This window comes from Pinus tabuliformis, chromosome 6, assembly GCF_031772625.1.
Source record: "Pinus tabuliformis cultivar Carrire ecotype Pingquan chromosome 6, CPIR1, whole genome shotgun sequence".
NCBI classification, from domain to species: domain Eukaryota; kingdom Viridiplantae; phylum Streptophyta; class Pinopsida; order Pinales; family Pinaceae; genus Pinus; species Pinus tabuliformis.
The window spans coordinates 1691006504-1691078592 of NC_142292.1; positions in this window are offsets into that span (position 1 = coordinate 1691006504).

Below are 72089 nucleotides of genomic sequence, written 5' to 3' on the forward strand. Positions count from 1 at the left end.
TTGAGAAAAATGCTCTATAAATCTTCTATAATAACCAGAAAATCCCAAAAAATTGTGTACCTCTTTTTGTGTGGTAGGAGTAGGTATTAACAAAATTATCTGAATTTTAGTCGGATCTACTTGTATTCCAGCTGCTGAGATATAATTACCTAATATTAATCCTTCAGTCATCATCATATGACACTTTTCATGGCTCAGGCAGAGCCTGGTGGCAATGTATCTTTGCAGCACTTTTTCCAGTGTTTGTAATGCTGGCTCAAAATTATCCCCATAAGGTGTGAAATCATCCATATATACTTCGAGCCCTTCATTTATTAGATCTGAAAAAATGTTTAGGATGGCCCTCTAAAATGTGGCAGGAGCATTGCATAACCCAAAGGGTAAGACTCTGTCAGAAAATGTTCCCCAAGGGCCGGTAAAAGTGGTTTTATCCTAATCTTCTGGGGCAATCTGAATCTGATTGTATCCACTGAAGCCATCTACAAAAGAAAAGAATTTCTTTCCTGCTTATGTGTCTAATACCTGATCAATGAATGGAAGGGAGAAGTGTTCTTTCTGGGTTGCTTTGTTCAATTCTTTATAGTCTACACATATCTGCCACTTTCCATTCTTCTTTGGCACCACTACTAGTGGAGAGACCCACTTGTTGTCAGATATTGGGTAAATAAAGTTTACATCTAAAAGTTTTTGTAATTCAGCTTTCACAATATCCTTAAGATGAGGGTTTAATCTTCGTTGGGGTTGACAAATGGGTCTAGCATCCTTTTCCATGTAAATGTGGTGGGTACACAATTGGGGATCAATTCCTTTCATATCGGGATAATCCCATGCAAAAGCTTCCTTATATTTTCTCTGTGGCTAGACCAACTTTTCTTCTTGTTCAGCAGTCAGATTTTTGTTAATGTTTAAAGTTTTTCCTGGCACAATTTCTATAGTTTTACTGTTGTAAATAGAAGTGGTAGGTATTGATTGATCATGAGTGTCTTTCAGGGGATCTTCTTCTACATAATTATCGAATGCTGCCTCAATCATGTGACATTGTAAATGGGATTTGGTTTCTGGTTCGTTAATGAATCTGTTAATAATATCTTCCTCTGTTTGGTCTTTAAAATCGAGGGCATCTACAATGGTTAATGGTGATCTAATGTTTTCTGTCAGGTATGATACAAGTTGTTTCTTTGTTTTAATTATTGTGAGGCTTGGCTGGGCTGGAGGTTATAAGGCTAAATTCTTGACATAACTCCCTCTTGCTATAGTCATGCTGCCTTGTCGACAGCCAATGTAAGCGTCAGCAGTTGCCAGCCAGGGTCTACCTAAAATTAAAGGATGTCCATCTAGTCGGTTTTTGGTATTAATAATCAAAAACTCTGTAGGGTATTTCCAGCAATCTACAAATACCATTACATCATGTAGTGTACCTTCTAGTCTGACTACCGATAAGTTAGCCAACTCCCATAAGGTTGTGGTTGGGTCTAATGATGTAATGCCAAGATTTTGACAAGTTGTGGTTGTTAAAATGTTGATTGTAGCCCCTAAATCAACCAAGGCATTTGGGAAGTAGCATCCATTGATTTGCACCATAAATATAGGATTCCCTAGGTCCTCATATTCTACAGGTGCTCCTCTTGCGCCAAAATGTTGAGGTATAAAAGGTGTCTTTTTAACTCCTATTTATCTTACATTAATTATCAATCCAGGTGCGATTTTCTATTTCAAGAGTGTACTCAGTCTGAGGAAGCCAATTCAATCCAAGAGTAATGTTTTCCAATTTGCAGTATAGTGCTTCAAATACAAGAGTAAATGGATGCTTGAAATAAAACCTACTTGCAATTTAAAAGAAACTCAATACTCTGAAACTAAATCATTCACTTAAGAAATTAACAACAATTATCAGTCAAAGATGCATAGCAATAAACCTTTCCTTTGTCAACTGATGTAAATGAAATCAAACATAAACAAGATCTTTCTTTACAGTTGTTGATCTTACACTCCACACTAAAACAACTAATTGGAAATAGCAAGAAATTAAATCAACAATTCTGCCAATAGAAATGGAATAAATACACTGACTGTAATAATGCTAAAAGGAAAAACCAAATACTTGTAGAAAGGAAATGAACAACAATGTTATTTAGTAGAAATTAACAACAATCTATAATGAACAACAAAGTCAGTTTACTGGAATGAACAACGAAGCTTTCTAATTGAAATGAATAGCATAACAATATAGTTTGCAGAAAGTAATAATCTTATTATGATGAAAATGAACGGCAACGCAATTCAGTTACAGTTACAACAATTTATAAACTCTAGAAACAAATAATAATAAAGTAATGTGATTTAAATGAATGAAAACCAAACCAAACCATCACACGACTGTGATTGTAAAGTAATGGTATAGATAGCAAGTGGATCCACCAAGGCTGGTCCCTTAGCTGCTAGTGAAGCACTGTTGGACTACTTCAATATAAATGAACAGAACAGCAACCGACTTATGTATTAATCATGTGAAAATGTTACAGGTAATCGTACTCTGTTTTAATCAAATAGAGTCAATGATCAGAGAAATACAATATCAAATTTTGAATAATGATAAGTGATCCCCCAATCTTTACAACCATTGTCCCTTTTATACCGGATAGGTGGATAAAATAAAGAATAATAGGAAGACTGTAAAACAGCGATCCCTCAGGATCAAGAGATCCTGAGGGATACACTCCATCCTCTAACTCCAGTTGATCCCTTTGTCTTCTTGTGCTGATGCTGCGATTTTCCATCCTTATCCTTAACTGTGCGCTTCGATCCTGATCTGCTTGTCTGGATACGGCTTCCTGGTGAAGGAACAACAGTTACTCTATTTTGTCTTTTCCTTCAAAATGGTAGTTTTCCATTTCTTCTATTTTTTGCATGGAAAAAGACAATAATTAACTAATTCGCAATAATCAACAACTCCCTAGTTTTTTCTATAATTATTTGATATATTATCATCTTAGGAATAAAAGGAGTTATGTTAAAAGGAAAAGATAAGGAAAAAAATGGCAAATTTATACCTTTTCCATAGCTACAACACCTTGTCTTCCTTGGTAGCACAAATCATAATTACTAGTGCCACTCAAATACCTGAAAACCCACTTCACTGCTGTCCAATTCTCCCTCCCTAGTTTTGACATAAACATGCTCAATACTCCCACTGCATATGCAATGTCTAGTCTGGTACAGACCATTGCGTACATCAGGATACCAACTGCACTTGCATATGGAACACGGGACATGTCCTCTTCCTCTTCTTATGTCTTAGGACACTGTTCAATAGATAACCTCACACCTACAGTAATAGGAACCTTCATTGGTTTACTATCCTGCATATTAAACCTCTGCAATATTGTCTCGATATACTTCCTCTGGTTTAACCAGAGCTTCCTCTTTGTATGATCTCTTTTAATTTCCATGCCCAAAATATAGTTTGCAGCACCAAGGTCTTTCATGTCGAATTTGGAGGACAATTGGGTCTTCAAATCCTAGATAATTTCTTTGTCATTTCCAACCAGCAACATATCATCCACATACAAGACCAGATAAATAACACGACAACCAATTAATTTAAAATACACACAATGATCTGCTTTGCTTCTGGTGAAGCCATGTCCCCGTATAAATATATCAAATTTATGATACCACATCCTTGGTGACTGTTTTAACCCATACAAAGACTTCTTTAACTTACATACCAGTTCTTTCTTACCCTTCACCACAAAGCCTTTAGGTTGCTTCATGTAGATCTCCTCTACTAGATCCCCATGAAGAAATGTTGTCTTCACATCCATCTGTTCTACCTCAAAATCAAAAGCAGCAGCAAAAGATAAAAGTAACCTAATATAAGTTACCTTGGCAACAAGAGAAAAATTATCACCAAAATCAATTCCTAGCACTTGGGAATAACCTTTTTCTACCAACCAAGCTTTATATTTCTCCACTTTTCTTTCTGCATTTGTCTTCTTTTTGAACACCCATTTGCTGCCATTGGTTTTCCTTCCAGCCGTGTTGTTGGGAAAAGTATCCAATACGGAATGACCCTATCCCACTCTAAGGGTGATAGTACCTCAGCAACAACCGAATGCAAAGCTATTCAAGATTACTTCTTTATGAGATGTAAGAGAGAGGAGGAAGAGATCCACTAACCGTTATCTTCCGCTAATGATTGATCCAATCTTCCCTCTTTGCTGCTTGCTCCCAGCTCCTTGCTCTTTCACTGGCCCAGCTACACAAAGATCCTGCAAAAGCACAAGAAAAGGAAACTACAAGAAGCATACATCCATAATTGATTCAAGGATTAGAATAAATCAAATATACAAGCATCAATACGCCACAGAGACACATGCATATAGAAGAACCTCAAATGCTTTATTAATGGAAGAAGTAAAGTTCTGAGAGTGTTACAACCATAAGAGGCCCAATCCAGCAACACCTCCCAGCAGAAAGAAATCTCCTCTTCACCTCCTTCAAAGCAATCACCCAATAGTTCTATACTCAAACCAACAGCACTTCCTTACATTCACAAGATTCCAGCCCCCTTAGACCTCATGAGAGAGCTCTATATATAGGAGTTTTGGAGAAAGGATGAGTCAGCTTGAGGCTGGCATGAAGCTGACTAGTGTCCTCTCCCACTTCAGTTATTCTTCAGTTCTTGAGTCCACTTGGAGTTTCTTGCTTCCACTTGGAGATCTAGATCCTCTTACTCATCACAAGGCGAATTCCCTGATCCAAGTGTCATTTTGGAAGCTTCCTGGGCATTTGACACCTTGCAGAATGACTGTGCCACTTGGCCAATCTCGCCCAGCGCAGGTAGCCTTCATTAGAGTTGACATTCAGCGCAGGTACAGAGTGGAGCAGTTGACATTCAGCGCAGATGCTCAGTGGAGCAGCTGACATGATCCAGAATTAGCTTGTTTTTGAGTGCTTTTAGGTGGAGAACTGATTTTTAGTGTTGTGGTTTGCTGACCTTGTTCCTCTAGGGGTAGGAACAACATGTTTAGGGACTTTGGATCCCTTAGATTATCGACATTTCATGCTTCATGCTGTAAGGCACAAAAATGTCTATAACAGTTGCCCCCTAAAGTATGAGGTCGTTTATCGGGTGAAATGCTTTATCAGGAGGATCCGAAGTTCATTCAATCGCTGAGAGGTGTCCTGTAATAAATACAATACAATACATTATTTTTCATTCTGCTTTCATGATCTAGCTGAGGCGGGCATTCCCATGCTCAGCTTTATAAATTCATTTTGGTACATAGAACAGACGATCGTCTGATGGTAGACTGATAATTCTCTGCTGAAATTATCATCCTTTGAGTAGGATGATCATCTGTTGCAATGATGTACATATCAAATGTCTTTATATTTCCTGAATATATATCGCAGCCCGGATGGATGAAACTAGATCCGGGGTCTTCAAAACTCGTTCGATCTTCACTCTAAGTACAAGTCGATCCATGTGAGAATTGCGCTGAAGTCGAACATGGAAAGACATCGCTTGATTACCGGTCAATAATGTAAACCGTTAACAAGCGCGAGAGGAATCACCAATAATGACAATGACCCTCAAGGTACTGCAGTACAATTCACGTGGTGTGAATAAAGGACTTGGCGTCGAACACCACGCAAAATCTTCTGGTCGAAGGTCATTGATGTATACCTGTCGCCGGAAGTGAGAAACTTGCCATTGAGGCATGCAAGCTTCAAAGTACTGGGGGGGGTTTGTTCCTAGATCAACTCCTTGGATAATGAGCTGAAGTCGACAAGAAGCGATCTGTCAAAGGAGGGCCTTAATGAATCCCACATCAGTGACACGGAACGGAGCTAATGATTTTAGTGGAGGTGAAAACAATCCGTGAAATATGATTCAGGGTGGCGATCATGGGTGGATGAAGGATAATGTATGGCAGTGGATGGGACACGGCTGACTCTTTCTGAACAACATCTCTTGAACATATAACGACACTGATGTGATGGATTGGTAGCATTACCCCAAATGTGGATGGTTTGGCGAGGACCATGGTGATGAGACCGGTGAATGAAACAACCCAACCCGATGTGATACGGAGGACAAAGTGTCATGTTCAAGAGCGACTTGCTACCATTAAAGCTTTGAGGTTCTCCCAATTTTTCCCCAGTCATTTCTGACCAGTACCTCTTTATTTTTGTCAAGCTTGAGGAGGATAACATATGCTTGTTCTATAACCTGCCCTTCGGGCAAGCCCATCGCTATGTTTTAACGAGCCTAGCGATAGGGAAACTCGTTCTCGTCTAAAGACAAGTTTGTCGCTATTTAATCATTTTAACGAGTCTAACGACAAAGAAAACTCGGTCCTTTTCATTTTTAGAGAGTCTGAAAAGGTACAAAAAGTTAACTCCAAAATTCCTTTTTCGTCATCTAATCCCTTAAGTCCGAAAAAGTATAAAACAATACAGAAGGGATGAGTTTTCGATAACTTTAACGAGCCGAATAAAACAAGCACTCGACCTTTTTGTGTAATAATCCCTCAGGTCCAAAAAGATTAAAATCTAGAGGAGGGATAGCTCTTCCGGTCACTTTAACGAGCTGGAAGGCCAAAACTCGGCAAACTTTTCATATTTTACGAGTCAGAAGAAAAGAGCTCAAAGAAGACTCGTCTTTTGAGGAACGAGTGATAAACAGGGATAGCAGCAGATTCCAGGTACAGGTTGGAATTTTCCAATCACGGCAGTGTCACAAGGATGGCTAAGTGAAATCACTCTTCGCAGATGTTCCTCAAAATGGGTAAACAATCATATGGGGGTGAACGATCGGCCAAATGGAATGGAGGTGGCAGGTGCAAACACGACCAAGGCTTTTTATGGCTAATAAATTTACGATCACAATGGTTATTTACCGGAATAGGTTCATTTTTTAATGAGCTTAAACTCTAGAAGAAACTACTGCTCACGCTTTTCTATTTTTTAACGAGCATAAATTCCACGGTAAAACTGCTTGATCTTGCGTTTATTTTTTAACGAGCATGAACTTTATGCTAAAACTGCTCGAATCTCGCTTTTCTATTTTTTAACGAGCATAAATTCCGCGGTAAAACTGCTCGATATACCAGTCATAAGATAAGAAATGTCTCCTGCAAGATTCCAATTTTTATAGAGCTTGCACCTCACATAAGCTATGCTCCCTCTCATCCTTTCTTTATGCAAGTTCGGAAACGGCTAATCCAAAAAACAGATAAATAACCGCTCTTAGCTTGCACTCCAAAAGGTTTGCATGCCCCCAGGTATAAAATACAATTTCAAGGCTGCCCCTCCTCTCTCCCACTTCTGCTTTTCTTTGGGTGTTCACAGCTACTTGTCGTCTTGCTAGTCTAATGTTAACGATACTTGTCTTCTCGTTATTTTCAATGGGTCTTACGCGGTACTTGTCTTCCCGTCGGCCCAACCTTTGACAGCTCTTTTGCAAGATCGCAAGAGAACAGCTACTTGCGACAAGAGAGCAGCTACTTGCGACAAGAGAAGAACACTACTCAAAGATAAAACATTGGTGTTATTGAGGGAGGCTTGCCTCTTTCTGGTTACCCAAAGATTGTTTTGTTAACACCATCAAACGAAAACACTTCCTCGGCACTGTCTACCGAAGTAGACAATGGTGAATGACCCTTGTCAGACAAGTAACCTTATCAAAAGAATCCTGTTCTAGAACAACCCCTCTTCCTTCCACGGACGGGGTACGGACTAGTCATATTCCTTCGCGGAAATTCTACTTTATACCCAAGGTTTCCTCTGCCCGAAGCAGACCAGGATGCATGCCCCCTGGGTTCCAGTCCCATCCTTCCGAATCACTCGCACTCATCGGGAAGGAGGACTGGGGGTGGAGACATTTCTTGAGTGAATAGACCATTGAGGGCTGGTATGTGACTATTTCCGATGCGTGATCCTGGAAATGAAAGTTGGTCTACGAGCTTGACCATTCTTCCTTCGTGTGGAAAACACATTACTCTAAAGAGTGAGGAGACTATAGCTCCCATGAAATATATATAGTCTCGTCCAAGGAGTAGGTTATAATCCAAGGGTCCTTGAACGACCATCACGTTCATCTGAACGGTCTTCCCTTTCAATGTAACAGGTACATTGGGGAGGATCCCTAATGGTCGACTGGTTCCTTTATCAAAACCCGAGAGATTTCTTATCTCAGGCAAAAGCTCCGGGGAACCCAGTGCTTTCCAAGCAATAGAGGAAAGGATACTCACAGATGCCCCTTCATCAATGATAGTTCTAGCCATTACCATTCTGTAGATTTGGACTATGATTCTGAATGGTATACTGGCTGGTAACCGGGGTCTGCCCAGTTGGTTCCAATCAAAGGACACAACCAGGTTGCTTGGTGGTGGGACCGAATACACGGCCGGATATGACCCTGACGATGTTCCTTCCTGCGATAAAGGAATGGGCGCATTGCCCTGATGCTCATCAGAATCTGTGTTGATGAAAAGAATCTGGATGGTGTCATCCTTTTTCTCTTCAGTGAGGGTGTCATTTGAAGATGAATCTTCAGTGACGGTGTCATTTGAGGATGAAACCTCTGAAGGAAGAACCGGGTCAACTGCCGTATCGACCTTTAGACTTTCGTCTGGTCTAGGTTCAGTAGGTTCATTTTCAATGACTGACTCTTCAGCTGACCACTTGAGCGGGCCAGCTGTATTTTCAACCAACGAAGGACTTGGCACGAGTTTTTTGTATCCAGGAGGAAGCATTACCGGTGAAACCGGACGATCTTCCAAAACTCTCTTCGCTTCGTCTAAGAAGGGACAACGGTGGATGGCGTGATCGCCTTTACACAGTTTGCAGCGGGATCTTGCTCCCCCTCTTTATCTTGAACCTTCACTTTCGCTGGTTGACGGTAAGCATTCAACATGGCTATCAGAGGTTGATGCTCCCGAATTGTGCAAACGAGGTGACCAGTCCCTTAGTATCCGGGGAATACAGGGACAATCTCTATGGAAGTGGTCTCCTCTACATATGACACATGGCGATTTAGGCCCGGTCTGTGCTGTGTGTGGATTTTTGTCAGATGTCTTTTGCTTGCCCCCAGTCGCCTTAGGCTCCTTCTTCTTCTTCTCCTTCTTCTCCATGGGAGCTTGGCTTTTGCCGGCTCTACCTTGCGAAGATGAAGGATTAGAGGAAGAGTTATAGGAAGTAGAAGGCTGGTGGGTAGCTCTAGACTCATCTAACTGTTGACTCGACTGTTCAGGAACCATGGTGGTCTGAACTACATTAGTTGAGAATAGCCAAATAGGCAGGCCAATTGTCAGTCCTGGAAGCGACAATGTGGCCATGTGGGGCGCACCAACTTCTCCCCAAGAGGAGAATGGACTAGGATTTCCATCATGTGGAATTCCTTGGTTGGGGCGTTCCATGTTCTCAACCTAAGATCAACGCAGGAATAGGAGGTGATTATGTTCCGTTTAAAATAAATTTTATAACGACGCTTTAGACACAACTTGCTTTTTCACTTTTTAAGAGTCGAGAAAAAGCTAAAGATGACTCTAGTCTCCTTCGATGTTTTAACGAGCCCGAAGTGACAAATGCTCGGATGGACTTTTTCAGTTATAGAGTTTGAAAAAGGCCAAAAGAAACTGCTCTGGAGTTCTAGGCAGAGGGTGTGCCAAACTGTTCGCAAAACCACAGAATACGTTTTACGGTACGAGTGGTCGATCTTCGTGAATATTGTGTTCACTGCATTGCGATCAGTAGGGTGGCCGACACGGTTTCCTATGGATAAAGGCTTTATTCCTATAGGGGTCTCCCAATATATACGCGATGGTACGTGGGAGCACAAGTCCGTATTGATACTTATCGCTTCACCGTGGAGGAATCACCCAACCACTCAACGCTAAGATATCACGTTTAACGACGCCGGAACACGTCTCTAGCTTAGACCTCTATGTGTTTGCGTTATGTTTCAATGCGTTGTTATGTAAATTCAATTTATTTTAAGGTTGATCTTGTTTAGCAGTTTGCCTTTATGGATCACCACGAGATGTATAGTAACACTCCTAAATGCAGTCTAAGATGATAAGCAAGCTTTTCAATCTTTCAACTTTGAAAAGCTTAACTACTGAGGGAAAAGAAAGATAACACCTTTTCACACAGATCATAGAGCACACACTAATGCACTTTTTCCTAAATCAACATGCAAACTGTCATAATGTACATGCACAATGCAGGTATTTCTTTTCTCTTTCTTTAATGTTGGCGTAATACAAAAAAGAAAGCTGTTGTATAATTTTGAATTCAATTTCAAGTGAAAGCAAACAAGCTTGTCCAAAATCAAAAGACACCTTAAGATTTACTTGTTTCGACACTAGAAATATATAAATTCAAACCATATGACGAAAGCAAAAGCTCAATCAGCCATGAACAGCAAACAAACTAACTCTTAAGATCAAAACGACACTTTATCACAGGTTTAGATCTAAGAGGCCACAGCAAGACTAGTTCACTTTCGTTATGGGAAACTGTAAATGATACAAGAAATACACAAAGAACAAACACAATTTCTTTATACAACCGAGGTGGAATAGTGGCAAGGAAAGTTGGTTTCAGATAGGCACATTGACTGGTAACAGACAGCAAAAACAAGAGTGAAAACAGGGCAAGAAACAGCAGGAAACCCCAGTAGCACAAGGCAAGACTGGTCCAGCGCAGGTGGTACACAGGCAGTTTGACCTTCAGCGCAGGTAGCCCCTTCGGGAACTGCGCTGAAATGCAGACAGCCTTCACACAGCCTGCACTGAAGAACGAAACTTTCGTTTCTCTTGGTTTCCAGGTCACAGATTGCTCAAAAATTCACAGTTTTTGGCCAAATCAGAAGCTATCAGTCAAGGACACACTAAGGGATGACAAGGAGGATGAAAATCTATCACTAAGAGCTTATTAGAGTCCTTGTGAATCAGCTCTTCAAATCATAAACTTGCCCAGCAACTGAGCTAGAGTAGCTGCCCTCTACTTTGCATTTGAAAGATCCAAATGCAGTTCGGTTCGGTACTCCCTGTGTTTATGAAATGAATAGCAAAAACACAAACAACCAACAAGATACGATCCCTAGTGGAGTCGCCAATTTGTTGTTGGGAAAAGTATCCAATACGGAATGACCCTATCCCACTCTAAGGGTGATAGTACCTCAGCAACAACCGAATGCAAAGCTATTCAAGATTACTTCTTTATGAGATGTTAGAGAGAGGAGGAAGAGATCCACTAACCGTTATCTTCCGCTAATGATTGATCCAATCTTCCCTCTTTGCTGCTTGCTCCCAGCTCCTTGCTCTTTCACTGGCCCAGCTACACAAAGATCCTGCAAAAGCACAAGAAAAGGAAACTACAAGAAGCATACATCCATAATTGATTCAAGGATTAGAATAAATCAAATATACAAGCATCAATACGCCACAGAGACACATGCATATAGAAGAACCTCAAATTCTTTATTAATGGAAGAAGTAAAGTTCTGAGAGTGTTACAACCATAAGAGGCCCAATCCAGCAACACCTCCCAGCAGAAAGAAATCTCCTCTTCACCTCCTTCAAAGAAATCACCCAATAGTTCTATACTCAAACCAACAGCACTTCCTTACATTCACAAGATTCCAGCCCCCTTAGACCTCATGAGAGAGCTCTATATATAGGAGTTTTGGAGAAAGGATGAGTCAGCTTGAGGCTGGCATGAAGCTGACTAGTGTCCTCTCCCACTTCAGTTATTCTTCAGTTCTTGAGTCCACTTGGAGTTTCTTGCTTCCACTTGGAGATCTAGATCCTCTTACTCATCACAAGGCGAATTCCCTGATCCAAGTGTCATTTTGGAAGCTTCCTGGGCATTTGACACCTTGCAGAATGACTGTGCCACTTGGCCAATCTCGCCCAGCGCAGGTAGCCTTCATTAGAGTTGACATTCAGTGCAGGTACAGAGTGGAGCAGTTGACATTCAGCGCAGATGCTCAGTGGAGCAGCTGACATGATCCAGAATTAGCTTGTTTTTGAGTGCTTTCAGGTGGAGAACTGATTTTTAGTGCTGTGGTTTGCTGACCTTGTTCCTCTAGGGGTAGGAACAACATGTTTAGGGACTTTGGATCCCTTAGATTATCGACATTTCATGCTTCATGCTGTAAGGCACAAAAATGTCTATAACAAGCCGGCAACTCCACCAGATCCCAAGCCTCATTTTTGTGCAAATATGCCATTTCATCAACCATGGCCTCTTTCCAGAGTTTTTCATCCTCTGAATCCACTACTTCCTTCACAGTTTTGGGATCATCATCAGTAACAGACAAAACAAAATTTGAACAGAAAGCAGATGCACTATACCTTTCTAGTTGCCTTCTTTCTCGAACTGATCTTCTCATAGCTGGAGTTTGTGGCTCTTCATCTTTTGATTCCTCCTCTACTGTAGAGTCTGATTCTTCCTCCTTTAGTTCAAACTCTATCTTCTTCGGTTCCTTTGGTTGGATTTCATGTTTAATAACATATTTTACCTCTCTGAACACCACATCTCAGTTGTACACAACCTTCCTTGTTACAGGGTTCCAAGGCTTATAACCCTTTAAACCATCCTTATACCCAATAAAGATGCACTTTTCAGATTTACTATCCAACTTGGTTCGTTTCTCCTTTGGAACATGTACATATGCATCACATCCAAATACCCTTAGATGTGAAAGAGAGGGTTTCTTACTAGTCCATAACTCTTATGGAGTCTTATCCTCCAACGCTAATGAAGGTGATCTGTTGACCAGGTAACATGCTGTCTCCACTGCCTTTTCCCAGAATTCCTGTCCTAACCCAACACCACTGAGCATGCTTCTTGCCCTTTCCATCAACGTATTGTTCATTCTTTCTGCAACTCCATTTTGCTGAGGTGTATATGGAGTAGTCTTCTGCACTGCTATACCACACTTCTTACAGAATTCTTCAAATTCGTCACTGCAAAACTCTCCACCGTTATCTGTCCTCAACACCTTTATCTTCTTCTCTTTCTGGCTTTCCACCAGAGCCTTAAATTCTTTAAACCTGTCAAAGACTTCAGATTTCTTCTTAAGGAAATATATCCATGTATTCCTTGAGAAGTCATCTATAAATGATACATAGTACACAGACATACCCAGTGATGGAACCTTCATAGGTCCAAACACATCACTGTGCACAAGCTCTAATATCTATTTCGCCATCTTACCACCGGAGGGGAAACTCACCTGATTCTACTTCCCATATACACAATTTTCATAGAAATCAAATTCCAAAGAGCTACTACTCATACCTTCTACCATACCTTTACCATGATTCAAGTATTCGAAGGCCCTTCTCTCCAATATGTCCAAGCCTTTGATGCCACAGCATGGTCTTCTCTCCAGAGACCACTAGATTTTCTACTCCACTTTCAGGAGCCACAGAACTGTTGCACCCATCAACAACAATGATACGTTGCAACTTTTATAGAGTTCCATTCCGAACTCCCCACATCAATACCAGTGCTCCCCAAACCATCTTGCAGGTATCTTTCTCGAACAGTGTTTTTACACTTGCATCATCCAACTTTCTAACAGAAATCAGATTTTTGGCCAATGCAAGAATATGCAGAACACCTGGAAGTGTTCTAACCCTTCCACCTTGCAATTTCAACTTTACTTTTCTGTGACCAATGATTCTAGCCTTCCTGTCATCCCCTAAGAAGACATCACCACCATCGTATTTCTCATACTCACAGAACCACTCTCTATGGGGAGTAAAGTGAAAGGATGCACCTGAGTCAATCAACCATGCCTCATGATCTACATGTGTACTTGAAGAAGCCAAGTACACATCCCCACCTTCATCTAAGGTGGTTTTTGCCTCTACAGAAGGAGCATCATCAGATCCCTTTCCTTTATCAGGAGCTTTAGATTTACAGTCCCTTTTGAAGTGCCCTTTCTTTCCGCATTTCCAGCACACTACCTTTATAGGTTTTCCTGGAGATTTAGATCTCCCACTATATGACTTATTTTTGTTTCTGTTCTGGGACCGTCCTCATATAGACAAGGCATCACCATTCTAGCTCTCCATATTTTTCCGTCTCATCTCCTCCATCAGCAAGGATGAGACTATTTCATCAAAATGCAAGGCAGTTTCATTACTACCTATTGCAATAGCCAGACTATCCCATGAATCTGGTAGAGAACACAACAAACTAATGCACTTATCTTCATCTGAAAATTTAATATCAACAGATGCTAATTGACTTACCATAGTATTAAATGTGTTCAGATGCTCTGTCACCAAGTCTCCATCTTTCATCCTCACGTTATACAGTTTATTCACCAGAGACTTAGATTGGTACAAAGTCCCTAACTTTTCCCACAAAGCCTTCGTCATAGCTTCCCCTAATACATTCAACAATACTGAATCTGAGACATATAATCATATTGTGCTCTTTGCCTTCTAATCCAACTTCTTCCATTCTTCATTAGACACTCCTGTTGGTTTAGTACCCGGATCTACCACAATCCACTGATCTTTATCCACCAACAGATCCTCCATCTTGAGTTTCCACAACTCAAAACTCTGACCACTAAATTTCTCGATCTCTATCTTTGCATTGCTCGCCATATTCTTTCACCAACAAAATCGATCTCGCAAATCTCCCACTAAACAGGGTCTACCAAAGGCCCGAGCAAAACCCCTCAGCAACAAAGGCGTCCCCTTGAAGCCAAAACAGCTCTGATACCAAATGTAGGTTTTAACCCTGTACATAAATTACCTGCATATGAATTCTAAAACACAGAAAATAAACAATCAAGAGCATAACCCATATACACAGATATTTTCCCTTGGATCCCAAAACCGGGACTACCAGCTTGATTTTTCATTATATTCCTTTCAATGTTACAATACATATTTATACATGTCGAAGCATCCAAAACCATGGACCGAAAAAACATCGCATCCAAAACCATGGACCGAAAACCATTGCGTCCAAAACCATGTACAAAAATCATGCACAAAACCATAGGTGGGTCTGCCCAACCTAACATAGGATCCAAAACCAAAATTTTCCAGGGCATTGCCCCAGACCCCATAAAGTGGGGTTACAGGTATCCCTCAAACCCCCTGTGACCTCCCCCCCTCTAACTCCCGGGTAACTACATGGGCTAGACATGGAAAGAATATAACCCAACCCAACACCAGCAAGTTGACTACACCAGTTTCCATATAATTTGTCACCACTAGGAACTCATTTCTATGATTCCCCCTTTTTTTTGTAGATTGTGCACCTTACCTCCTCATGCTTCTCCTTCCCTTTGGCTAAATCTTGTAATTTGACTATAAGAACGACTAGTTGGGATCAAACCTCAGCCATGCCATAACTTTCTCAACTTGTTCTTGGAGATGCCTCTACCTTCAATGTAATCTCCAAGGATTCTGGTTGAGTCACAATCTTCTATTAGGTTAATGGCATTCAAATATGGGGAAGCAATATTGCAATGGTAGTTTTCCTAGCAATAATTTGAATCTCTGATCATAATCCCAAACAATATCGCTATGGTCCTACTTGATCTATTTCAAATTTGTGATGCATTATGATGCAAACTTAGGTCTGCAAAATTATTTCAGCATCACATGTTTAAATTATGTTAATGTTCTTGATTATCTAGCTTAATCATTGCTATTGTACTTTATACACTAGCTTGGTTCCAATATTTGAAAGTGGTTTTTGGCTATATAATCTTGGTGGCATAATCTTGGATGTTATTTACAGCCCACACTACCTCACACAGAAACAAATGTTGTTCAATATCCACAATCCTAGAACCATGAAACACATGCATATTAGAATTATCTATCATTTTCTTCTGCATACTAGTCCCTAATAATGGTCTACTAGGTATAATCACAATTTATTGTGGCACACTTTGTGTAATGTGCTTCAATGGAGAAATTTGTGGTATTTTTCCTTTCAAGTGACTTGATTCACTCTTACTACTAGTTTCATTATCTTCACTCTCTTTGTAGGTTTTAATCCTATACATAAATTACCAACAAACAAATTCTTAAAACAAAAAAATAATAGCAAGAACATAAAACAAACATACATAAATATTTTCCCCTGGATCCTAAAACTAGGACTACCAAGTTGATTTTTCATTATATTCATTTCAATGTTACAATACATATATATACATGTTGTAGCATTCATAAACCCAAATTCACTAACCCTGGATTAAAACATAAGCGTATTTCCCTTGACTGGATCTACAAAATACCATGGGCATAAAACCATCATGCCCAAAACCATGCAAAAAAACACCCAGACATTTTTTTTCGGGGCATTGCCCCAGATTCCAAAAGAATGATTATGGGGTCAATCATGGAAAGAATATAACATTTTTTGGGGAACTTACCTCTTAATAAACTGGTGCATGCGAGGGTCGAGGGTTCGACACTTGGTGTATTCTGAGTAGGGTTCTCGGGATGAAAATTTTCTACTTATCTCGGGCTATGCGGTAAAGGTCCTCCATGCTCTCCTTCTATGTAGTATGCCAATGTGCACTCTCTCAAGGCTTCTCTGGTCTCCACAACTTTTCCTTCTCGTATGGCATCTCTCTACCTCCTTTATTGGAATTCAATCAACTACCGATACTAAATCAAATCTCTCTCCTCTGTCATTGTTGCCTCAGAACCTTCTTCCACTATGCAGGATTTCACTCTCAAAATTTATCATACTTTTCTACCTGTGCACTGTCTCTCTTGACTTTTGTGTCATACCTTCTAATAATCTTGTTTGGATTTATCAATGACTTTTTCATTCTCCTCGTCCTTCTATTCCTACATCTCAACCCTATCTCCTCAGATTATTCCTTGGTCATCCCCTAGCTCACCCTTTACACATGAAAGGTTTAGCTGCTCATGGTTTTGATTTCCATATTTATAATGGAATTATCACACAACAACATCTTATTGAGAGTAGGCAATGATCGAATATATCTTATGTGTGGTCCCTCAAGAAACTTTCTCTTAGTATCACTATAAGAGACTATAGTTTCAGTAGCAAATTATGTAATATAACCTTCTAATATACTCTCAAACCAATAATTTATGGCACAAGAAATATTATTATCAAAAAATTCTAATCATCGAAATAACTCAGGAGTCCATCTTCTGGGCTGAACAGGGTGCAATTTTCTATTTTGTTCATTTAGCTTATGTGGGAACTCAACAAAGAAAAATTAATAAAATTCAGTAAAGATGTACCAGTGTAGACATTCTTCTATGTTGATCCATTGATCTCCAATTTCTTTGGTAGAAAATTCTTGTTCATTTTCTTCAAGCCACTAGCTGAATTCCTCCATGGGATTCCACATTCCCTTCAATAATGAACCCAAGTCCCAACAACGAAACCATTTGTTGGAATTTTTTTTATAGTTTTACCCTAGTTGTGCAGAAAGTGTGGCCAACAAAGCCTCTCTAGATATCGAGCCTTTCAACATCACTTGTGAAATAGGGGAAGTCTCACTTGGGGCATCGAGGGGGATTGTAGGAACCAAGATTCTAAAATTACAAAGGGAATTGGAATCAAACTTCCATAACCATTCTACAACATCCTACCCATTATTCATATGCTAACACCATGTGTAAATGTACAAAACAACCATTGTTACAACACAAAAAAATTAAAATGTGTCTTAATTATTCAAAATGTTGTAATAGTCTCATATGAACCACAACCATTAAACAAAAACATAGCTAATGCATGATATGATCATCTCATAAAATACAGGAAATGGGAACAAACTAAGCTTCAACCATCTTTCATTAATAATCAAAAGAGCACTTAGTGCAACACTTAAAATATTACAATAATATTTCACCTTTGCTAACTGACCTAAACATCATAACATTACAACAAAAACAAGAAATTACTAAGGAACCAATCACGAAAAAACTCAAATCCCCTTAGCATCTACTTATTTATACATAGTTACACAGACATTAATACCATGGGTAGTAACATGGAAAAAAATTACCATGGGCAGACACATTACGCTTGCCAATCCAGACCAAATCAAAAATTTCTTTAAGTATGCAATCAAACTTAACTATACTCTCTCATTTGATTCAAATGTTTCTCCTTTTTGCACAATTATTCTTTGTCAAGAGATGGCATAGGGCACTGGGAGTGGATTTTCTTCTAGTTCTTGAAGAAAATTGAGTCATTCGAGGGATTTTGGAGGGAAGGAAGGCCACTAGGTTATTATAATTTGGATTATTTTTTTCATTGTGTTTTGATTGGTTTTATGTGGTACTTTGTTTAGGTCTTGAGATATTTTAATAATAAAATATTCCAATACATAAAGGAAATGAAAAATACAATGGAACCATAAATAAATGATAATCCATAAAAGAAATTTGGAAAGAAGAAGGAACATACATGAATGGAGGATAAGTCGTAACACTTGATGAGGCATACCATATATATATATATATATATCTATATCTATCTATCTATATATATATATATATATATATATATATATATATAGCACATTAAATGTATTAATGGAAAAATGGAACAATATTACTAGTTAGTAGATCAAGTTGACCCACAATTGTGAAGTTTCCTCCACTGGTTCAATGTTCGTAATCCTCCATGAAAAGGGATTGAGAGATTCCAATGAATGTCTAAAAGGGAAAAACCAATATCCAAACTCAAACAAAAGAGTTTAACCAAAGGGACATGCACAACCATGAGGATAAGTCCCTACTATGAAGGAGTTAGTAAAAACTACAAAACCAAGTGGTCCTAGTGCTTGAGTGAAGGTGAAACCCAATCATAGAGAAATTCTAATATAGTTTCAATAAGATTTGAGAAGCAAAAGTAGGGTCAATTATGTAAATCTTGATAAAGATGAAAAGAGGGCCATTTATAGGCAAAATAAATCCAAAAGGACATACAAGGAAAAATAAACTATTGTTGCGAAAAACATAAATCTACCAACTAAATTGAGGCATCCATTAATCCCTAGTAGATCCAAAGGTCTTTCGCTATAAAATGATCTTCATATCCATTAAATACAAATGTGGATATACCTTGTATGACCTATGAATGGCGTGTTAGATAGAGAAAGGAAGGGGAAGATCAAGTTTAACCTTATTTGCCTTTATGTGCATCCAAAATGGTTATAGGCATCAAGAGTCTCAAAAGGATATCACTAATTAACACAAGTATATTAAATTAAGCACAAATCTGAAGGTTGATATTAAGGAAAAAGTCACTGTCCAACCAAGAAACACACTAATGAGTAAAATAAGACCAAATAATGACTTGTGAAAGAAAGAAATGAGACATTACCTAAGCACTATAACTCAACAAGTTAGTAGAACACATTTATACATTTAGACTTAGGTAAGGGGATAAACAATTAGGGTATACCAATGCCACTAATACACCTAAAATATTGAAAGGATTAGTAGCTTCCTTGGACTCTTAGTGCAAGGATGAAAAACGCATGCACTAGATTATTTTGTCGAATTCACTCAATAATTGTATGTAGCCTCAATCATATATAACAATCCACTTACACATATGAGCAAAGAAATGGGAAAATGTGGGAAAAATTCCCTTTATAGGAGTAATACTTATATATGTAAATAACACTTAAATATCCCCATTATGAGTGTTAAAGTGTCCAAAGTAGAAACATTGCCAAGAGAAAACTAGAAAAATTAAAAATTAAATACATGTAAAGTCATAACATATATCCAAATAGACCACTCAAGTTTTTTTTCTTTCCATGTAACCACCCCACCTTCTAGTCTTTATGTAAGAGCAATATGTTCTTTAGGGTTCCAGGTGTTTCAAGAATAACACTAAAAATCATTACAACAATATATGAATATAAGATCAACATATCATTTACAAGAATTAAAACCAAGTGGGAAGAATAATAATCATTCCTTCCAAGCACCTAAAATAAACCCAATTGAGATAAACCACTCAAACTTTATCTAAAAAGTATGATCATTTTCAAACTTTATCCAAAAAATTTGGTCATTTAAATGACTATAGAGTATATGGAATCCTAAGCATCACCTCACCTCCTAGTCTTTAGGTAATAACACTATATTCTTCAAAGTTCAAGGTATTTCAAGAATAAGACTAAAAACCATTACAATTATTTTAAATATAAAGTCAACGGTTCTTTTGCTAGAATAAAAATCAAATAGAAATAATAAGAATCATTATTTCCAACCACCTAAAATAAACTCAATTAAAATAAATTACTCAAACTTTATCCAAAAAAATAATGACCTTTTTGAAACTTTATCCAAAATGTTTGGCCATTTAAATGGCTATAGGGTGCATGGAATCCTAAGCATGATAATGGACTAACCACTTAGTAAAAATTATGACCTTTTTGAAACTTTATCCAAAATGTTTGGCCATTTAAATGACTATAGGGTGCATGGAATCCTAAGCATGATAATGGACTAACCACGTAGTAGGTATGATAATGGAATACCCACTTAATGGGATCCACAACGTAATGAGAATGGATCATTGTCAATGCTATCATGTGTAGAAAGAAAGACCACTTTTTAACTTTAAAACAAATATCGTTGAGATACTCATCAGCCCACTGTTAAAAAACAAACAATGTCACTTTTCCACAAGTAGTGAGTTTTTCGAAAATGTTTTGATAAAATATTAAAGTTTCATCGAAAGGCATAATTGTTGAAAGCATATTTTAAAGCGAAATGTTCACTTCAGCTCTCTTTGCAGCACTAGCTTTTTAGAATTTTATTTATGTCTCTATCGTTTTTATCCAAAGAGTAGATAAGTTTTAGCCCTTTTCTCATCCATTCTCGTGACTTTATTTTGAAGTATGTGGATCTTGGGGTTTCCAAGGGGCACAAAAATACTTTGAAAGCACACTATTTGAGCCCCACTTTTCTGAATATTATCATTCATATTGTAAGAGATCACAAACTTTGATGGGCAATCAATCTGAATATTATCATTCATATTGTAAGAGATCACAAACTTTGATGGGCAATCAATGTAGGTGTTAAATTTTGGCATATCCATTTTAACAATGGATTGGATAGCATGATCACATTAAGGTTTTAATGCAAAACTTATTAATATAACCCCATGAAAAATTAATATCCTCTTTGGATATCTCAAAGCTTCCTTATACTCCTTATGTGTTTAATCCAGGCTTTTCAACTTTAAGAACATATAATGGTTAGAGGTTTCTATTAGGTGAAGGAGATCCAAATTATGGGAAACATAGTTATGTGGCATTTACAAGGTAGGGGTAAATGATAAAAGGGAAAAGTTTAGTACTAGAAATGGAGATGGATTAGAAGGATTAAAATTAAAGATATGAAGATGAAATAAGATATGTTAATGATCAATTTGCTAGAAGATGTATATATGATCAAATACTACATTACGAATAAATATCACTGGTGAAGAAGTTATATGTGAGATATATATCTAAGACTTTTATGAGTCAATGGATACATAGGCATTGAACATCGACGTTGGGTTAAACTTCTTTCTTCCACTTGTTGGAAAAGGGTTGGGCACTATTTACTTTCATGTCTTGTAAGGATGTGGAAGTCATCCAAAAATAGAATTGGTTTTCGAGAAATACTTACATGTCATTAAAAACATGGTCACCCTATTTTTACCCTCTCAAGGAAAAAGAGATTGTATAAGCTATTCGAGTAAAGCTCCTTGTACTTCTTGTTGAATTATGGAAGGGGAGAACTTTCATACATATTGGGGGCACTCTAGGTAAGTACATTAGAATGAATGAAAGAACAAAATCTCAGACCACCAAAATTGTAGCCAAGTTATGTGTAGAAATGCAATTAACCAAGTTTTAGATTATCATAATATTCCTTTTAGGTGTATAAATTTCCATATTCATGGCCATGTTAAAATCGATGGCCCATTGGGACAACCACACATATTTTTGGGTGAAAAGGAAAGGAGACATAATGAATGATCCTCTAGAGATGGGAACACTAGATAGAAATATTTTTTGAGCCTATGTTAGGACTTGAGAGGAAAATACACACTAATATTGTTCCCATAAATTCATTTCAAGGAAAGGGAGCCAATGGACATGTCAAAATTATAGAGTAGAAAAGGAGAGTCCTTGAAAATGATGTTTGGGCATAGATGTTTTATGAAGAAAGATGATCAACTTGTATAGGAGTTTGCTAGGAGGCTCGTATTCAAGCAAAGGAAAAAGGTAAGTCACCATAGATCTCTCATTAAATTTTGTTCTCTTAAGTTGGTAATGGATAACCCATCCAATTGTCCACCCCTCGACAAGCGAACCTTCATGAAAAAATTTGGAGAAAATTATAGTAGGAAGGGTTTTAATTTTGAAACTTTTCCACCCAAGGAATGCTTGATATATATTCAAAGGGATAGAGAGGGAGGTCTTCCTAAGGATATGGTGTTATGCTCTTAACCTGCAAATCAATACCCAAGCGAAGAAAAGATACCGATAACACAAAATATGCGAAGAAAATATACCCAGAACACGGAATAGCAATGATTTTATTATTCAGAGAGAAATGTTCACAGACCTCTTCGAGGGGGCAACCTCCAATAGAGCAGAGCTCGATTACAAAACAAGACACAATGCTCCTCGCAGGGAGTCTCTATCCTTTAGATATGACTCATACATGCAATACCACGAGCCAATATCGTGGGTTTTATTAATACCATCTATCTAATACTACCGCCCATTTACCATCTATCTAATACTACCGCCCATTTGCAACTAACTGTGGTCCCGTCATTAATTGCGGGTTAACCACTTACAAATATTAATATGGGCTTTATTGACTCTTGACTATGACGTGATCCCATGACATAAATAAGGGGGTTAGGGTGGGACCCTAACATGCCCTCCCCCTTAAGACTAGCCTTGTCCTCAAGGCTGAAGCTGCGGAAACTTCTGAAGTATAGTGGCTGGTTCCCAAGTTGCATCTTCCGGAGAGGTGTCTTTCCATTTGACGAGGACCTCCTTAAGCATGCGGCCGCGCAGGTGCTTCTCTCGTGTGTCTAGAACTTGCTCAGGTTGAAGCCAGATTGACCCTTCTTCGTCTAGTTCAAGTAGACTAGTTTGAACTCGGCAATTGTTCCCAATCACTTTCTTGAGGCACGATACATGGAAAACTGGGTGGATTTTTGCTGTAGGTGGCAAAGCCAACTTGTAAGCCACTTCTCCAATGCGCTGAAGTACTTGGTATGGTCCGTAGAATTTTGGAGAGAGCTTTTGACAACCCTTGTCTTTGAGTGATGTTTGCTTATATGGTTGCAGCCTCAAAAAAACCTGATCCCCTTCTTGAAATTGGCGCTCTGAGCGATGTTGGTCAGCCTGTTGCTTCATACGGTTCTGAGCTTGATGAAGATTCTCGTGCAGATGGGCAAGCATGGTTGCGCGGTGTTGTAGGAGTTGATCCACGGCTTGTACTTTGGAGCACCCCGTGAGATAAGAAGTAGGGGAAGGCGGAAGTTGTCCATAGACTGCTTCATAGGGAGTCATTTTGGTAGTGGCATGATAGTTGGTGTTATACCACCATTCCGCCAGAGGTAACCACTGTACCCAAAGGTGTTGTTTTTCTGAAGTGAAACACCTAAGGTAGGTTTCTAGACATTTGTTGACTGCTTCGGTTTGACCATATGTTTGCGGATGATATGAAGTACTGAGTTTGAGTTGAATGCCTTGTATTCTGAAGAGCTCCTGCCAAAAATTACTGGTGAAGATGGGGTCACGGTCGGACACAATAGAAGTGGGCATGCCATGCAATTTGAAGATCTGATCCATGAAAGTTTGAGCAACCAAAGTGGGTGTGAATGGTTGGGGTAGGGCGCAGAAATGAGCATACTTCGACAGTCGGTCCACAACCACCATGATGACTGACTTGTTCCCAGACTTTGGAAGACCTGTAATGAAATCCATGGAGACCTCCGTCCAAATTGACGCCGGAATGGGCAATGGTTGTAATGTGCCTGGTGTGTGGACGGTTTCCCCTTTGTGGCGTTGACAGACGTCACATTCTGCTACGAAAGTAAGGATGTCCTGTTTCATGCCAGCCCAAAAAAATGATCTTCTGGTGCAAGCATATGTCTTCTGAAAGCCCGAATGTCCTGCAATGGGAGATGAGTGCAATTCTGCTAAAATGCGACTTTTGAGGGTGGATGTTGGTGAAATTACAACTCTGTCCTTGTAGCGAAGAATATCATTCTGCCACGAGTAGCCCTTGCTGGAATTAGGATCTACCTGCAATTGAGAAATGAGTTGAGAGAGCCCAGGATGTGAAAACCATTCCCTGCGAGCCTCTTCAATCCAGTCTGGAATGGGGAGTGAAATTGCGAGCAGAGTACTTTCCTCCTCAAATTGGCGCGACAATGCATCTGCTACCCTGTTGTCTTTCCCTTTCTTGTAAATGATCTCATAATCATATCCCAGCATTTTGGCTAACCATTTATTTTGTTGTGGGGAAGATAGGCATTGCTCCAAAAAATATTTAAGACTGTGATGATCTGTGCGGATTTGGAAACGTCGCCCCAACAAGTAAGGTCGCCAGGTCTCGACGGCATGTAAGATGGCCATCATTTCCTTCTCGTAGGTAGATTGGCCCAGATTCCTCCCACTTAGTTGTTGGCTGGTGAAGGCCAATGGTCGCCCTTCCTGCATTAAGACTGCTCCAATACCTGTTCCCGAAGCATCAAATTCAATGACAAATGATTTGGTGAAGTCCGGTAGTGCTAAGACAGGAGTGGAACACATGGCGGTTTTGAGAGCGGTAAATGCCTGTTGTGCTTCTTCATTCCAGAAGAAGGAATTTTTCTTTAGGAGTTGCGTTAGGGGCTTCGCTATGCGGCCATAGTTGCGGAAAAATTTACGATAATAGCCTGTGAGACCCAAAAATCCTCTCAAGCTTTTCAAGGTCTTAGGTTGAGGCCATTCTTGCATTGCCTGGATCTTTTTTGGGTCCACCTTGACACCTTCACGCCCCACAATGTGGCCCAAATACTCAACTTCTTCCATGCCAAACGAACACTTAGACATCTTGACAAATAATTTATGCGTGCGGAGCAGTTGCAAGAGTAGATCTACATGCTGAAGATGTGTTGCCCAAGTGCCACTATAGATGAGGATGTCATCGAAGAAGACAAGGACAAATTTTCTGAGATATGGTTTGAGGAGGTGATTCATAAGGCTCTGAAAAGTAGAGGGGGCATTACAGAGACCAAATGGCATGACCAGGAACTCATAATGGCCTTCATGAGTTCTGAAAGTTGTCTTGGGAATGTCAACTTCCTTCATGCGAATTTGGTGGTAGCTTGAGCGAAGATCCAACTTAGTGAAGAATTGAGCCCCATTGAGTTCGTCCAGCAAATCGTCAACCACTGGGATGGGAAATTTATCTTTGACTGTTAACTTATTGAGGGCCCTGAAGTCTGGACACATCCGCCACTCCCCATCTTTCTTGAGGACCATGACCACTGGAGATGAATAAGGACTAATGCTGGGACGAATGACACCTGCTTCCAACAATTCCTTGATGATTTTTTCTATTTCATTCTTTTGGGTGAACAGATATCTGTATGGCCTCACATTTGGGGGTTGGGCCCCTGGAACCAATGTGATGCTATGATCATGTTCCCCTCGCGAGGGTGGAAGCTCATGAGGCTTGTCAAAGACAGTCCGATGTTTATTTAAAATCTGTTGCATCTCAGGATGAATTGGCGGGGGCATGGTGTCGACTACCTGGATGGCATTAAATTGAGCTACCACTCCATGATGGCCCTTTTTTAACAATTTTTCCATCCTATGCGAGCTGATGATAGAGGGGGCTCCCGCCTGTAGTCCACGGAGGGTATGTGTGGAGTTGTTCTGCTTAAAACTCATATATAACTCCTGGAAATCCATTGTGATTGGCCCAAGAGTGCGGAGCCATTCCGTGCCGAGGACAATGTCGCAACCCCCCATGTGTATTGCAAACATGTGGGTTTTCAATTGATAATCCCCCATTTGAATTTTGACATTTTCACAGCGACCTTCACATTTCATTGTGCCCCCATCTGCAATCTGGACTTGGAAGTTAGAAACTGCCCGGATGAAACAATGTGCTGCTTCAGCGATCTTTTGGTGGATGAAATTATGGGTACTTCCACTATCAATCAAGACTATTACTGGGCGATGTTTAAGAAAACCCCTGATTTTGAGAGTTTGAGGGGAAGAAATTCCTGCCAATGCATTCAGTGAAATAATTGGTTCATCAGATACAATCTCTTGTTGGTTATCTTCTTCTATCGCCTCCGGTTCCTCAAGTGGTGTATCTTCCTCTGTGGAGCTGTAGTCAGTGGCATCTATTTGAAAAAACTTGTGCTCTTTGCATTTATGACCAGGGGAATATTTTTCATCACAGTAGTAACATAGTCCTTGCTTCCTTCTTTCGGCCATTTCCGCAGGTGACACCTTTTGAATCTTAAGTGTCTGAGTCATATTGGGAGCCTGTGAGGGACGACCTTTAGCGGGGAGGTTGGGGCGGCTGGATTGGGCTGTTAATGCACGTTCCACCTTACGGGCTACCTGGCAAGAATCTGTCCATGTGGGAGGGTGGTGGAGTAGAACCTGAGCTTTGACGGCTTCTTTAAGACCGCTGATAAAGCATTCCATGTAGAACTCATCTGTGAGACCCTTAGTGCATAAGGCTAAGGCTTCAAAAGCAGTAATATATTCCTCCACTGTACCCGTCTGTCAGAGCTTAGTGAGACGCCCCAAAAAAGAGTCTTCCTGTTCAAAGCGACTGCGAAGAGTTTTGGCAAATTGGGCCCAATTCTGAAAATGTCCATTGCAACGCTGATGCCATTCCTTCCATTGCCATCGTTCATTGTCCAAGTACATGGTGCCAACCATAAGCTTAGTCCCCTCATCTGTGATATGATTCAATTGGAAGTACTGCTCCATTTGTGCTAGCCATGCGGACGTGTGAGAACCGTCAAATTTCTGCATATCCAACTTGGGAGGTCGCTGACTGGGTGGTGGATGTGAGTGCCAAACGTGAGGAGAGTGGCTAGACTCACCCTCATGGTATTCATGGCCATTATACGCCTCCTCGTGGGCTGGCTTCTTGCCCTTTGAGAATGCCTCCTGTATCTGGTTACTCATTCCTTTAAGCTCAAGTTCTATGTGGTCACTCATTCCTTGAAGGTTAAGTTCGATCTTGTTCACCGCAGTTTGGAGGGAGTTGACATAGTTTTCAATTTTGTCGATCCTTTCATTGGCCATTGCTTGAGCGCGAGTTTCTACCATACACCAACCTGATGAAAAATTGGGACCGCCTAAAAATTTTTACTAAGAAATTGAATGGTACCACCTTGCTCAGCTCGTCGTCCTGATACTGATGGGCTAGGTCACCAATAAGCGCCCCGGAAGATCTCAGACTCTTTTTTTTTTTTTTTTTGGAAAACTCCAAACGGAGTTTTACACCTTCCTGATCAATACTGCAGTCGCCAAATCCTCAAACTGTCAATGCCGCCAAAAGTCCTGCGAAAATCATATCCAGGTACAGGAACCCTTCGCAATTACTCCGATCTGGTGGATCTGAGATATCTGAATGCTGGAACAACTGCTGCTGCTGATCTGGAATATCTGATCTGGTGGATCTGAGAGATCTGAATGGTGGAACAACTGCTGCTACTGATCTGGAATATCCGATCTGGTGGATCTGAGAGATCTGAATGGTGGAACAACTACTGCTGCTGATCTGGAATAGATGATGTGTGATCCCCTGATAGAAAGGGAACTATGGTTTTGGGGAGTGTCAGGTGCTACAGATCACAATATACATAAGGGTTTGATAGTAGTACTCGGCCCAATGTTTCAGGGCTCTAACTAAGGAGGATCGACCGTACCCTTAGCCGTACAACCCGACTACCCTATCGTACGGGCGAGTAATCTCTCCGAGTGCTGTTCTCGGTGTACTGTAGCAACAAGACGGCCGAAGGTTTATTTATGGCGAGGTTTCAAGGGAGCTAGGGGGCTTCCTATATACCCAGAGGGTACGTGGAAGACAGTCCATGCGCGGTTCTGTCTAATGCACTACTACTCGAAGGGGTACCCGCAGGGGTTACAAGGGAGTCCAATAGACGTGACCACCTCTTGTATTTCCTGCGTGCATGCCTCCCCAAATCCGCAGGTTTATGCACTTAATGACAGATCCCGTGGTTTAAAGACGCCGGAACATGTCTCTAGCCAAAAATTTTTTTGCTAAAATTTGGAGATCCCACCGAGCCCTGGAAAGTGCTCTGATACCACTTGTTATGCTCTTAACCTGCAAATCAATACCCAAGCGAAGAAAAGATACCGAGAACACAAAATATGCGAAGAAAATATACCCAGAACACAGAATAGCAATGATTTTATTATTCAGAGAGAAATGTTCACAGGCCTCTTCGAGGGGGCAACCTCCAATAGAGCAGAGCTCGATTACAAAACAAGACACAATGCTCCTCGCAGGGAGTCTCTATCCTTTATATATGACTCATACATGCAATACCACGAGCCAATATCGTGGGTTTTATTAATACCATCTATCTAATACTACCGCTGTTATAGACATTTTTGTGCCTAACAGCATGGAGCATGAAATGTCAATAATCTGAGGGATCCAAAGTCCCTAAACATGTTGTTCTTACCCTTAGAGGAACAAGGTTAGCAAACCACAGCACTGAAAATCAGTTCTCCACCTGAAAACACTCAAAAAGAAGCTGTTTTTGGATCATGTCAACTGCTCCACTGAGCATCTGCGCTGAATGTCAACTGCTCCACTCTGTACCTGCGCTGAATGTCAAATCTAATGAAGGCTACCTGCGCTGGGCGAGATTGGCCAAGTGGCACAGTCATTCTTCAAGGTGTCAATTGCCCAGGAAGCTTCCAAACTGACACTTGGGTCAAGGAATTCGCTTTGTAATCAGTCAGAGGTTCTTGATCTCCAAATGGAAGCAAGAATCTCCAAGTGGACTCAAGAACTGAAGTTTAACTAAAGTGGGAGAGGACACTAGTCAGCTTCATGTCAGTCTCAAGCTGACTCATCCTTTCTCCAAATCTCCTATATATAGAGCTCTCTCATGAGGTCTAAGGAGGCTGGAATTTTGTGCAAGTAAGGAAGTGCTGTTGGTTTGTGTATAGAACTATTGGGTGATTGCTTTGAAGGAGGTGAAGAGGAGATTTCTTTCTGCTGGGAGGTGTTGCTGGATTGGGCCTATTATGGTTGTAACACTCTCAGAACTTTACTTCTTCCATTAATAAAGCATTTGAGGTTCTTCTATATGCATGTGTCTTTGTGGCGTATTGATGCTTGTATATTTGATTTATTCTAATCCTTGAATCAATTATGGATGTATGCTTCTTGTAGTTTCATTTTCTTGTGCTTTTGCAGGATCTCTGGGTAGCTGGGACGGTGAAAGAGCAAGGAACTAGGAGCAAGCAGCAAGGAGTGAAGATTGGATCAACCATTAGCGCAAGATAACGGTTAGTGGATCATCCTTCTCTTCTCTCTCTCATCTCATAAAGAAGTAATCTTGAATAGCTTTGCATTCGGTTGTTGCTGAGGTACTATCACCCTTAGAGTGGGATAGGGTCATTCCGTATTGGATACTTTTCCCAACAACAAATTGGCGACTCCACTGGGGATCGTATCTTGTTGGTTGTTTGTGTTTTTTCTATTCATTTCATAAACAAAGGGAGTACCGAATCGAACTGTGTTTGAATCTTTCAAATGCAAAGTAGAGGGCAGCTACTCTAGCTCAGTTTCTAGGCAAGTTTATGATTTGAAGAGCTGATCCACAAGGACTCTAATAAGCTCGTAGTGATAGCTTTTCATCTTCCTTGTCATCCCTTTGTGTGTCCTTGACTGATAGCTTCTGATTTGAGCAAAAACTGTGAATTTTTGAGCAATCTGTGACCCGGAAACCACCAGAAACGAAAGTTTCGTTCTTCAGTGCAGGTTGTACAAAGGCTGTTTGCATTTCAGCGCAGTTCCTGAAGGGGCTACCTGCGCTGAAGGTCAAACAGGCAGTGTTCCACCTGCGCTGGACCAGTCCTGCTTTGTGCTACTGGGGTTTCCTGCTATTTCTTGCCCTGTTTTCACTCTTGTTTTGCTGCCTGTTACCAGTCAATGTGCCTATCTGAAACCAACTTTCCTTGTCACTATTCCGCCTCGGTTGTATAAAGAAACTGTGTTTGTTCTTTGTGTATTTCTTGTACATTTACAGTTTCCCATAACGAAAGTGAACTAGTCTTGCTGTGACCTCTTAGATCTAGACCTGTGATAAAGTGTCGTTTTGATCTTAAGAGTTAGTTTGTTTGTTGTTCATAGCTGATTGAGCTTTTGCTTTCGTCATTTGGTTTGAGTTTATATATTTCTAGTGTCGAAACAAGTAAATCTTAAGGTGTCTTTTGATTTTGGACAAGCTTGTTTTTTTCACTTGAAATTGAATTCAAAATTATACAACAACTTTCTTTTTTTGGATTACGCCAACATTAAGAAAGGGAAAAGAAATACCTGCATCTTTGCATTCTGCATATAAGTTTGTATGTTGATTTAGGGAAAAAGTGCATTAGCGAGTGCTCTTTGATCTGTGTGAAAAGATTTTGTCTCTCTTTTCTCTCAGTAGTTAAGATTTTCATAAGTCGAAAAGATTGAAAAAGCTTGCTTCTCATCTTAGACTGCATTTAGGAATTTGTATCAATACATCTCGTGGTGAACCTTGAAAGGCAAACTTTAAAAAAGATTAACTTAAAATATATTGAATGAACCTAACAACGCTTTGAAACATAACGCAAACATCTAGAGGTCTAAGCTAGAGACGTGTTCCGGCGTCGTTAAACGTAGTGACTGTCGATCTCGACGAAGGTGGGTGATTCCTCCTGAGAGTCGGTGGCACTAATACGGACTTGTGCTCCCACGTACCGTCGCGTATATATTGGGAGACCCCTATAGGAATAAAGCCTTTATCCAATAGGAAACAATGTCGGCCGCCCTACTGATCGCAATGCAGTGAACACAGCATTCACGAAGATCGACCACTCGTACCGTAAAACGTATTCTGTGGTTTTGCGAAAGGTTTGGCACACCCTCTGCCTAGATCTCCAGAGCAGTTTCTTTTGGCCTTTTTCAAACTCTATAACTGAAAAAGTCCAACCGAGCATTTGTCACTTCGGGCTCGTTAATACATCGAAGGAGTCTAGAGTCATCTTTAGCTTTTTCTCGACTCTTAAAAAGTGAAAAAGCAAGTTGTGTCTAAAAGCGTCTAATAAAATTCATTCAATCCGGAAACACAAATTTCCCCTTTTAATATTTTAGTTGATCGAGTAATCCGCAATCGTGGAGGAAAGTCAATTGAAACCCCGTCGTTCGCGGAGGCTTACGAGTCAACCGTCTTTGTCCCCGGAATCGAAAACAGTACGGGCAAAGCGAACTCGTTTAACCGGTTCAAAATCTCCTTTGAAAGTTAGAACAAGTGTTCCAACTGCAACTGAGGTTCCGGTTACTCCTAACATTTCTAGAAACCCTGCCTCTATAGAAGAAGTTCAACAGCCACAGAAGGACAGTAATACTGATCCTAGTCTAGGGGCAAATACTTGTGTAACTGAACCAGTTCCATCTGTAACCGGTCCAGAAAGTTTTGTTCCCCAAACAACTGTCGCTGTCAAAACAACCACTTCTTCGGCACCAAAAATATTTTACGAACCTGACGGTCTTCCTCTTCCATCAGGTTTGATTGCAATAGAGGAAATTGCAGAGGATCCGTAAGCAAGTACTCCAACTCATTTTGGAGTAGGGGTCACTCTCTTTCCTTCATCAGAGGTTAATCCACCACAAGTGGAAGTTCCTGTAGAATCGCTAGGCAATCTATTGGATAGACTTAAAATGTCCGAACAACCGTCATCATCTAGGACTGTGTCAAATGACACAGCGACAGCAGAAGCCCCTGCCGTCACTCCAACGATGTTTGTCGGCATACCAGATGTCCCAACTAGCTCTCAACAGCTAGAAGGAGTCCACCAAGGGACTATTTCGACAGTATGGTCTGTTCCAGTTTGTTCATCCGGAGTAATACCCGGTAATTCTTATGTTGAAACTCGACAGATTGATCCTTATGGAGGTCAGTTTGGGCCATCTAGTCCTCAAGGACTAACAATCCCTCTGAGTTCTGGATTGCTACCATATGGGGGGCAGTATGCCCTTTCATTACCTCCTCTGGGAGGATATCCATATGGCAGTTCTCAACAGCATTAAGGTTATACTGGAATTGCATCAAGTAGTTGGGTACCTATGCTACCTCAACAACCAAGGATTGTATATTCTATGCAACAGTGTGTACCTGTGACGAACATCCCAACCACCCCGGCTATTGTAACCGTGTCGCAAGTTCAAGCAATACCTGTTACATGTCAACCTCAGATTTCTCAGGTTGTAATGCAACAGTCGCTTGACCATGGGTCACAACCACAATCGCCAACTGGTGGGACGACACAAGTACAAACGGGTACAATTACCCCACACCTTGGTCCAATGGTTAGCATGGCACAACAGAACGTGGCGTCACAACCATGGCTTGTACAATACCAACAGCCGCAGTTCTAGCAAGTGTACCAAGTTTCTGAGCAGCAGATCTTTGCGAATAGTGGACAGCCGTATATCCAAAACGGTCAAAACCAACCACTTTACAGTGGTCAAGTCCACCAGCCGTATCAGTCATACCAACATCAATTACATTATGCTGGTATGCAAAGACCCACTACTCAAGCGATTCCATCGTACCCTGGTTACGCTTCGCCTAACCTGAATCAACAGTTACCATTCGTGGCAACTTTAGAGTTACCCGATTTACACCGTTTAACCAACGATCCAATTGCTTATGCCCCTTGGTGGCCAGCGATTCCTCATAAACTTCCATCTGACATTCCTAAATTCAATGGAAATCCAGGTGAAGACCCGTCGAATCACGTGATGACTTTTCATCTGTGGTGTTCGTCGAACACCCTTAACAACGATTCGATAAGACTTCGCCTTTTTTAGAGGACATTGACAGGTCCAGCGGCTAAATGGTATATTGAATTGCCAAGAGCTTCTTTCGACAATTTTAGTTCCCTAGCCACGATTTTCTTAACCCACTTTCAATTACCGATAAGGTATGAAACGGGAACAGAAATATTAACCAACTTCAAACACACAACTGCTACCCATATATCTGATCATATACATAAGTGGCGTCGTCGTCGTAGGATGGTGAAAACATATGTTCCCGATCAGCTATTAGCTGAATGGTTTATAAATTCGTTACTTCCGGCTATTACGGAAGATGTGGCCAAGGGGGGAGTCGTAACAGAGGAGCAAGTGATTGCTCATGCACAATATTTGGACTTAGTTTACACTCAGTCCGGCACACTCTATGACAAAATACCTGACGCCCCTAGACCAGAGTTTTCAATTCCTCCCCCTCCTAAATCAAATAGTGACTCTCATGCCAGTGATGGCGTGATTGGCACAGCAAACGCGAAATCGATAAAGGCTTCGTCAAAGAAAGCCCGTAAGAATTCAGATCAAAATGCAAAAGAAGAAATTCTTGCTTCGGAAGTAAATGCCGTATCGGAAGATAAGGGCAAAGAAACCAATCAACCAGGAAGCAAGAAGAAACAAAACAAAGGGAAGAAGAAGAAACAGGGTGAGTCATCCCCTGGAAAAGATTCTTCAAACCCTCCTGGCAAAGGGAAACAAAATTATCCATGTCTAATATGTGATGATAAGGATCATACCACAAAGAATTGCCCATTCAAAGCTGAGTTAAAGAGGTTCTTTAAAAGTTCCCAAACCTCAGCTGTGTTAACTGATCCATTTCCCAACCCAGGTCAAAATCTGGTTGATAGTGGAAATGCTTCCCCGTCGCAAGTCCTAATGTTGTCGGTTTCGAAACAGCAGAATGATGCTTTGATTTCGACAAGGAACAAAGATTATGGGAATCCTCAGGTTTCGAACGAAAAAGGTAAAGATCAACCAAGTAGTTCGACAACAACTTCGACAGAAGTTGTAACGCCCACCATCCCTGAATTAACAATAAAACTGCCAAAGGGTGTAGTACACAAGTCGACATTTAATCCTCGCGCCAGAGCGGCGCAACATTATAACATAGTGGAAGATTTGGCCCAATCGCCATCCGCTATGTCGACTCTTGAGGTGCTACAAAATTGTCCAACCCAAAGGCAGGCATTGTTATCAGCAATCGGTGGGGTTGATCCTAAGGATTCCAATCTAGTATCCTTTGATCACAAGGGATATGATCCTCAGTTACCAGCTCAGCTAGCTTTCCTTATCCAAGTGAAAGCACTCAACAAAACTGTTCACAGAACGATAATTGATGAGGGAGCCTCGACATGTATTATGTCAATGAGTTGCTGGAAAACTTTAGGATCTCCAACCTTGTCGCGATCTTCGACGACATTAAAAGCCTTCGACGGAAGGACTTATACCCCTTACGGTATCCTTAATAACTTGAAAGTTGAACTAGGAGGAAAGACAGTAGAAATTGATGTAGAAGTCATTGATGGAAATCTTGACTATAACATCCTACTGGGTAGACCATGGATTTATGCCATGGCAGCTGTCGTGTCGACTTATTTTAGGAAGATCGCATTCTCGTTTGAAGGAGGGATTACGATCGTCGACCAACAGAATTTCCTCCCTAATGGTTCACAAGTTACAGGAAGCATTCCCATGATCCATGAGAGTAACCATTCAATTCAAGATATCGGAGTAGGATTATTGAAAGACCCCACATTGATGGGAACTTTCGCGCTACCACCTCCTATTTATATAGGAAATGTACCATTTGTAGCAACCTGCAACATGATATCTTCCACGAAGGTCAACATGGATCATTCAATGGTTTTGCCCCCAAGCCCTTTAGAAATATTGTAGCAATCAATGTTTCAAGCATGGGAGGCGAGCCCAAATCAACGCTCGTCAAGCGTTTGGGTAGATAGATCTAGAGAATATGGAACCCCATTAGATCCTTGGTCGAAAGTACATGGGACTGACGAAGGAATCTTACAATCAATGATGATTGAGGGGGCACCATGGAATGATCACCACCATCGTTCCCTTCTTCCGGAATATGAAGAAGATACTCAAAGTGACCTCTATCACCCTTCAGTATTTGAGTTCCTAACGAATACTGTAAACACTGTGGATTCCGAGCGAAACCTATCCAATATTGAAGAGACTATAGCCATAAATATCTCGACTAAAACAGATGTTGTAGAGAATATTTATGTCGGCAAAGGTTGTTCCCCTTCAGAGCTGGAAATATATAACGCTCTTTTTCGCGAATTTAGAGATGTCTTTGCGTGGTCATATGATGAAATGCCAGGCATTGACTCGAGTATCATTGAACATGAAATTAAAATGTATCCTGATGTCAAACCAGTAAGACAACGGCTTCAGCAAGTGCACCCGAAGAAAGCCGCTGCCATTAAGGCGGAAGTTGAAAAACTCCTCCATGCTGGATTCATCTACCCGGTTCCTCTAACCGATTGGGTATCGAATATTGTCCCTGTTATGAAAAAACAAGGGACGATTAGAGTGTGTGTTGATTATAGGGATGTAAACCAAGCTTGTCCGAAGGACAACTACCCTACACCCTTCATCGACCAGATAATTGATGAATGCGCCGGATGTGAAATCTTTTCATTTATGGATGGATTTTCCGGGTATAATCAAATAAATATCCGCCCACAGGACCAGTCAAAGACTGCATTTATTTGTCCGTGGGGCACATTCGCTTATCGAAAATTACCCTTTGGTTTAAAGAACGCAGGGGCGACGTTTCAGAGGGCGATGAATTATGCCTTCCATGACATCAAGAACATTGTTCAACCTTATCTCGACGATCTTCCGGCTCATTCGCGAAAGCGGACTGATCATCCGCAACATTTAAGAGCGATATTTCTACGTTGCCGACACTACAAGATAAGACTCAATCCACACAAATGTGTGTTTTGCGTCGGTTCTGGTCATTTACTTGGCTTTGTAGTCTCTAAAGATGGGATTCGTCTCGACCCCTGTAAGGTTCAGGCAATCATTAATTTGCCTCCACCTCCAAATTTGCTTCAGATTCAGAAACTCCAAGGGAAAGCAAACTTTCTGAGGAGGTTCATTCCTAATTATGCAGAACTTGCTAAGGGTTATACTCGTCTTTTGAAAAAGGATGTACCTTTTGTCTGGGACCAGGTGGCGCAAGCTTCCTTTGATGCTCTGAAAGATTGTCTAGTAAAAGCATCATTAATGTACGCCCCGGACTATCAAAGAGATTTTAACCTGTATCTAGCTGCAGCAGATACGACCATTGCGATGGTTTTAGTTCAAGAAGTCGATGGAATTGAACATCCTATCTATTATTTAAGTAAACACTTAAACGATACAGAAAGTAAATATTCTTATGTTGAAAAACTAGCGCTTGCAGCTGTTCAAGCGATTCAAAGGTTTCGACATTATGTCCTCTTTCGGAAAACTACCATCCTGTCAGATTGCAACCCCATGACTTATATACTGTCATGACAGTTGCTGGGGGGCAAATATTCAAAATGGATAGCAATCCTTCAAGAGTTTGATCTGGAATTTGTGAAATCCAAATCAAAGAAAGCCCTAGTTTTCGCAGAATTATTGTGCGATCTCCCATCATCGTCCAACGATGAAACATCGGAAGAGTCAATCGTGGACGAAAGTTTGTTTCTGATATCTGTAAGCGATGAGTGGTATGGAGATATCATAGTTTATCTCCAAACCCAAAAGTTCAGGCCTAACACCTCTCGCTCCGAACAAAAACGTATACGATACCAAGCAAAAGACTACATGATCGTCGGTGATACACTTTACCGTCATGGTGTCGATACAGTTCTGAGGAGGTGCCTTACCCATGAGGAGGCCGAAAAAGCCCTGAATGATTGTCATTCAGGCGCGTGTGGGGGGCATCAGTCCGGATATGCAACAACACAAAGAATCTTACGAGCAGGATACTTCTGGCCAACCATGTTCAAAGATTGCATAACCGCAGTCAGAAGTTGCCATGCTTGTCAAATCTTTGATAGCAAAACCAGATGACCACCCGCACCTTTACAGCCGATAGTTACTGTTGGGCCCTTCGCCAAGTGGGGCATCGATTTCATGCAATGTAACCCCACCTCGACCGGGGGGCATGGGTATATTATAGTCGCTGTTGACTATTTTACCAAATGGGCCGAGGCGATGCCTACATTGGATAACACTGGTGAAACAGCTGCCCTTTTCTTTTTCAATCATGTAGTCGCCAGGTTCGGCGTACCACAGGCTATAGTCACAGATCATGGGTCGCATTTTCTCAATCACATGATGGTCGAATTAGCTGCCAAGCTAGGGCTATCTCACGACAGCTCTACCCCATATTATCTGCAAGCCAACAGACAAGTTGAGGCAATCAACAAGGTCCTGAAGCGTATGTTGCAAAGGATGATCGGGGTTCATAAAAGAAGATGGCACCTAATCCTGTACTCAGCTTTGTGGGCTTACCGGACCTCGGTAAAGAACGCAACCGGGTTCACACCTTTTCAACTGGTGTATGGCCTGGAAGCAGTCTTACCAATCCAGTGCGAAATTTCATCACTTAAACTCGCAATCGACCTCCTCCCCGGAACTTCAGAAGAAGAGGCTCGTTTCTTGGAATTAATCCAGTTGGATGAAATCCGTCGTGACGTCGCTTTGGCCAATGAAGCTTATAAGAAACGAGTCAAGGCTCAGTTTGACAAAAATGTCAAACCCCGTGTCTTCTCAGAAGGTGATTTGGTCTTGCTTTATGACCAAGAATCCGATAAATTGGGAGCAGGCAAATTCAAGTCCTTATGGATGGGCCCCTATATTGTTAAAAGGGTGTTAGCAAAAGGAGCCTACGAGTTAATGGATTACGATGGAATTCCACTGGCGCAGCCCCGCAACGGGTTGTACCTCAAGCGTTACTATGCTTAAATAGTAACCTGCATGCTTTTGTTGTATTTTGTTTTCGCTAAAGTGTTTGTTCTGGTCGAGTGATCCACCTTTTTCCGTTGCAGATGTCGAACCTTCTGGAGACATGTGTTGGGTATGCCGACGGAGCGAGTCGTAGTTCGCGGAACCTGTCCTCCGCAGCCTGGGCCATTTTTGATCCAAGCGGCGCGTTAGTAAGTTTCAGAGGTGTTTGTATTGGGCAATCAACGAATAACATCGCTGAGTATAGCGCGTTGATAGAACTACTCTCTGATGCCATCACACGTGGCATACGCCGACTAATTGTCAGGCTAGACTCACAGCTCATAATACTACAACTCAATGGTATATATTTTGTTCGCAATCCAGCTATTTATCGCATGTTCCTGAGGGTTAAGATCTTGGAAAGACGATTTGATTCAATTCAATATCAACATATTTCAAGAAACTTAAACACATTAACTGACTCATTAGCAAACTATGTGTTAGATAGACATTTGCAACATTTATAAAAAGGACACATCATCAAAATTTGTACGTATGGATCACGTAAATCAACCAGAATAAAACCCGAAAATCAAAATATATAAGCTGTTTATATAAGTTCATACATAATGTTCTGTAACCAAGACAAAATTGGTCATATGACCTAAAAACTCAAAAAGATGCTAGGGGGCACCCTAGCCTAGTGGTGCTCATGATAGTACGTCACGGCCTGTGCAATCATGCGCAAGAGACGAGTCCATCATCTAGGCACACCAATAGTATGCCGCTGCATCTGTAAAGGTAACTCGTCAATTTGTACATCCGGAAGGCCACGAGTAAGGCTCTCAACCTGCTCCTGCACAGCTGTAAGGGTCTCAGTGTCGTCAAGATCGCGAATAACAACTCTCCTAGCAGGCTCCCCTGCCAGGGCAGCAGCGGGCGATCTCGGACGAACTGCTGGACAAACAGGACCAATATCTGCATGCACCCAAGAGTACAATTAAAAGTTTTGGTAGAATAAAGCACGGAAACGTTATGAATAAGAACAATAAACAGTAATATGGTCAAAGAGTTTACCAATGGCACCCCACTGTTCGCCGTCCGGTAGCACCAAATCCGGATCACCTCGGAAATCCATACCCACATATGGATACTCAGAAAACACCATCTCCTGGCACTCGAACCACCTAAAGAAGGCCTCAGTAAAAGTAATCTGAGGTTGACCTGCATGCCTAGACATGTGGTCAACCCACCTCTGCATGCGTGGCTCGGTCGGAGAAGGCAAGTCAAGTTTGATGTACTGGGGCTACATCAGTGGGATTTTCTCCAAGGCAAAGGCAGTCAGAATAGAACCAAATCCAAAGTTCTTCAGCTTCCCGTCCTTTACCTTGGTCAATTGACTTTTCATCTGAACAAGTACTGCATCACACCAGTTGAATACTTTCGGTTGGAGACACTCCAAGGCGTGCTGCATATAAGACCTGTTGGCAACATGTAGAGCTGCGCTGCCGGCCATCCTACCAATAGTGAACAGAATGGACCTGAGAGCCCGATCAGTAATCTCTCGGATAACAATCGTGCCGTCTCTGCTCGGCTGAGAACCTTCCCTGCAATACTGGCGGACATAATCTCTGGTGGAATCAGTCCCCCGGGCCGTACCTGATAAGGAAATGGGGGCACCTCGTCTTGACAGTCCAGTCAAGAAGTACATGTCCTCTATGGTCAAGGGGATGGTCTTCCCCCTAATCTGGAACACTTGGTTAACAAGATCCCAAGCATCAAGCATATACTGTAGTAAAGAAATCTGTGCTCTCATGCTAGAGATACGGAAGAACTTCAGCAGGCCACAGTTCCGCAGCGCGTTCACTGTGACTGGGTCATGGAGGGCAATCATGTCCTCCTCTTGATGTTCTCGTTCTCGCCATGTAAGGGACATTTTGTTCAAGGTTCCCTGCAAAGCAAACAAGAGAAAGAGTGAATTCCTGATTTGATGAAAAACTGGCGAAAAAATCATCAAAAATAACCTTAAAACTCAGTCTTTTTGAGCCCAGCGCAGGCAGGAAGTCTCCCACTTGTGCTGAGGGTCAGGCTACCTTAAGTCAGCTTGACCTTCAGCACAGGTTTCGAAAGGGAAACCTGCGCTGATCATAGGGCGCCCTGGCAAAACCCCAGGGGCTCAGAAAGACCGGAAAACAGGCAAAAAACAGGAAAAGGAAACCGTGAAAAGAAAGAGCTGGGGTTTAGCTACTACCTGGTCCAGACGGAACCGAAAATCGTCCGCAAAATCTCCCGGAATCAGCTGGTGAAAATCAAGGGGGAAGAGGCACCTCCAGAGCTCCAACAAACCAAATGCAAATGAAATGGTAAATGAGAGGTAAAAACACCTTTTAATGGCTTTTTACACAGTTTAAAGTGAAATATTAGGGTTATAATCTCATTTTCATGCAAATATTATTCATTTCTAACAAAGTTTGTTGCAGCAATTGAAAATGCAGTACTATATTTGAAAAAGAGAAAAGCTAGTAATGGTAAAAATCAAAATTTGACCATATAATCGAGCAGTTTTACCGCGGAATTTATGCTCGTTAAAAAATAGAAAAGCGAGATCCGAGCAGTTTTAGCGTCATAGTTCATGCTCGTTAAAAAATAAACATAAGCTTTTGAGCAGTGTTTTGGTGCATTCAAGCTCTTTAAAAAATGAACCCAGTACCGGTAAATAACCATTGTGATCATAAATTTATTAGCCATAAAAGCCTTGGTCGTGTTTGCACCTGCCACCTCCATTTCATTTGGCCGATCATTCACCCCCATATGATTGTTTACCCATTTTGAGGAACAGCTGCGAAGAGTGATTTCACTTAGCCATCCTTGTGACACTGCCGTGATTGGAAAATTCCAACCTGTACCTGGAATCCGCTGCTATCCCTGTTTATCACTCGTTCCTCAAAAGACGAGTCTTCTTTGAGCTCTTTTCTCCTGACTCGTAAAATATGAAAAGTTTGCCGAGTTTTGGCCTTCCAGCTCGTTAAAGTGACCGGAAGAGCTATCCCTCCTCTAGATTTTAATCTTTTTGGACTTGAGGGATTATTGCACAAAAAGGTCGAGCGCTTGTTTTATTCGGCTCGTTAAAGTAATCGAAAACTCATCCCTTCTGTATTGTTTTATACTTTTTCGGACTTAAGGGATTAGATGACGAAAAAGGAAATTTGGAGTTAACTTTCTGTACCTTTTTAGACTCTCTAAAAATGAAAAGGACCGAGTTTTCCTTGTCGTTAGACTCGTTAAAATGATTAAATCGCGACAAACTTGTCTTTAGACGAGAACGAGTTTCCCTATCGCTAAGCTCGTTAAAATATAGCGATGGGCTTGCCCGAAGGGCAGGTTATAGAACAAGCATATGTTATCCTCCTCAAGCTTGACAAAAATAAAGAGGTACTGGTCAGAAATGACTGGGGAAAAATTGGGAGAACCTAAAAGCTTTAATGGTAGCAAGTCACTCTTGAACATGACACTTTGTCCTCCGTATCACATCGGGTTGGGTTGTTTCGTCCACCGGTCTCATCACCATGGTCCTCGCCAAACCATCCACATTTGGGGTAATGCTACCGATCCATCACATTAGTGTCGTTATATGTTCAAGAGATGTGTTCAGAAAGAGTCAACCGTGTCCCATCCACTGCCATACATTATCCTTCATCCACCCATGATCGCCACCCTGAATCATATTTCACAGATTGTTTTCACCTCCACTAAAATCATTAGCTCCGTTCCGTGTCATTGATGTGGGATTCATTAAGGCCCTCCTTTGACGGATCGCTTCTTGTCGACTTCAGCTCATTATCCAGGAAGTTGATCTAGGAACACCCCCCCCAGTACTTTGAAGCTTGCATGCCTCAATGGCAAGTTTCTCACTTCCGGTGACAGGTATACATCAATGACCTTCGACCAGAAGATTTTGCGTGGTGTTCGACGCCAAGTCCTTTATTCACACCACGTGAATTGTACTGCAGTACCTTGAGGATCATTGTCATTATTGGTGATTCCTCTCGCGCTTGTTAACGGTTTACCTTATTGACCGGTAATCAAGCGATGTCTTTCCATGTTCGACTTCAGCGCAATTCTCACATGGATCGACTTGTACTTAGAGTGAAGATCGAACGAGTTTGAAGACCCCGGATCTAGTTTCATCCATCCAGGCTGCGATATATATTCAGGATATAAAGACATTTGTTATGTACATCATTGCAACAGATGATCATCCTACTCAAAGGATGATAATTTCAGCAGAGAATTATCAGTCTACCATCAGACGATCGTCTGTTCTATGTACCAAAATGAATTTATAAAGCTGAGCATGGGAATGCCCGCCTCAGCTAGATCATGAAAGCAGAATGAAAAATAATGTATTGTATTGTATTTTATTACAGGGCACCTCTCAGCGATTGAATGAACTTCGGATCCTCCTGATAAATCATTTCGCCCGATAAACGACCTCATACTTTAGGGGGCAACTGTTATAGACATTTTTGTGCCTAACAGCATGGAGCATGAAATGTCAATAATCTGAGGGATCCAAATTCCCTAAACATGTTGTTCTTACCCTTAGAGGAACAAGGTCAGCAAACCACAGCACTGAAAATCAGTTCTCCACCTGAAAACACTCAAAAACAAGCTGTTTCTGGATCATGTCAACTGCTCCACTGAGCATCTGCGCTGAATGTCAACTGCTCCACTCTGTACCTGCACTGAATGTCAAATCTAATGAAGGCTACCTGCGCTGGGCGAGATTGGCCAAGTGGCACAGTCATTCTGCAAGGTGTCAATTGCCCAGGAAGCTTCCAAACTGACACTTGGGTCAAGGAATTCGCCTTGTAATGAGTCATAGGTTCTTGATCTCCAAGTGGAAGCAAGAATCTCCAAGTGGACTCAAGAACTGAAGTTTAACTAAAGTGGGAGAGGACACTAGTCAGCTTCATGTCAGTCTCAAGCTGACTCATCCTTTCTCCAAATCTCCTATATATAGAGCTCTCTCATGAGGTCTAAGGAGGCTAGAATTTTGTGCAAGTAAGGAAGTGCTGTTGGTTTGTGTATAGAACTATTGGGTGATTGCTTTGAAGGAGGTGAAGAGGAGATTTCTTTCTGCTGGGAGGTGTTGCTGGATTGGGCCTATTATGGTTGTAACACTCTCAGAACTTTACTTCTTCCATTAATAAAGCATTTGAGGTTCTTCTATATGCATGTGTCTTTGTGGCGTATTGATGCTTGTATATTTGATTTATTCTAATCCTTGAATCAATTATGGATGTATTCTTCTTGTAGTTTCCTTTTCTTGTGCTTTTGCAGGATCTCTGGGTAGCTGGGCCGGTGAAAGAGCAAGGAACTAGGAGCAAGCAGCAAGGAGTGAAGATTGGATCAACCATTAGCGCAAGATAACGATTAGTGGATCATCCTTCTCTTCTCTCTCTCATCTCATAAAGAAGTAATCTTGAATAGCTTTGCATTCGGTTGTTGCTGAGGTACTATCACCCTTAGAGTGGGATAGGGTCATTCCATATTGGATACTTTTCCCAACAACAACCGCCCATTTACCATCTATCTAATACTACCGCCCATTTGCAACTAACTGTGGTCCCGTCATTAATTGCGGGTTAACCACTTACAAATATTAATATGGACTTTATTGACTCTTGACTATGACATGATCCCATGACATAAATAAGGGGGTTAGGGTGGGACCCTAACATATGGGGGATATAAGGGTATATTTTTTTAATATAAAGGTGGATGGGATTTCTAGGTTGGAGGTGGAAATGAGTAGGGTCACAATTCATATATCCTTTAAGATATTCAAAAAAATATCTTTGTAGTGAGGAGTAATGTTGATATAGAAGGTGGCCTAAAAGTAAATGCCTCATATATTGTGTTAAAATCCACCATGGGAATAAGGTCATACATCCTTTAGGCTAAACAAAAATCAAAGAGAAAGGTTAAATCAAGGAAGATGAAAAACATTAAAGGGGTACTCAGAGTTGGGACTACCTATGGGGAGTTTTAAAAATTATTATTAAGACATTGAATGTAAGAGGTTTAGGTGCCTCCTTCAAAAAAGCACCATTCATTGATTAGTTGTTTTGCATAAGCCTAAAATTATTCTTTTGCAAGAGACCATGATGAAGGCATATGATACTATTTATATGGTCTGTAGTGTTCTCAAAATTTGGGAATTTGTAGTTTTGGATTTTGTTGGAAATTTTGTGGTTTCATCCAAGGTCCTCTTATTTTCAATTTGGGAAAAACTACACTATTTGTATCTAGGTAAGTCATTTTCCATTTTTAAATTCTTAGATCATGTTGACAGTGCTAGAAATCTGTCAACCAAAGGGGTCTCCCATATGTGAAGTCCCAATTAAACCTCACACCATTTGGAATAGGAGCCCCATCCGAAGTATCGACCTGGTTTCTGTGTATTCTGATTGATTTTCCTTCGATTTAGCTATCAGCAAGAGAGAGATGCGTGTATGTAACTCTGCGAAAACCAAGTGTGGCCGATGAATGTTTGGTTGTAGTTGTATCAAGGTTCTTCTATTGCAGAGGGAGGAGAAATGAGCCTCTTAAAAGAGAGGTAATAGTACCACCCTAGTAGAGGCACACACAAGCAGAGAAGCCAATCGCCTAACATCAAGAAGAATAGTCCACATAGATGCGATGATTATTACAACCATTACAACACATTTTCAATAATTTAAGCACTAAAATAACTGAAATAGTTCAACTACTTTAGTACAGGTGAAAGCAAACATGAATCATAAAAATTCACAGAAAAATATTACAAATATTCACAATCCATGCATGAAAACGTGATGGACATCAGGCTTCAAGTATTAAGTAAAAGTCTCAATATACATGTATACACCGAACATCACTATCTCCAATAGTGGAGCATTGGAGCCACGACTTGCTCGCCAAAAGTAGTAACTCTATCTCTCTAATGCCTTATTGGAGAAGCCAAGGTGAAAATTCCTTTGCTTGTACAATGAGGGTGTATATATAACCAATGGGGTGATCGTTCACCTCTCTTGTGACTCTTCGACTACCCTCATGATTGTTTGACTTACCTATGAATTTTTTACTTTAGGTGACTCTTCATATTTTGTTCATGTCCTTTGGACTTCCACTTTACAACACATTTCGTATAAGAATTTACATAATCCACAAAATGATATGGCATATGATGACTCATGACATGACATGACATTACACTAATGACATGGAAATGTCAAGCCATTCTTGCTACTTCTTGTTGTATGTCTTCTTGAAAACGATCTTTGTTCCACCTCCATATGGATTAGAGATGAGGAGTCTTCAATGTTATCAAATCTTGCGCTTTTGTCGAAAATTGATGTCCCTTTGCTTTTTGTTGATCGATCAATTTGCATTCGCAACTACAGAGGTGTCTTCTAGCATGCTTTCCTTCTCCATCTCTTTCTTCATCATCGTGTCATAGCATGATAGAGTACCTGCATTTGTAATTCACTCATGACAAGACGACATCAGTTTGATAAAACCCTAGTTTAAGATGTTGCATGATAATCCATTGACTGCAATGGAACCAGGTGGTAAGCTAAGAGAGAGGCTCAGTGACTGCGTAATTGTGTAGCTCAGGAAGTCAAGGGTCAGGCTTGAGCCTTGAGACTGCACAATACACAATTCAGGCTAGATTATTCAAGAAAATTGCATAATTGGGGAGCTCACGGAGCCATGATGAGGTATTGAGCATTGATTTTTCCTACTGTGCAGTTCTGAAAGGTAGAGGAGGCTGGGTGATTGTGTAATTTCATAGTTCAGGAGCTCAAAACTGAGGCCTGAGCCTTGAGACTGTAAAATGCATAGTTCTGACTAGGAAGGAGAGAGAAATTGTGTAATTTGGTAGGACAAAGGCTGAGCTTGGTCGCTGTGATTTCACATTTGGGGAGTTCAGGGAGGCAAGAACTACACATTACGTAGTGCCAAGAGGTAGGGTCACATCTTGAGGGTTGAGACTATGCAATGCATAGTTCAGGAGTGATGGATGAGGCTAGGTTTCCTGGTTGGGAAGTTTTCCAGTTTTGACTAAGTATGGGAATCAAGAAGTTTATTTGAACAGTGATAATACTTGATTGTGATCACACACTTAGACAATTGATGACACAACATAGATCATCTAGGGTACTTGAACAACATACTTCCCTTAGCGTGACAACTTTGCGATGAATTATGACAAGTGTGATGCCAAAGATACACTTTGCAATGATAGTGATGGTACTTGTGCGACAGTGCTTAAAATTTTGGAAATGAGTGAGATACATGTCTACATGATAAGAACTCCAACTTCTCTACCTTGGTCAATTATTTTGTGCGGGGTCTAGTTCTTTAGGGAGCATTGATTCATCATTCATATTACCATTCTCTCCCCACTTGCCCCGTCTATAAACATAGTCCTCCTCATTCATTTACTTGGTTAAACACAAACACAAGATGATCGATCCCACAATGTTTTGAATTAGGAAAGGGTAAAGAAGTCTATGAGCTTTATATTTTTAGAGTATATTTTTTCATCTCTGGTGTTGTTCTACTGCCAGCAGGCCTAGACAGTACCCTGATAGAGTCACTTCAGGGACAAAAATTTCTCCATTGTCGGCAAGCCTGGACAATACCCTGACAAAGTTTCTTGCTTCACCTCTCTGCTTAGGAGGCCTCTCTCTGCTTTTGCCTTTATTTATTTATTTTATATAAGACTATGCATCGACACTTATTTATTTCATGGGTGGAAGAGGGACCCTGACTTATTGAGAGAAGAAGAGGTTGTCCCTTCAAAGAAGCATATATAAGACCTATGATATTGGTTTTCTCATTTAGATTTTCCCTTTCTCCTTCTCTACTTTATTGGATCATCTTGGAAACACCGAAACATAAAGATTCAAGTGTAGGCATGAGGTTTCCAAAATTTACATGGAGATCATGGTTCGACACAAGGCTTTCCTTACGCAATAATCATATTTTCCATCGGAACATCATCAACCAAAAGGTATAAACAAGACAAGGAAGGAGGATTGAGGTTTAGAAAAACGTTGCAGTGTCACAAAGTCCTTTTGTATTTTGCCACATTTCCTTTTGAGCCAACATAACATCTTCATGCAAGGCCTTATAGAACGAAAGAAAAGACAACACACAACAAGGAAAAAAAACTAGAAGAAAAAACATAAGGAGGATAAACCAAAACATGATGCGAAACCAAAATCATTAAAGAAGATACATACTATAGAAAATGAATGCAGGATGAATATGTAGGTAGATAATATGCAACTAGACCTACTCCTAACCTAACCATCTAGAAGGTCAAGGTTGGGTATAATGAAATTTCCAATGTAGCCACCATAGTTGGTCCTGACCTACAATCAAAAATATATGATCGATTAAAACTTAGGTAAAACAATGTGCAACCGAAAAGATAAGAGCTTGAAGAACTTACACAACAAAAATAAGGTCTTTCCTGTTAGCAAAATGATGTGTCACAACCTCTACTTTTAACCAGTTCACATTCTTACCTTTTCGATGAAGATCTTAGCTAGACAAACCTTGGAAACGTCTTGTGAATGTATCTCTATCTCCAAGCATGAGGAAATATTGAAACATATTATTGACAAAGAAGCTTTTCATGTAAGATTGTTCCAACCATTTATCGATTGGATCATGAAATTTAGAACAGTCCTCTTGAAAATCCTAAAATCTTTGAAAATATGAATTTGCAATTAAGGGTTCCGGATCAGGATGAGAATCTTGTAAGGGAAAAAAATAGATCACGTTCAAAAGGTTTGTCGAGATAGTGAGGGCCTAACATAACCATCAACGAAGGTTGAAGTGCCTCAACTACTTGACAAGTATCTGAACAGTGAGATAAACAATAAAGATTAATCGATGTGAAATAGTTGTCATCGAATATGGTGGTAGGAAAATGATAAAATGAATGACATTTAACATTATGATCAGATGGACCATTTGTGGAAAGATATTCTCGGTTAGAAGATAACGAAGATAAATCCACTTGAAAATATTTACGAATGCCTTGAATAGATGAAACATATTCCTTGCATGATAAATGTAACAAATGATTTCCTTATGACTGGTCACATGTTGTATTGTCATGGTAATCATCGAAAAAAGTGAAAAGGAATGACAGCACAACAAACACATGAGACTAGTTAAGATACAGTGAACGAAGAAGAGTTTGATTCGCACAATAACTCACACCTTCATTAGCACTTAGGAAGATTTCTAGTACGATGAAGAACAAGATTCGAGATATAAAACTCACAAGAAAAACTAGGACCTGATGATTCTAAAATAAATCTGATAGGCATGATTGCTTCAACCAAAGATGATTTTTGAAATGATCAACTTCACAGTTCCATGATTCTATGAGGGATACACATTCCAAACCCGAGTGTGATACAAGTGTTTTTCATGAAGGTGAATCAACTGAGGAATATTTTTGAATTTGATCATAAATAAGATCTTAAAATCTCAGAAGGCTACATTTGCAATACCAAACATCTTTCAAGAAGGAATTTACATCCAGTGAAACCATTCAAAGAGAAATATTTCGTGAGAAAAACTAGATTTGGCTTAGTTTGGGGACCTTACTAGGGTCGTGAGATCTTGACAGTGAGATCCTGACATAACCATCAACGAGAGTTGAAGTTCCTCGACTTGATGACAAGTCCCAGAACTTTTAAGGATTGTGAAATCACATCTTAAAAATTGAACCAGAGAGTGCATGGTGTGAGGATAGTTGCTACCACTGGCTTATCTAAGACACATACCGATTGGAAGCCATCTCTGTCACTGTTTTGACCTTATTTTTCAACTTCGACAACCAATTTACTCAAGTTGAAAGATTATTTTAATCACAAATCTAAAAATCTATGAATCGAAAAAATTTCATGAGCAAGATGAGTTGAAGATCTATCCTCATGAAAAACAAGAGATTATGAGGGATGGAAAGAATAATAAATGATTCAATTATTTCCTTTCATGTCATTGATAAACTCACTACCTTGTGTTAATTAAGAAGTTAACTCATCAGATAAAGAACTTGAAGAGCATTCAGTGTCTCCATCGCAAGTAGATGTATCACAAATAATAGGGAACGAGTGATAATGATATGAATAGGGGGTTTCGGTAAGAACATCTTCTTTGATCAGATTAGATTCTACATCTAAATATTCTAAATTAAAATCTTCTTGAGGAACTAGAAGATTAATTGGTGCACTTGGGAATCCATCATCATATATTTCAATGGATTCATCCTCATCAGAATGATTGTTGCCCAAGACTTGAGATTGATTATGAAAATTGATCGCTTTTGATTGACTACCAGGATTACCAGATTCAATATCATCCAATAATGAGGAAACACCATCTTCACATGGAGGATTTTGAAAAAGGGAAGAGATATCAAAAGTCTCTTCACTTTTCTCCTCCTCTACCAGTATAATGTGATTGCCTTGTATTTGATCGCAGTTTGAACCAGTAACTTGAAAATCAAGAGAGCACAAAGATCTAGTTGGTGGAGTACATTGATCAAGCAAATTATGATATGCAGAGTCATGACATGTAGAGGATAGAGGATGATAGATGTCCCTTGAAGAAGTAACACTTTCAATGGAACCATATTTAAAATTGATATTAAGAGTGCTAATGTCATCTCTTGGAATGAAAGGATTAGCCTTCACCCTAGGCTCCATGAGCCATTCTGGGGTTTCTTTTATTAGATCTAAATCATGAAAATTGGAAGGAGGAGGAGAAGATGGACTAGGAATTTGATTTGAATTGTTCCCCACTCTACTGTCCTCACAAGTAGGCACTTGCATTGGAACTGAAAAAGGAGGAGGAAAAGGAACAAAAGGAACAATAGGTTCCTCCTCTAAAATTAAGGGAGTCTCATGATTTACAAGATTTGGGAAGTAGAAACATCAGGGGGTTCATATTCACCGTGCAAAGAGACATGAACCAAACGCTTAAACTTTTGTTTAAAGAATTCCCAATCTGTGTCTTCTCCTAGAACTTCATAACGAAGGTGAAGGAATTGATCAGAAATGTTCTCAATTGGTTAATTAGGCTTCATTCTTAGTTTATTTATTATTTTAAGAACATCCTAGTAATCATACCTATCAAATTCTTTATGAAGATCCTTCTCAAGTTGATCGAATGAATGGATAGAAGCAATGGGTAATATATGATACCATTTATTAACACGACCTTCAAATGTGAGGGTGAGAAATCTAACCATGACATCTTGCAATGAATTCCATTAGAAAGGAAAAAATAGACAACTTGAAACAAATGTTCACGAAGATTTAATCCACCCTCACCATTAAATTTAAATTGATATAGGTTACGAAAAATTTCTATAGGGATGGTAAGATTAAGCTTTTTAGACAAACATCCCAGGATTATGATTTGGGGAAGATCCATTTTGGATAAGAGATTCAAAGTAGACTCAGTGGTCACAACCTGTCAACTATCCCTACTTCTGGTGCAATTTTTTGAGGGTGTTGGAAATTTGTCAACTAAGGGGGTCTCCCCGATGTGAAGTCCTAATTAGATCTCACACTGTTTTGAATAGGAGCCCTATCCAGAGTATCGGCCCAGTTGCCATGTATTCTTATAGATTTTCCTTGGCTTTAGCTGTTAGCAAGAGAGAGAAGCATGTATCTTCCTTTGCGAAAAGAATGTAAGTGTGTTAGGTGAATGCGCAGTTGCAGGTGTATCAAGGTTCTTCTACTACAGAGGGAGGAGAAGTGAGCCTTAAAATAGAGGTAATAGTACCACCATAGTAGAGGTTCACACATGAGGAAAAGAGAATCACCTAAGATCATGCAGAATAGTCCACATAAATGTGGTAATTGTTACAACCATTACAACACATTTTCAATCAAATAAGCACTAAAATAACTGAAATAGTTCAACTACTTTAGTACAGGTGAAAACAAACATGAATAATAAACATTCACATAATAGTCTTACAAATATTCACAATCCATGCATGAAAATGTGTTGGCCATCAGGCTTCAAGTATTAAGTAAAATTCCCAAGATACATGTATGCAACAAACATCACTAACTCCAATAGTGGAGCATTCGATCCACAACTTACTCCCCAAAAATATTGACTTTGTCTCTCTAATGCCTTATGGGAGAATCTAAGGTAAGATTCCTTTACTTGTACAATGAGGGTGTATATATAACCAATGTGGTGATCCTTCACCTTCTTTGTGACTCTTCGGCTGCCCTCATGATTGTTTGATTTCCCTATGAATTTTCAACTTTACATGACTCTTCATAATTTTTTCATGTCCTTTGGACTTCCACTTTACAATACATTTCGAATAAGAGTTTACATAATCCACAAAATGATGTGGCATATGATGACTCATGACATGGCATGACATAACATTGATGACATGGCAATGTCAAGCCATTCTTGCTGCTTCTTTTTGTATGTATTTTCGAGAATGATCTTTCTTCCACCTCCATATGGCATAAGACAAGGAGTATTCAATGTTATTAGGTCTTGAGTTGTGGTTGTAAATTGATGTCCCTTTGCTTTCTTTTGATCTATCAACTTTCATTCTCAGCTACAGAGGTGTCTTGTAGCATGTTCTCCTTCTCCATCTCATTCTTCATCATCATTCCATAGCATGATAGAGTACTTGCAAGATGTTTCATGATAATCCACTGACTAAGCCAAACCAGGGTGGAAGGATGAGAGAGAGGCTCAATGAATACACAATTGTGCAGATCATGCAGTCAAGGGTCAGACTTGAACCTTAAGACTATGCAATACACAGTTAATGTTGGATTGTGCAAGAATATTGCGTAGTTGGGGAGTTCATGGAGCCACATTGAGGGCTTGAGCACTGATGTTTCCTACTGCTAAGTTCTGGAAAGAAAAGGAGGCTAGGTGATTTCACAATTGCACAGTTCAGGAGCTCAGGGTTGAGGCTCGAGCCTTGATACCATGCAATGTGTAGTTTTGACTAGGCAAGAGAGAGAAATCATGTAGTTTTGGAGGTTAGAGGCTGAGCTTGGGCACTATGATTACGCAGTTGGGGAGCTTAGAGAGGGAGGAAATGCACATTCCATAGTACCAAGAGGTAAGGTTTCATCTTGAGGTATGAGACTATGCAATGTGCATTTTAGGAGGGCTAGATGAGGCTAGGTTGCCCGGTCGAGAAGTTTTCCACTTTTGACTAAGTGTGGGAATCAAGAAGCTAATGTGAACAATGATAAGACTTGATTTTGATCACACACTTAGAAACTTGATGACACAACATATATCATCTAAAACACTTGAAAAAGATACTTCCCTCAACGCAACATATTTTCGATGACTTATGACAAGTGTGACGCCAAAGATACACTTTGCGATGACCATGATGACACTTATGCAACATTGCTTAAAACTTTAGAAATGAGTGATATACATGTCTACATGATAATAATAAACTTTTATTGCAAATATTACCCCTTGAAACACACCATAACTATATTTTATACAATGTGTGAGAATTAAGATGCTAAAAGACGACATTTTCTATATGAGCAAGAAAAGTGTGAACGACACTTGCAATGTGCAAACAATGGTGAAAGTGACACATGCCAAAGCGAAGATAACATGAAAGAGATACTTATTAAAGTGAAAGCAAGAAAAATTGATAGTCAAAAACATGAAAATGAAACTTGCGAAAGAGAAGGTGCACAAAACCGACAGTTTGAAAACTCATTGAAATAGAAGTACACACACAGCCAAAATTGAGGGACTGTCAATGATGGTGTGCACTAACTATTAACATGGGTTGAACATTGCAAAGAAATTGTCTTGATGGAATGTGTTATTCCTATTCAAGCTTGCGTAAAATAATGCGTTCATGAACTTGTTACGAATTGATCATGTGTGAGCAAGTGACGTCGACTAATCAAGAAGTGACCATAGAACAACCAATCGTAAGATCCACAGTAGGCTCCAAAATTCAAATGTAGGTAAAATTTTGGAGGTTGTTTGTCACAAGGAAAACATGTCCTTATGCAATTAGGAGGCATTTTTTAAAGTATGTTTTCAATCTAGATTGTCCTAAAAGAGGGGACACGGTTATTGGAAGGGACCTAAATTTTACTTTTTAAGAGTGGTGAAGTGATCTGTAATTGAAAACTGAAGGTGATATACAAATTGCAGGTGAAATTTTCTATGTTTTTTTGGTAATGGATCAAGTTACTAAACACATAAACAAGTTATTTTTAAACACAATTAACAGCCAAATAGAGACAATAAACCATTTTAGAAACACATAACAACAAAAAAAATAAAGGAGTTCACCCCTCTCCTGGGCTACATTTCCTGGTCTAGCTTCCAATGCAGGGCCTCTTTCATTATGCTAAAAAATATGTGTTTACATGAATTTACAAGGACCAGAATGCAAAACAAATGTCTCTGATGGATCCATAACCGTCAAAACCCCCTATTTGGGCTCTTGTTGCACTCAAAAAGGTCAAAAAATTACTTATTTATGCTCAAGAACAATTTTCTTGCTATCTGTGCTACAACTCACACCCACCTACAAAGTATCTTACAATTTCCACCTTTTTCTGCCACGTGGGGTGAAAAATTTGTCTCACATCGATGAGATTCATGCTGGTTCGGGTGAAAACTGTCACTAGATTTAATTTCCCAATGACCCCACGTTTTGAAAATAATGGTCACATGGGGGCCACGTGCCGAGGGGTCAGGGCTACCCACCTGCCCCGATCAGTCGGGCCCCTAACGAAAAAACACATGGTTACATTATTGCCCACAGAACTGGCATATGGCACTAATCTTCTGCATTGAGGCCATAACTCTGGCGCATTTCCTTTCTGCTGGGACCTATTCACATACAAGGTCCTCGAGTTGGCCCCTACACCATTCTCCTCCTGCCGATACATAAGGGTCATATATGACCAGGGCCTAGTCCCCTAAGGGTTGGCCCCCATTCCCTCCGCTATGATTCTGTGATGGCACCTGGTGTTGTGGTTTGGTTGTGACCATGGGGTTGGGGCTAAGCCCTAGTTCTCGGTCCCACCCCTTGGTTCCAAGGGCATAGGGACGTGGGCTAGGGCTTAGCCCTGGCCCCAACCTCCATTGTGAAATGTGCAAAAACTTAAATATAATCTGGAACATTATGATGTTAAGAAACATGTTGTGGCGGTTGTGGCCTGTGGTTGCTTCACAGAGGTCGTGGGTTTGACTCTGGTGAGTTGTTTTGGTCCCTTAATAAATTTTTTGACCTCTAATCGAAGGCCACATGGCAACCTCCAATTGGCCCACATGGCTCTCCCACATTAGTCCACCCAAACACAATCAGTAGCCCAATATATTAAAAATATTTAAACCCACACATTAAAATAAATTCTGAGCCAATCTATTTGAGACAAATGCTAAAAACCCATTGGCCAATAAAATTTGATTTCTTTGACCAATCATGAGTGGCCAAGTGGTAGCCTGCCACTCGCGCAAAATGTCGAGTCACCTATCAATTCTACAAATTTTTACCTGTTTGAGATTTCGATAAGAACACAATATCAGGAGCATACGATATCTGTTTTGAGTGAAATGAGTTGTGTGGATTCGGATCGCCGAGATCTGTCCAATCATATAGGCTCTGAAATGTATCACACACTTTTAATTTTGAGCACTAAATTGATCCCCTTGATCAATCCTTCCCATTGGAAGCTTTTGGACCTCGAAAATCTCATTTTCAATCAAAAAATAAATGAGGGTATAGTTCCCTCACCCTTACAACCTCAATCCATTTGGATTTGTTTGTTTTTGTCACTTTGAGATTCTCATGAAGGTACTTCACTCTTGAAGTCTTTGTCTTTCTGTCAAAGATAGGACCTTACTACAATTCTTCAAGATGTTTAGATGATAAAACTTATGTTAAAGAAATATGAACATTCTCTCCTCGACCTTCAATCAAAGAAGACTTACTCAATTTCAAGTTTACTTCACCTTGAACACTATATTCATGATGATGCATAGCACATCTATCCTTGTTTTTGGCTTGAATCTTCACCAAATGTGAACACCATCACCATGCACCATTCTTCATCAAAGCCAAAACATTATGAAATCCACAAGAAGATATTTTAGAACCAATGTCCTCTTTCTCAAATAGCTTTTTCTTCTACTTTTTGGCTATTGTATTCTTTTACACTAGCATCTTGTTCATACCAATGTTCAACAATGATGCATCTTGTTACAAATGAACTTCACACTGTTTTCCTATTTTAGGAGGAAACATGTTAAATTACTTAAACATATTATCACATGGATTAGCGACCTCAATGAAATCAGATTTCAAACTTGACTCATATCCTTGAAAGACTTTAGATTCATCAACATCTTTATGTTTAATCATCAACAATGTAAAATTATTACTAGCATTTACAAACCTCTTCATTTGTCCAAAATTCACAAGAGATAAATTCATATTCTTGTTATGCATTCTAACAATGTGCTCAATCTCATTTTTAAACAAGTGATACTTGTTCTCATGGAATTGAAATATGGATTTCCTGTCATATAAGTATGGGCTTCCCAAAACAATCCCACAAATGTCAAGTGGTACCACATCAAGTTCTACCTCATCATTAAAATTTATAGTGATGGAAAACCTAAGTATGTATTTTCTTGTCACTTGCAACTTGGAATTGTCACATACCCAACCCAAAGGATTAGGTTTAGGATGAGGAATGGTTTACAGATTTAATTTCTTGACAATGTCTTCTGAAATGAGGTTTTCTTGTGAACCACTATCAAACAAAGTATCTACCTTGTTATGTTTTTTGATGATTCTAATATGGAACAACTCTATTTTTTCTCTTTAATTTTGAGTTTCAATGGGTTTTCTAGCAAAACTAGTACTTGAAATTGAATCCTTACCTTTCAACCTCATGGCTATGATTTTTGTTTCATCTTCGGAATCATATCCTAGATCTTGTTGTGTAGTTGCAGAAATCTTTTATTTCTCTTTGTTATTATAGTTTTTGGGTCTCATCTTAGGATGAAGTTTCCAACAATGTTGTTCATCATGGCCTTCTTTAGAATAGTGTTTACGTGTGAGATTTTCTCCTTCTTTCTTAACTGAATCATTTTTCTTATCCTTGCCTTTAAATTTGCCTTTTCCTTTTTCTCCAAACGTGAATGACTTCTCACTTGTTTCTTTAGAAACATTTTCCCCTCTTCCCTCTAAATGAGTTTCTTGTAGACAAACTTCATCTAGTTTTATAGGGTTAAACATGCGAATGGTGTGTCTCAAGTAACTATGCAATCCTCCAATGTATTTTAGAAAAGTATCTTGAGAGAAAAATTTATACCCAAAATCAAAGCTCCTTTTCTAAATTCTTGAGTATAACTTTGCACATTTTTCCCTTTATCTTGTCTAAAGTTTTGCTAATCCACAATAGATTTTTGCATGTATGCTAATGGATAAAATTTCCTTCTTATTGCAACAAAAAAATCATTCCAAGAGGATAAGACCTTAACATGTTTCTTCATGTCCTCTTGAGTTTTGGATTCCCACCAAATAAGTGTTGCACTTTCCAATCTAAAAGAAGCAAGTTGAATTTTGGTCTCATCATCCTTGATTCGTTGTATCCTGCAATACACTTCAATCTAACAAACTAAATTAACTAATTTCTCAACATATACCTCTCCATCATATATAGGCAATTCAAACTTGATATCAAGCTTAAGCAAAGGAATTTTACCATGTCCTTTTGGAGAATTTGGAGGTGTTTGTGAAAGGGTAGAAGAAGTAGAAGATGAGGATGAGGATAATGGAGGTGAAGGTGGTGGTTTGTCACCATTCCCTCCATTCGCTTTTGGAGTCTTGTCTCATTTTCCTCCATATCCTTTTGAATGTTTTGATCTCTCTCCATACAACCCTGAATTCCTCTCTTTATAAAGAACCTTAACCATTCTAGACATCTCAAAGAATTATTTTCTTAAATTTCTTTCATCTTCAGACATCCCTTTAGGACCTTCTTCATGAAGTGCCATGACTATTGAAGATTGAGGTGTGTTTTTTCTCCTTGAAACAATTCGAGATCTTCGCTCCACAAGTTCTCCTTCTCCTCTTTTAATCTTCAACCTTGTAATCATCAAAAAAACACTTGCAAACAAAATCAAACATTCATAATAACCTGATGCTCTAATACCAAAATGATTTGTAATTGAAAATCAAAGGTGATATACAAATTTCAAGTGAACTTTTATATGTTTTTTGGGTAATGGATCAAGTTACTAAACACATAAACAAGTGATTTTTAAACACAATTAACATCCAAATAAAGACAATAAACCATTTTAGAAATACAGAACAACAAAACATGATAAAGGAGTTCACCCCTTTCCTAGGCTACATCTCATGGTCTAGCTTCCAATCTAGGGTCTCTTTCATTATGCTCAAAAATATGTATTTACATGATTTTGTAATGCTCAGAATGCAAAACAAATGTCTACAATGGATCCAAAATTGTCAAAAACCCCTAGCTGGGTTCGTGTTGCATTCAAAAATTTCATAAAATGACTGATTTATGCTCACGAACAAATTTCCTACTAACTGTGCTACAATTCACACCCACTTGCAAAGTATCCTACAATTTTTGCCTTTTTTGGCCACATGGGGTGACAAATTTGACCCGCGCTGGCAAGATTCATGTCGGTTTGAGTGCAAATTTTCACTAGATTTAATTTTCCAATGGCAACCCCTATTCTGAAAATCGTGGTCGCATGGGGGCCACGTGCCCAGGGGCTAGGACTAACTGCCCACCCTCATCGGTAGGGCCCCCAATAGAAAAGCATGTGGTTACATTTCCACCCAAAGAACCGACATATGGTGCTAATTTTCCTTGTTGAGGCGATAACTCCAGCGCCCTCCCTTTTTATTGGCACCTAGTCGCACACAGGGTCATGTGACCCCAAGTTGGCCCCCAAGGGCTAGCCCCTTTACCATTATTCACCTGCAATTACATAAGGATCATATATGATTTGGCGTTGGTCCACTAGGGGTTGGCCCCCATTCCCTCCACCACAGTTTTGCGATGGCACCTGGTGTTGTCGTCGGGTTGTGACCATGGGGTTGGGGCTAATCCCTGGCGCTTGGTCCTACCCCTTGGTTTTGAGGGCACGATGACTAGGGTTGGGCTTAGCCCCAGCCCCAACCTCCATTGTGAAATGTGCTAAAACTTAAATTTAAGCCAAATTTTATGATGTTAAGAAACATGTTGTGGCGCATTGGTTGAGGCAGGTGGTTACTTGGCAGAGGTCGCGAGTTCATATCCGGTGGGGTGCTTTGTCCCCTTAACAAAATTTTGACCTATCACCAAAGGCCACGTGGTAGCCTCCAATTGGCCCATGTGGCTTTCCCACATTAGTCCACCCAAACACAATCAACAACCCAATATATTAAAAAAAATTGAACCCACACATTAAAATAAATTCTGAGACAATCAATTTAGGACAAATGGCGAAACCCATTTTCCAATAAAAGGTGAATTTTTGGACAAATCAAGAGTAGCCAAGTGGTAGCCTACCATTGGCCTAAAATCTCCTAGTCACCTGTCAATTCTGCAAATTTTTGCCTATTTGAGATTTCGATTAGAACATGCTACCGAGAGAATACAATATTGGTTTTGAGTGAAACGAGTTGCGTTGGATTCAGATCGCCGAGATCTATTTAATCGTATAAGTTTAGAACTTTGTCACAAACTTTGAATTTTGAGCATTAAATTGATCCCCTTGATCATGAAGCATGCAGAGAATCTAGTGAATTTGACAATTTCGTGACTGTTTGTTTAACAAGTTTGAAGAGGAAAACCTTAGTGATGTGGAACCCTTGAAAATTGGTCCAACCATCGAGGAACAACAAACTTTGGGATGAATTCATTTATGAGTGCCTACATAGATTCATGATAGTAGAGTATATGTTGATATAGATAGAAAAGGTAAGGTCATGGGATGGAAGTGGAACTTGTTCTTTTAGAAAGAAGAACAATGAAAATCCCCTTCCCCCCTTTAGATTTAACAACTTAAAATTACAAAATAAGAATCATCTCACCCTAGTTAAGAAGGAATGGATCCCTTTTAATCAGGAGCTTGATGAAACATTAATGTTTCAGTTCATTTAAAATCTACACAAAATTTAAAAAAAGGAAATATGTTAGGCCCCTATACTACTCGTGTAGCCACTTATTGTTATTAGTACAACCCCCTTATTATATTTTTGTACGCATGTAGTCCCCGTATTGTTATTATTGTGCCCCAGAGAAGCCCACTATTGTTATTATCGTGCCCTTACATTATTATTGTTATGTCAGCTCTGATTTTATTATTATCCCTTAGACTCCTATATATAGAAAGGAGGTTTTGTCATTTGTATCATCCAAGAATTATTCATTTGTGTAATGTAAAGGAGGTTTCTCCCTTGAAGAGGTTGAATTCTAAGGCGTTGATATATCTTTTTATCTTTTTGTGAGTTGGTTTCCTAACATTTGGTATCAGAGCTTGGGATTCTAGGGTTTCGCTGCTCCAAACAAGTCATCATGGCATGTTCGCTATAACTTCTTTTCTGTGACATTTTAGAAGTGGAAAAAAAACCAATTTGAGAATAAATCATGTTGAACTGCGGGTCCAAATTTCAGATCTTGTCTCTTTATATTTTCGTATATATCATCTGAGGAAGTTAGGTTTTTTGCAAACTCCAGAATTTCATCTAAAACAAGTCATCGTGGAATTTTCGCTATAACATTTTTGCTACGATGTTTCAGAAGCTAAGGAAAAAAAACCATTTGAGAAGAAATTGGTCTGAACCATGGGTCTGAATTTCAAATCTTGGCTCGCTATATTTTCGGATATATGATTTGAGGAAGTTAGAGTTTTTGCATACTCCCGAATTACATCCTAAACAGGTGAACTTGGGAAAATCATCATAACATTATCTCTGAGCATCAGATTGAAATTTCGTAAGAAGTATAAAGAGAATAGCCTGTAGGTTTTTGTATATCAGTTTTAGGTACTAAGGTTGAAACAATGACACATGGCATTTCGTACAAGTTTGCTCTACTAAACTAGTCTATAATCAGGTCACTATGGGAGATTTGGCGTAACTCTTCCTTGGAGAATCTAATTGTTGTCAGACTTGCGGAGTTAGAAAGAGGACATTGATGGCTACTATAGGTCGTGATTTCAGAACTGGAAGATCTGAAATTACAGATTTATAGTCTTTTCAAGATCGAGCTCCTAAATTCAAAAAAAGGTGATATGAGGAAGTTTGATGGAAAGGATCTGGTAAATTGGATACGACAGATGGAGCGATATTTTGATCTACATGAGGTGCAACTATTACAAAAGGTATGTATTGCATCTTCATATTTAGAACCAGATCAATTTTTATGGTATAAAGGGCTCTGTTCTCGTAAACCACTTGTTACGTGGTCAATTTTCACGGAGGAAATGATAGCACATTATGAGGATACAAAGAGAAACACCTTCTTTAGCCAATTGATAAATCTAAAACAAAAGTGTTCAATGGTAGAGCACATTGAGGACTTTCAAAAATTGAATATAAGAGTAAATGATATTCCAGAGAAGCAAAGGATTGATGTCTTCATAGGCACTTTAAAGGAAAACATTCAACATGAGGTTCATCTTTCAGAACCTGATTCATTGGAGAAGGCATTCAAGTGGGCAAGAAAAGTTGAAATCGAAATTATGGAAACAAGGAATCCCACCACTCATGACTATAATTATGGAAGTGTTTCTTCTCCTAGCCTTCCACAACCTACAAAGTTTACACCACAATAATTGGAAGAAAAAAGAGAAAAAGGGATTTGTTACAATTGTGATAGCAAATTCACTAAAGGTCATAAGTGTGTTGAGAAGAAATTATTTTACATAGAGTATGAAGAGGAGGAAGAAAAGGATCAAGAAACATCAAAAGAAGAGGATACATGCCAGGACCCAACCCTAGATAAAGAAGAAATGAATCCGACCATATCTTGTAAAGCATTGGCAAGAATTACCACTCCTCAAACTCTCAAGATAGAAGGATATATCAAGAGGAAAAATGTTCAACAAGTGAAAGATCACATCGAGAAATAAGAATTGAATCCAACCATATCTTGTAATGCATTGGCCGTAATTAGCACTCCTCAAACTATCAAGATAGAAGGACATATCAAGAAGAAGAATGTTCAAGAAGTGAAAGATCACATCGAGCATCAAGAAATTAATCCAACCATATCTTGTAAAGCATTAGAAGAAATTACCACTCCTCAAACTCTCAAGATAGAAGGACATATCAAGAAGAAAAAGGTTCAAGCAATGAAAGATCACATTGAGGATCAACAACAAGTTCTCCAACTTTTAAAGGATAAAGCCACTTTGGTGCAGAATCGAATGAAACAACAGGTAGATCAACATCGTAGTGAAAAAAAAATTGATGTAGGTGATTGGGTATTTTTATGGCTACATCTCAAGCAAGCTATTTGTGAGAAGGAAATGTTGGCAATACTAATGCACTTAAGAAATGGTGACCTTATCCAATGGGAAGACACTTCAAGGTAAAAATGGATCATGATAGTCTTAAATACTTTTTAAAACAAATATTATCTTTAGAAGAACAAAAAAAATGGGTCACAAATATGTTGGGTTATGACTTTGACATCATATACAGAAAAGGGAAGAAAATTTTTGTTGCAGATGCACTCTCTAGAAAGGATGAAATTTTTTTTTGCAGATGCACTCTCTAGAAAGGATGAGGATGTGGAAGCATTGTTTTGTGTTATTTCTATTATCCAACTAGATTGGATAAACAAAGCAAGGGATGAATGGAAGAAGGACAAAGAAGTGTGGCCACTCATTCAAAAGTTACAGAATATCCCAATTCAAACAATATTGCCATAACTTGAAGACGAAGGAAAAATCATATTGGAACCTGGAGAAGTCACAGAAAAAAGAACCCGACAACTATGAAATCAATCAATTTCACAGTATTTCATCAAGTGGAAGAACAAACCCACTGAAGAATCCACATGGGAGGACAAAAATTTTATATAGAAGCATCAAGAACTACTCAAGCATTGAGGACAACACTTTTTGAAGGAGAGGGGAATGTTAGGCCCCTATACTACTAGTGTAACCCCTTATTGTTATTACTACAACCCCCTTATTATATTGTTGTACCCATGTAGTCCCCATATTGTTATTATTGTGCCCCATAGAATCCCACAATTGTTATTATTGTGGCCTTACATTATTATTGTTATGTTGGCTCTGATTATATTATGACCCCTTAGACTCCTATATATAGAAATGAGGTCTTGTCATTTGTATCACCCAAGAATTATTCATTTGTGTAATGTAAAGGAGGTTGCCCCCTCAAAGAGGCTGAATTCTAAGGAGTTGATCTATCTTTTTATCTTTTTGTGAGCTAGTTTCCTAACAAAATAATGGAATGGACCAAGCCAACTTATGAGAATTATGACCAAGGTATTTTGATAGTGGAGAATGAAATTGCTCAAAGTCATTAGGTAAGTGTTAACACAATCTTCTTAGAATATAAGTTATTGACTTTAGAAAGTTTGGAGGATACCACGAAGGTAGTTTTTGTTGAGAATGTAACTAGCTTCAGTCTTCATAATTGTACTTTTCAAAAAGAAATTTATTATTAAATAAAATGACTTATTAAAGCATGGTTTCATGCTTGGTTCAATGTTTTCTAGGTCAAAGCCTCCATTGAAGGCTTCTAGGTTTTATCTTGAGTCATTAGAGTCATTGCCATTTTTATTAGACCCTTGGGTTTTTGTATCATGTAATTTTTTTTTGAGTCAAAATGGTAATTTGTCACCTCCACACCAATTCATCCATAACCTCATCAAGTCGTCTTGGGTTAGGGCAATTCGACCTCACAAGAATCTTATATATTGAGTAACTATACTTCATTTGGAGAGCATTCACTCAACAAGTTCGATCATCGAGGAAGAGAAGTAGAAAAACAATGAAGTAGCTAGAGAAGGTCGAAGTTTTCTCGGAAGACCTAAATCAAAACTTTTGGGATATCTATCTCTCACATGAGCAAATTTCTGGGCAATTGTTGGGGTCAAAAATATGTGTTTACTACAGGCCTGAAATTTTGTTGGGGTCAAAGCTCTGCTACTAGGGGGTTGAAATTATTAACCGAAGTTTTTGCTAGGGAGCTGTCACTTGGAGTATTTTGTGAAGATCATATGTTGCTGGGAAGGGCTAACTTGGTGGTCGGAGGAGGTATTTGGCTAGGTTTAATATGTCTGGAAGTGTTTCATATTGAATTGAATCTACTGAAGGAAGAGTTCTTGACATGGTTTTCCCTTATAAAGGTTTCCCCTGGTTGTGCGCGTACATCTTGTGTCTCATGTTCTTGTGATATTCATACACATATAATTTGGTAATTTCTTGATGAAAGATAAACTAATTAATAAGTAAAAGAGGCCAACATAATTCATAAGTAATTATCAAGAAAGAGGAATCAAACCCTAAATCCTACTAGTATTGATTTCTCAACATGTTATAAGATCTAAGACCAAAGAAGGTTGAAGATCACTTTGTTGGCAATTACTTGAAGAAAGGAAAATAAATTTTGGAAGAAAACATTACTCCATCTATATCAAGTTACTTTAATATGGGAACCAATATTGTTAGAATTGCATGAAGTTGGATTGGAAATATCATCTACAATCTATTTAGGAGAGTCAAGAGTGAAGGATTCTTGGTTGCACTTACAGGTACACTTGATGTTGACAACACATGGATCATTGATAGTGGAGCATTAATACATATGATGGGAAAGTAGACAACTTCATCCTCTATCAATGGGACCATCATCTCATCCAATTGATCTAGGAGACAACAACAGTTATGCAGCCAAAGGCCTTGGATTTACACCATTGAAGATGGAAAGTGGAGCAAAGCTACACCTCAACAACATACTCTATGTCCCAGGTTTGAAAAATAATTTACTTTCCATTTCTTGTTTAGAAGATAAAGGGTTTCCTTTGTAGATGGTAAATATTTGGTTTGGGGAAAGGATTCAATTATTGAAAAGGCAAATATTATTGAAGTTTGTGAAGGAAGATTATATAGATTTATAACACCATCTCTAAAGCCCTCGTTCACATAGAGATCAATCCTATCGAACTTTGGCATATAAGATATGGGAATATTCATTACAAGATAATACCCTCTCTTAGTCAAATGGTAAAGGGCATCCCCAAAATCAAGGAATATCATGAAGGAGTATGCAAGGGATGTTCTTTGGGAAAGAATACAAGGAAACCTTTTACAAGCAATAATACAAGGAGATTTTAGATCTCATTCATTCTGATGTGTGTGGGCCAATGTCTAACAAATATATTGGAGGCCATATTTATTATGTGACCTTCATTTATGATCACTCTAGAAAGACATGGCTCTACCTGGAAATTTCAAGGAATCTAGATCTGAAGTGGATACCTTAACCAAAAGAAAGATAAAAACTTTGAGATCTGACAATGGAAGGGAATAAATTTCAGTAAGAATTGATTGCATATTGTAAATAAGTAGGTAGTAAGATGGATCTCAATGTTCCCTATAACCCTGAGAAAAATGTAATTGCAAAAAGGAAGAATAGAACTATTGAAGAATACATAAGGACCATATTAGTATATCTAACTTTGATGTATTGATGTTTGTGTCCTAGGTTTACCTAGTTCATATGAATGTTGATATGAGATGTTAGTGCATGAAATCCTAGATATGTATATGCGAGTATGATAACCTAATTGTTGATACTCATGTTTTAGTTTGTAAAATCTAGAGTCTATAAAACTCTAGTAGAGATTGATATTCTAGGAGATGATGATGTTGTTTTTAATTTTTGATATGATTTAGTTTTGATGATAAAATCTAGGGTTTGCAACTAACCCTAGTAGAAGTCTGACATGTAAAAGCATAGCGTTGAAACCTTATATGTATAGTAGAATTGTTATTTGATTGAATTACTGATATCTAAGGCTCTGTGTCTCAAAGATGGAGTCTAGGGTTTATGACAAAACCCTAGCAAGAAGTTGAAGTTTAGTATGTAAAAGATGTGTCTCTTATCAATTATGAACCTAACTAGGTTTAGGTATTTGGTGTCTAAAGTCAAAATGATTCCATTATAGTAATATGACTTTGATATAGTTAACTTCATGCTTTTGTATGTTTGTATTTGGTTGTACTTGTTGTTAAATGTGTTGTAGGTACACAATCTTCAAGATGTTGAAGATGTTTGTAATAATGAGCATGATTAAAGGAAGTTATAAGAATGATGATGATCAAGATGACCTTGATGCCATAAGAAATATGAATCCTTGAAAGAATGAAGTTTCTCTGATGTTATGAAGTTGTTAATCTCCCTAAGTTGAGAGGGAGCCTGGATAGAAGAAAGAGTACATCTCCCCAGTTGAGAGGGAGGGCATATTATGATAGTCATGATGGATACCTTGAAGAAGAAATCGGAGAATGAATGAAAGGACTACAAAACAGATTTGCAATGTATTGAGGATGTATTTGATGTTGGTAAAGAAGTGACGGAATAAGAAAAGCTTCTGACAATTTGTATATGAATAAGTGGCATTAGGATGATTGAGGACCCCGAAGGTTTGTGTTTACTTGTATGTATATTTGAAAGTTTATTGGTGATTAGGGTTTGTGTTTGTACAGTTAAATGTCTCCACAAGAAGGTTGAATACTTTGGAAGCATGCTTGGACAAATGGATATATCTAGTTTATTAGGAGAGATGAAGCATCTAATTGTGGTTGCTTGGGATGACATATGGTTGGCCTATGTGTTAGTGTCTAGATCTTGAAGAGGGAGGGTGGCATTGGTCATGGAGATCCGACCTTGGATATGCACTAGATCCATGGGTTGATGGTTAGAAAGTAAGCCTAGCAGTATCTAGATTGGATTAAAGCTTGATTCCATCTAAGTCTCGCTTGGATAGATTACTCTTGTTAGGTATCTAGTCTACAACACTAAGTGTGCTAGAACTCTTCGTAGTTCATATAATTTTTAAATCTTCCATGTACTTGTATATATGTAATTATGAATACCTCTCGAGTTAAGAGGGATTGTTGAAGAATGTAAGTACTAGCTTCGGTCTTCATAATTGTACTTGTCAAAAAGAAAATTTATTATTAAAGAAAATGACTTATTAAAGCATGGATTTCATGCTTGGGTCAATTTTTTCTAGATCAAAGCCTCCATTGAAGGCTTATAGGTTTTTTCTTTAGTCATTAGAGTCATTTTGATTTTTATTAGACCCTTCTTCGGGTTTTGTATCGTGTAAAAAGATTTATTTTTGAGCCAAAATGGTCATTTGTCACCTCCACACCAAGTCGGCCTTGCCCTCATCAAGTCGGCATGGGTTAGGGTAATTCAACCTTACAAGAAGCCTATATATTGAGAAAATTGACTTCATTTGGAGAGCATTCACTCAAAAAGTTCGATATTTAAGGAAGAGAAGCAGAAAAAGAGTGACGCAGTTGGAGAAAGATGAATTTCTCTTAGAATACCTAAATCAAAACTATTGGGCTATCTATCTCTCACACGTGTGAATTTTTGGGCAATTGTTGGGGCCAAAAAAATGTGTTTACTGTAGGTCTTAAATTATCTTTTTGGGGTCGAAGTTCTATTGCTGGGGGGTTGAAATTACAAACTGAAGCTGTTGCTGGGGAGTTGTCACTTGGAGTATTTTGCGAAGATCATCTGTTGCAGGGAAGGGCTCACTTGGTGGTTGGAGGAGGTCTTTGTCTAGGTCTAATAAGTTTGGAAGTGTATCATATTGAATTGAATTTTTTGAAGGAATACTTCTTGAACGGGTTTTCCCCTTATAGGGGTTTTTCCCTGGTTGTGCACGTACATCTTGTGTCTATTGTTCTTGGTATCTTCATACACATATAATTTGGTAATTGTTTGATGAAATATAAACTAATTAAGAAGTAAAAGAGGCCAACATAATTCACAAGTAATTATCAATAAAGAGTAACCAAACCCTAAATCCTACTAGTATTGATTTCTCAACATTTTTGGCATGGGAAGAAGCCAAGTGGAGGTAAAAGAGTTAAGCTATTTGGTTAGAAAAGGGAGATGAAAATACGATGTTTTTTTCCTAACTAAGAAAAAATAATAAGAAGTTCCAATAACTTTTGGGATATTCAAGAAAAAATCTAGGTGTTGAGTCACAAAATGCCATCGTTTTAAATCCTCTTTTCCTTATTTTTAATCCCTTTTCACTTACCATAACTTTGTGTTAGTCCATTTTAATGTTCATGTGTGGGATTTATCCTCATAGTGTTCTCCAATTCATTTCTTAGTATTATGTTGAATTATTATTAAACATTACTTAAATTAGTGTTTCATATTTACTTTTTAAAAATGACTTGATTTGGGGAGGAAGAAATGGTGCTTGCTCTAGAGCTTAGGGTTCTCTCTCTCATTGTATATTTTCATGGCATCACCATAGGGGTTCAAGGCACAACATATTATCACCCTTTGGTTCATTGAGGTTGTACTATGATTGGTTGTTTCTCTAAGGATAAAGGTGTAGTCTTTTTCCATCGTGTGGCTACAACAGAATATGTTTTCTTAAGTACCATTGGGAGCTCATTCTCTGCAAGAAACCGTTGTTGTTACTCTTGTCAGACACCATCTGTTACTCATGTATTTTCTTTGATTTTCTTTTCATTTCAGCTATGTCCATTGGAATTTTACTTCAGAGAGCGGATGCCTCAATCTTCTACAGGAGTATCCTCCTTGTTGGCTCGACAAACATATTCCCACTCCAATCCTTCTCTTCCCAGTTATCATGTTGCTCTCCATGTAAGGTTGGGGATGTCTCTTCCCCTTGAATATTTTCCAGTATACTCCATATTAGCATTCTCCCTATCTGAGGTTGAATCTATGATATGCATGCCCTTGTCAAGTTCTAACAGGGAATCCTGCTTCTAGATTTTCATTAAAATATTCAATGGGAATCCAAGATCATTTGGGTGAATAGATATTTCTCAGTTTTTTATATCAAACTTCTGATTGAATCTTGTTGGGGCCTACCTTTTTATTATCAAGTTCTTCAATATAATGGGAAAGTTCTAATAGATTCTTCAAATCTAGAATATTATAACATCACAAAAGAATCTTCAATTACCCTTAATTTAAGGGTTTGAGGAGGGGCTCCTATTTCATCTTCCACAAAGGATCTTATATTTCCTTGAAAGAAGCAACTCAAAGGAAATCTTCAGCCCCTGCAACTGAACTACAAAATATCTTGGGCCCATATATAGTTGAAAAAATGGAAAATACTCTTGGAATTGAAATAAAGCATCCTAAGGTAAACTCCATGTTCTCTATCCTTTAAGAAAAAACTATCGTATGGATATTTAATGGATTTTGGACCAAACTAGAAGCACTCATCTAATGGTTTTTCACAACCTAGACTCTTGATTTTGAATTTTTTTATTTTCCAAAGGATTTTTAATAGTCTATTTTGAAGCATGGAAGGACATGGGATATGCCTTAAATGCAGGGCCCTAGTTTTGGGGAAGAGTTAGACCTTACACTACTCCTTGGTTCCCTGAGTTTGATGCAAGCTCTATGGTGGTATCCATGATTCCAGTTTGGGTTAAACTCCCAAATCTTCCACTCCCTTTCTAGCATCACAAAGTTCCTGAAGATATCGGCAACACTTCAGGTACATTCAAAAAAGTGAACTTGAAAGAGTATAAAATGGTACCTTCACATATGCTAGAATATGTTTGGAGATTGATCTCAACAAAGGAATTATCGAACATATAAATTTGAAGCATCAAAAAAAAATTGGTCACAACTATTAGACTATGAAAATACAACATTCAGGTGTCGTATTTGTTATCGGACATGTCATTCGTAGCAAACATGATGCCAAGAAAACAATAACCCCAAGAAGAATAAAAACCAACAAATAGAAAAAAAGGATGGAAGTTCAAAAAACAATACCACTCTAAGGATGAAGAAGAATATGACAAAGAAATCCAACCAAGCCAAGAAGGAACTAGTGGAACAATATTGCAGGATGAGGTCCAAGAAGGTGGTGCCACGGTTCAATAGACCACTAGCCATGTGCATCATGTTGAAAATGATTTGGATTACACTATGACACTGTAGGTTTTAACCTTGTACATAAATTACTTGTATACGAATTCTAAAAAACAGAAAATAAACAATGGCGAGAGCATAAAACATAAAACAGATATACAGAGAGATTTCCCTTGGATCCAAAAACCGGGACTACGAGATTGATTTTTTAATTATATTCATTTTAATGTTACAATACATATATATACATTCTGAAGCATCCATAAACCCCAATCCATTAACCCTGGATTAGACATAACCATAGTTCCCTTAACCGGATCTACAAAATACCATGGACAAAAAACCATCAACAGAAGCATATTAGATAAATCAATACAAGATAAATAGTGTATCCATCATATACATTGCATGATGCCTCAAAAGCATTTGAACCCTTAGTTCACAATTAAAGTAAAAACTATTTAATTACTAAGGTAATTAATTAGCCCAACACAAGGTTTTTAAGCTTTAAGGAGGTGGTTGGAATAGGGTCGGTTTCACATTTTAGGGATTTGTTTCTAAGACTCCTCTAAGAGAAACTATAATAGAGATTATAAAGCTTTCCACTTAATTCCCAATATTTTTCAATCTGAAACAAAATGCTAATTTGATTAGGGTAGTGGGAAAAGGAGAGTTGAAGGATGTATTTTATTCCTTCTTAAAAGATAAGAGCCCAAGACCATATGGTTTTCCTATAAAATTATATTCTGGATTTCATGGGCTTATATAGAAAGACCTTCCTTGGGTTGTGTAAGAATCAATAACTTTAATAAAGGCATTGTAGATTATTAATGTTACTTTCATATCTATAATCCCTGAGAAATATACGCTAGACATCTTTGTGGACCTTGTACACATACCATTATAAGATAACTACATTTATAAATTATCTCAAAATTACTTACATAAAGGTTCAAACCCATCCTATCTCACTTTATCTCACTATAACAATTTTATTATTGGAATAGAAGAAAAAATTAATGACACATTAGGTGTGGCCCACAAGGGATGGCTTACGATCAAGAAAAATAAGCCTCCATCATTTTTATTAAATTGGACTTATCCAAAGCCTGTGATATGGTGCCATAGTTGCATGCAAGTCTCATCATAATCAATGTTGGTGTTGGCTTGTTGGGGCCTGACCCAGGTTTAGAAGTGATTTAGCCAAACAAATACCGAAACTACTGGCCCTTTTGGCAACAGTCCGCAGTGCGAGGATTGAGGTCTCACCTGAGGTAGTATGGGAGGGTGCTGGAACCAGGTTTCCACACCCTAGGGATGTCTTAATGAATTCTAGGAAGTTCGCGAGCCCAACCTACACACTTGTGCTGCTTCGCACAGCCGCTTGTCCTTCGCAACTTGTGCAACTACTTCCGTGCAGCTCTATAATGAGCGTGAAGAGGTTCTGTCTAGAGCCTTTATCCTTACCGTGCTATTATTACAAATCTTAACTTAATTATGTGGGCCCAATATTCTCATTAATCATTCAACATTCATAACTAGTGCGCACAATCATAAGACTATAAAGAGATACATAAACATAACAGAGCATAGACACATAGATTTACAAATAGAAGTAAAATGTTCCAAATCAAACTTATCTTTATTAATTCTCTATCCAAGTACAATCCCAACTCCGCCCTGCGCACTCAGTTGCAAGGGTCCGCACACTCAGCTGCAGAGCCACTTCCTACTACTACAACCCAAGACTCGGACTTACAAACTTAGAGCTAATTCATCATCCAAGAACGAAATAAGACTTGAGACCCACTTTACCCTTAGAGCCTCACTCTATTTATACAATCCCGTGGTCCGCGAACCATGGGTAGGATGACATATCATACATTAAATTACATTATTTTAGGGCGGACAACCCTAGACTGTCGCGCTCCGTGCCTTCATTTCGTGGGGTCTTTACATTACACTTGACCAAAATTCGGGCTTCCAGCCCCAAAAACCCGCTATGGGGGGGTCCACTGCCCAACAGGCCCCCAACACAATAATCATGACTCATCCTGAGTCACTCTACTGGTGCGGCGATCTTTGCGCGAATTCCATCCAACTGTGCCCGTGCTGCGCGAAGGTTCGCAATGCACCATGCTGCCATTGTCTAGATCTGCTCCATCTATGTTTCTAAATCATCTGCATCTGACTTGATTCTCTACTTTGATGCTGGTTTCTATTACCTTTGTTTATAGTCCCGCACCTCTGTCTGGCTAGTCGGGTCGCGAAGACTGTGCTTTGGTTGGTTAGTCAGATAGCCGTCCCACCCATATAGGGCTTCAAGTGACTACCATTTACTCTTCCTGAGGGGACAAGGAAGGTGCACTTTTTAAGATTCAACGCAATTTGGTGTTATCGACAAGTATCCAACATCAAACGTAAGCTTGCTATATGGTGTTTAACTAACCCAAATACAGTCCAATCGTCCAGATAGACCTCCAAGAACTTGTGGATGTATTCCTTGAACACGGCCACCACTACACACGAAAATATCGCTGGCCCATTCTTCAATCCAAAGGGCATGACGGTATATTAAAAACAGTCCCATTCGGTTGCGGAGGTTGTCTTGCTCCTATCTTCTGGCGTGATCTTGATCTAATGGTACCCTAAGAATCCATCCATGAATGAGTAAGCTTCCAAACTACCAACATTCTCCAATACTT